The sequence below is a fragment of the Oryctolagus cuniculus genome, chromosome 8 (assembly GCF_051225735.1).
Source record: "Oryctolagus cuniculus isolate XC-2025 breed Fujian yellow rabbit chromosome 8, ASM5122573v1, whole genome shotgun sequence".
In the NCBI taxonomy this organism is placed as follows: Eukaryota; Metazoa; Chordata; class Mammalia; order Lagomorpha; family Leporidae; genus Oryctolagus; species Oryctolagus cuniculus.
The window spans coordinates 124,643,807-124,715,895 of NC_142874.1; the positions used below are offsets into that span (position 1 = coordinate 124,643,807).

Here is a 72,089-nt window from a genome sequence, read left to right on the forward strand (position 1 = left end):
GATTCCTCAGACACAACTGGCTTTGGTTTATGATTGAAAATGTGAAAAGATAATCAGAAATATAATGATACTTACATCTGTTTGGTGGTCTTGCTTAAATGCACCAGCAGACTAAAATGAGATAACACAAACATTAAAACATCAGATGCAGTACATGAGAACATACCATGGCATTTTGTGAATAGTGACTGCAAGTCATTATGAGGATGAAATATTGTTGGGGTAGGATGAATACTGCGGTATATAATTTTAAAATTTCTTGGGTCATTATTAAACATGATGGAGTTTCTAACTGTGTAAACAATACACAGTTCATAGATGGGGTGATCTGGTTTTCTGGGTTCCTTTAAGGAGGATTCTTTTTCGCCACATTCGTATGGGTGTGTTTGCAGCTGTTTCACTGTTTCTTGGAAGTGCTAGATTTGAGTCCTTTTGTCATTAAAACTGCCACTCACTCTGGTGCCAAGCTTAGGGATCATCATGTAACCAATATCTTTAAGAATTTTGTTTAAGGAAAACCCAGCATGTGGTTTGTGAAAAAGGGATGGTCTAATGAAGCCCTGGACTAGGGTTTATTATTATTATTAATTAGAAATCTTCCTTGTTTCATTTTAGCATGAGTCAACAGAGGAGGCAGTTCCTGTAGCTGGAAATCATTATAAGACTTTGCTTGCTCATGAAATGCCATTAGATTATGTTTGCAGCAGTACGTCTTAGAGAATGTGCCATTTCCTTTTTAGGTAATGTAGCTTGGGTCTTGGTGTGGGTAAACAAAAATATTATAGGAAACCAAGCAAATGGTCCCAGATGGAAGTTAATATCATGTCTAGATCTTAACTTATTTGACCCATATGAAATTCTGAATATGGCGGCAAATGTATTTCATCATGTCCCTTATAAGCTGTTTTCTACTTGACCCATTTTTCTTTTTGGAGTGTGTACAAGGACTAAATTTTATCTAGTAGTGCTACTACAAAGGTAGAATACAGTAAGCAATGTAAAAACCACAATGCTATAATAGTCAATTTACACATGCTTGCATTCTAGAAACTAGTAAGAAGAAAAAGAAAAAATATTAAGATTACATCTCAAGATCATCAAAAGATTGTAAAGTTAAATTAGGATTTTGGGCAGAAATAAAAAGCAGAAATAAAAATAAAGCAGAGTTTATGTAGTCTAAATATGTTTTATCATAAAAATAGTAAAGTGAATGAATACTTCATGATTAGGAACCAAGAAAGAAAAAAAAATATGTGTAATGTGTTTTATATTTACCGAGAAGCAAGCAGTGAGGGTCAAGACGACAGTGAAGAAAATCAGCACCCTCATTATGCCTCCTGGAACCAGGCAGTAAGAGATGCGTCACTGGTAGTGGGATGACAAACACATTTTTTTTTTACTATATTTTAACCATATGAAAGACATTTATGCCTATTATGGCAGTTCAAGAATGTATTAAATTTATTAGAAAGATATCAAGAGTCCAGCACATGTGAGTGAAGAACAATGAATTTCTATAGTGGGTAAAAAATACACAAAAAATTTAGTTCTTGTTTCATTCTCAAGAAAACAAATATTGAACTCATCTTTTGACTGCTATTTTTTGATTACTATTTTTAAATTACAGGAATTTAAGTTTAAGGAATTGTTGAAGAAGGCATACTCAAGTATGACTGAGAATGTGGTGATGTTGATATCCTGTGCAAAACCATTGGTTCTATAAATTGAGATAATTTTTTTGATAAGCTATATGACAGAATGCTAGAGAAACATAAAAATGTTTGTATCTTTACCTTAAGGAAATCTGTTCTTGAAGTCATGTTTGATACAATAACTAGTAGAAAAAATGCCAATCATGTTCATTTTACTATTATTTGAAATTAAAAATAATAACCACATATTTTGAGACTGAAGACACGATTATGTTGTAACCATAAATGAAATTTTAGCTTTGAAATTTCCTAAACATGTAAGAAAAGTGAAAGTAGGTGTGATACAATGGTATCATTTATGTGTGTGAATATTCTGTTGAAAAATTTATGGGATTTTGTTGATTTCTTAAACACAAAAAAGAAATCAAGAAAATTCTATAGAAATGGTCTCCTGGTTCTGATTTTGACCTTCCATACTAGACTTCAAAATTTAAATGTTAACTTGTAACTTAAAAATATATAATTAGAAACATGAAACATTTGTTAGTTTTATCATTGGTATCATTTTTACTATCTAAAATTAATTAAAAATTTTTGTTGTTCCAGCTAAAAAATGTGACCATTATTGCTAGATTCTCTTCTCCAAACAAAATGTACAAAAGTGACTCTCCAGCTGTAGTTATTTGAACACTGTTATAGGAATATCCATTCCTTATGAATTTTGCAGTTACATATGATACTTTAGTAATGAATCAGTTGTTTTTGCTGATAGTCAATTACCTCATTCCTTTCCCTATGAAGCCAAATCGCTAAGAAGAATTTCTAATCTTTAAGTTCAAACAACAAAAAAAAGCATGATAGAAGCAACATAATTGATAGTGATAATTTTTTAATGAAGACTTGTTTCCTCGGAGCATCTCTGTGTGACTCTAATGGGAAGACCCCTTGATTAATAGTCACAAAATCCTCGTTTGTAAAATACTGAGCATGTTACCTAACCTATCAGAGGTCCATTCTCCTAATTAAAAAAGAAATGAAGGGATTAATTTATTTAATTGATGAAGTAGTAATCAGGTTTTAATACTCCAAGAATAAGAATAGAAATCCAAATAAAAAAAAATCTAAATCAATAAGAGTATCTCTGTCATGTGAAATAGTCATATTCTCAAGCATTAGATACACTAGATATTTACAGGCCCTCTCTTTGTAATAAAAAAGCAAATACAATGAAAATAGACAAAATATTAAAAAAAGGCTCAATGATTTCTTGAATAATTAGTAAAATTGAAAAAAAATTTTGTTTATAGGTGCAAACTAACATGTGTCATACCTAGAAAGGACTATTTTAAAGTTACCTGGAATTCCAGAAAAGACATTTTTAATATAACTTTTACTGAAATTATCACCTGTTTACAGAAAAATGTAGCTGCAGCATTGGTTGAGAACTTGTTAAAGCATACCCACTTTTTTCTGTATACGATATTTCCTTTCAAATGCCTTGTCTATTAGTACTCAACAGAAAGCAGAGTTTTCGATTTCACAATTCTTCCAGAAATTCAAGCTATATATAGTCAAAGTCTGAAGAAAATTGTATATTAATCCTATGAAATTTAAAAAACAGTTACCGTAGGCTCTTTCAGCAATGTCAGCCCTTCCTCAGCTTCTGAAGTCTGTAAACTCAGTGAAAGAGTATGGGTGATCATGCCTTTTAAAGGATTTTTTTCTTTCCTTTATCCCTTCTAATTTGTAAAGCAAATACAATTATTATTTTTTTAGCATTTGTTTCTGAGCTAATTCAAACTATTTCCTGAACTAAAAAGAAAAGGCAGTGGCATATAGTGTTTAATCATGGGCATTGTTCTTTTCATTGTACTCAGAAATATCATGTGTAATTATCAGTACATCAAAATGAGTGAAGGATTATGCTTTGTAACATCAGTTTGATACTTCAAATCAATCACCTTTCATTTCAGATATTTTCTTAACATTTTACTACAAAGTGATAATTTATTGAAGATTGAGTACAATCTCTAGACCTACTGAACATCTGCATAAATAAATGTACTATGCTATTTCTAATATAATGCTTTGCTATTAAGTGCTAATGTGGACTCTGAGCTGGTGCAAATTATTTAAAAGCAATAGCTTCTTTTGTCTTTGTTTTAGCTTTATAAGTTAAAGTAATTCATTGCTGAAAGTTAATTTTAGAAATTGTAAAATTAGTGCAATTTAGATATTAGAGGTTCTAAAATATTGAATTTTTTTCTTGATGTAAAAATGAGGAAAAAAATGACTGATTAAACATGTTAATTACCCCTTTACCTCATGACTTATACTACTAGATTCATAATAATTCTTTAATTCTTATGGAGGATTTTTGCATCACAATAATCATCTTGCTTATGAGAAATGTGTCAGTTGTTGAACAATACAAAATGTGAGCATTGTGGTAGTTTGATATTTGCCTTCATGTCAGTAAGATTTACTTTCCATGAAAATGTCACTCATCATCAGAAAGATAGGAGAACATCAAGTAGAAGGCCCCTGGTTTATAATCGGATTTGCAATGATCTTCTTTCAAGCTGCTGTTAAGGATGGTGTATCCGCTTGGCATTATCCCAATGCGATGAGTTAAAGAGCAGAGGAAGGATCTTCCAGACTTTTAATCTAAAAGGTGAATTGGAGGACACTGTGTCTCTTTGGCTACTGACTTTCCAATTTATTCGTATCTTAAAAAGTTTTCAAGGATAACTAATAAAAAGAGAGCAACCTAAAATACAAATCAAGATGTAGATGCAGATTTGTGGGCTTTTCATGAGTAGTGATTTTACCTATGATTAGTCTGAGACTTGAAAGTACGTCTTACTCACAGTTTCCCAAACCATGATTTCAACCAAGATTTGTTTGTCTTTACAGCTTTTTCCTTTCCTTTCCTTGCACCAAGATATTCTTAAGTTCTAATATGTTTGAGTTCTGTGATGAACTTTTATTATTATAGTGACTTAGATGTAGACAGAGAGACTTTGTTTAAGGCATTTTTGTTCTCTATCAACTAGTAAATTTCCTGGCATAAATTTGAGTGAAATATAATGCTTTTTACCAAGTAAATAGAAATAAATTTCTCCACCTGTTAGGACTCTATTGCAAATGATAACTAACCCCAAATTCTGGAGATTGGGAGAAAGATGTAAGGATCCCAACTCACAGGACACTTGGCTGTCAGCGAAGAGGAGCAACCAACTTGTCTAGGAACATCTACACATTCAGGTTGGTCTTAGGGTTCTACATAAGATGTGATGTCAAAGTCTATGCAGTTACGTCTGTGATTCTTTTATTATTCTGGTTAATAGTTTGTTTCAGACTCCCCTGTTAAATGTTGTGAAATATTGATTTCTGCTTTTTAGAGCTTTATCTCTTTCTTTTTAGAGCTTTATCTCTGAGTGCCCTAGCTTCTAGCTTTCTAGGCTATTTCCAGTACAACTTTCCTTTTTCATACAAGTAATATTTCTAGAACAGTTATTATGTTTTTCTTCTGCTTAAAATTTTTGATGCCTCCCATCTAAATCAGCATTTACTAGGTCATATTACACAGAGCTGTAGTCCTAGAGATGCTTCCTGGAGCTCTGTGACAAAAGAGCTCAATAAACATTTTTTTTTTTAATTTTTTTTTTTTGACAGGCAGAGTGGACAGTGAGAGAGAGAGAGACAGAGAGAAAGGTCTTCCTTTGCCGTTGGTTCACCCTCCAATGGCCGCCGCAGCTGGCACGCTGCGGCCAGCACACCACACTGATCCGATGGCAGGAGCCAGGTGCTTCTCCTGGTCTCCCATGGGGTGCAGGGCCCAAGCACTTGGGCCATCCTCCACTGCACTCCCTGGCCACAGCAGAGAGCTGGCCTGGAAGAGGGGCAACCGGGACAGAATCCAGCGCCCCGACTGGGACTAGAACCCGGTGTGCCGGCACCACAAGGAGGAGAATTAGCCTAGTGAGCCGCGGCGCCGGCTCCATAAACATTTATACACATTGCCATTTAAAGACTCCAAAAATGCATTCCAGTATGTCATCAGTGCATTTTATCCTGATAATCTTTTTTTAGCTTCTGTAAAAAAATAAAATATACTAACTCCTATAAAACTAATATAGGGAGTATGGGCTATTAGTTCTATGAATTTTTAGTTCAAAATTGCTACAGGTGACAGTTTTTTGTGTCTTAACTGGGCAAGGCTATGATGTCCTGTTATTTTATCAAATACTAGTCTAGATGTTCCAACAAAAGTATTTATAAAGATATGGTTAACATATAAAGGAGAATATATGATATTTGTCTTTATATGTCTGACTTATTTTACACAATATGATGTCTTCCAATTGCATCCATTTTGCTGCAAATGGTTGAACTTCATTTTTTATACCTGAATAATATTCCATTGAGTATATATACCACATTTTCTTTATCTGTTCATCTGCTATTGATTGGAAGCAATTTGCTCTCCATTATGTGACTGGACCTTTGTCTAATGGGAAGCAAAGCCTAATACTTCCTTTAAAAGAAAGAATTCTACCTCAAGATGGCAACATAGACCTGTCTGGATTTTCAGCCTTCAGGCCTGCTCTGCAGATTTTGGACTCAAGACTGCAACATAAACTCCTTCCTGAATCTCCAGCCTGCCTATCCTATCTTTCTCTGTATATCCCATTTAATTTTGTTTTTCTGAAGAACCTGTCCTGTTATTTTATCAAATACTAGTCTAGATGTTCCAACAAAAGTATTTATAAAGATATGGTTAACATATAAAGGAGAATATATGATATTTGTCTTTATATGTCTGACTTATTTTACACAATATGATGTCTTCCAATTGCATCCATTTTGCTGCAAATGGTTGAACTTCATTTTTTATACCTGAATAATATTCCATTGAGTATATATACCACATTTTCTTTATCTGTTCATCTGCTATTGATTGGAAGCAATTTGCTCTCCATTATGTGACTGGACCTTTGTCTAATGGGAAGCAAAGCCTAATACTTCCTTTAAAAGAAAGAATTCTACCTCAAGATGGCAACATAGACCTGTCTGGATTTTCAGCCTTCAGGCCTGCTCTGCAGATTTTGGACTCAAGACTGCAACATAAACTCCTTCCTGAATCTCCAGCCTGCCTATCCTATCTTTCTCTGTATATCCCATTTAATTTTGTTTTTCTGAAGAACCCTGACTAATGAGCACGATCAGGTTTGATTAGTTTTCTTGTTGGTTTGTATGCCTGTAATTCACTCACAACCTGGTATTTCTGTTACCATTCTCATGCAGACCAACTGTGATTCACTCTTACTTCACAATTTTTAAGCAGATTGAAGTGACCCTGACAGAAAGGACTCCATTTTAGAGCATCCAAGGCTCCATCTTGAGAAAGCACTCCCCACCATGAAACTATGGTCTGAAACTAACTATGGTCTAAAACAAAGACAATAACAGTGCCTTTCATCCCTCTTGGCAAAACATGGAAATCCTCTAGCATGATCACTCAAGCTTAAAGCAGATAGGCTGCACCTGGATTGATGTTAAGATTGTAATTTGTCCCACCTGCGGTGCCGGCACACCAGGTTCTAGTCCCGGTCGGGGCACTGGATTCTGTCCCAGTTGCCCCTCTTCCAGGCCAGCTCTCTGCTGTGGCCCGGGAGTGAAGTGGAGGATGGCCCAAGTGCTTGGGCCCTGCACCCGCATGGGAGACCAGGAGAAGCACCTGGCTCCTGCCATCAGACCAGCGCGGTGCGCCGGCCGCAGCGCGCCAGCCGCGGTGGCCATTGGAGGGTGAACCAACGGCAAAGGAAAACCTTTCTCTCTGGCTCTCTCTCTCTCTCTCTCTCTCTCACTGTCCACTCTGCCTGTCAAAAAAAAAAGAAAGATTGTAATTTGTCTATGTCCAGTTTATGATTTAGGTTGAAACCTGGATTAATGTCAAGATTGTAATTGGTAATAGTTTCACATATGCTTTAGGTCAGCTTGACCCTAGTAAGCATGTATTCCCTGACCCTAGCAACCAAGTATTCATCCTCCCCTCCTTGTGTTTTTTGTCTTTATAAACCCTGTTGCTATGAGCTTTGGGGTCAAAAGTTCTTTAGGGCATGAGCCTACTCTCAACTGCTGGCAATAAAGGACCATCAAATTTTATCAGTGTGTGGTGCTCCTCTGTTTGCACTTGCTGGGGCACAAGAGAAAGTATTTTGTGCTTCTGGATTTTTGCCCTTGCCCTCCTCTTGGCTTCTAACCAGTGATCCTGTTGTCATCCTGCTAAACTCATATCCAACTCTAAGTATGCAGCTATTACCAGCCCTCCTCTGAGAACACTCAAAGTTAACACACAGCAACATCTTTACCTCACTTACTGTTTATTTTTGTCTCTTCATTTATCAGGTGTTTACTGAGCACCTATGGTATTCCAAGGCATCAGAACTGAGTAGCAAATCAGTGGGATCTGATCTCTTCCCTTTGAATTGGGGGATCAGATAGCTCTATTTACTTTGGACAGTCTGATTTATGCTATTGTTTTGGGTTCATTATTAATAGTACCTTTCAGTCTCAAACGTGTTCTTGATGATGAATTATGTGATCATCTTAATTATTGAACCTATAGTCTTATAGGGAAGAAAAACATTAAGTAGATATTATGGGTTATATTGGAGTAAATGTGACCTCTTTATTTGGAAATGGGGTCTTTTTGGGTGTAATCAACTTGAGAAGTGGTCATATTGTATTAGGGTGGGTTTAATTCAATGACTTGAGTCCTTGTAAGTAGAGAAAATTGGACATTAATACATATAAGGGAGTATGATGTGACAATGAAGGTAGAGACTGGAGTGATATATTTGCAAGCCAATGAGTGTCCAGGATTGCCAGAAACTGTCAGAAGCTAGGAAGAGGCAAAGAAAAGTCATCTCTTAGAAACTTCAGAAAGAGTGTGGCTTGTTGACATATTGATTTCAGATGAATGTCCTCCAGAAATTTGAGATGAAAATTTCCATAGCTCTGTTATAAAGTCTGGGAAAAGTAATACAACAATTGAAAATTTTATGGGTATCGTATGAAGTAAGGTATAATGTGCCATGAGAAAAATGAGGGAAAGATACAGGGGCCTACATGGAGAGGGGCTCAGGGAAGATATAACTAAGGAAGTAACATGGAGGTGAGCACCAAAGGAGGAGTTCAAGGATGTTTTAGGGAGAGCACCATATGGCCAGTGGTCCTGAGAAAAGACATAGTTTGATGCGCTAATGAAATCACAAGTAGATCTGTACAGTTAACAATGGCAGTAGCATATGCTGAGGCTGCACAGATGAGCAGGGTCCTGGTTGTAGAGAACCCGACAAGTATCTCAAGGATTTTGCACTTTTTTTTTTGAAGTTTTGTGGAGTCATTGAAAGCTCTGAATATGTACCTGAAACTGACATGATTGATTTGTTACAAAATGTCACAATTTCTTAAAATAGAGCTTGGGTTATAGAAGTGGCAACAGAAATGGAGGCAAATGGATTTCTCTGGTATTAAGATGCAGAGGTAAAAACTTTATATTTGTTGTGTATGGGGAAGGAAAGAGAGAAATGAAGAGTGAGTCCTCAATTTTTCGTTTGGATGACTCTGGAGATGTTTTTTTTGTTGAGACTGAGATATATTAGAAGAGGAGAAGTTTGAGAAGGGGGATGTCAATGCCAATTTTTTTATTACTGTTCTATTTGTAGTATGCATGAGAAATCGAGAAGAACATACCAGTAATGTTGTGGAAATAGATCGAAGACTCAAGATTTGTTCATGTATCCTTTGTTTACTTCTAACACAGCAGGTAGGATCGGGGAAGCACGAGTAGACTGGCCCAATAATTCAATCTTATTGGTCCTTTGAAGTTAAAAAGATTATTTAATGCATCTTCCTGTAGAGTTAGTTTAGCAACTTGAACATGTGCCTGGGGTTCTCCTTAGGAAAAGTTTCTTTATTGTCAGGAATCTTTTCCTATATGATTTCTCTCTCTATCCTCCTCCATTGTAGTCAGGAATCCCCAATAACATGAGGAGCTTTTTATGCCTTAGGATGTGAATAGCTGTGGGGGATTATGAATAGGGGTTACACTGGGACAGAGATCTTGTGTTAGAGGGAACTATGGATGATTATCCCATGACACAGGAGTATATTATTTCAAAATATTAAAATGTAATACTATAACAAAATATTATAGGTGGTATGATTATAGATGCATTTAGTAGTACATATAACAGGGTATACAATGGGGTAGGGAAAGAAGATAGCACCTGAGGTGAACATGAAAGATATTTAGGGATTTACCCTGTGAGATTACAAGGAATTCTAAGTAAAAGGAGCAAGAGGAGCAGACACAAGGACTGGAAGTAGCTTGAATCCTTAGTTATTAGAATGTTTTTTCATTATAAAGATGTGTTTATTTGAAAGGCAGGGGAGAGAGAGGGAGAGAGAGAGAGAAAGGAAGGGAGAGAGAGAGGGAATTTTTTTTTAAACAGTCTAATAGTTTAGTCTCTCTTTTTATGTATGAGAATGGTATCATAGAGAAAAAGGGTGTAGGTGGGAGAGGGAGAAATGCATGTGCGTGTTACAGTGAAATTTTAGAGCTGTGGGAGTGAAGAGACCTTCTTTGTCCCCTGAAGTTTTGATACATTGGAATGTCTTCTGTACTGTCAGTTTATTATAGGCATGAGGCATCATACAAATCGAAAGTGAGTGCTCAATAACCCAAGGAGACTTAGAAGCTCATATGCTCTCTTCACGTGGACAGGGAAGTGGGAGTGTAGGCAATTTCAGAGGAAGAGTAAATGATTTTTCAGAGACTTGCATGAATGGGCCCGAAGAACAGATAATACCTGGGACAAAGTCCATCTGGGCTCTGGGTGTTGTATCACCTCCAGTTCATCTTCCCTGTTTTGATGAGATTATAGGGAGGGGTTCAGGACATTTGGTCTCCTTCTGGAAAAACTTCCCTTCGTCACGTGAGGGAAATTCTGATAAAGCTACTCTCTGCTTCAGGAAAGACAGAGGGGCAGGAGACAGGGGAGCAGTAGGGCAGAGAGAACTTGGTTCTGAGTTGGTTTCTTCAGCTCAAGGACTCAGCACGTCAAAGTGCCATTCTTTGGAATTTCATTTTCCAAGCCATAACAGTGGTCTAATTTTCTTAGATGTCTCACTATGACTTTTTAGCAAATTGCTTTTAGATATATTTTGGGTACTAACAAAACTGCCGTAGGGGTAGTGGGTAGTGGGCCTTGGCGCAGTGGTTAAGACATCCCTTGGGATCCTCATATTGGAGTGCCTGGATTTGATCCCCCATATATATTTTTAATCATTATTCTATTGTAGGATATTTAATCTGTTCCTAATTTTTATCAGTTTCAATATCCTTATGATTATCATTCTTATACATGGTCTTTATTTCTGATTATTTCCTTAGGATAAATACCTAGAAGCAGGAACAAGCATTTGGCTGAGTGGCTTGATTCTTACTGGAGTGCCTGGTTTGAGTCCCGGCTCTTCTACTTTTGACATTTCCTGCTGATGAGCATCCTGGGAGGTAGCAATGGTGGCTCAAGTACTTGAGTTCTTGCTTCCCATAAGGGAGACTTAGATTGGATTTCAAGCTGTGGCTTTGGTGTGGCCTGCTCTGGTTTTTGCCAGCATTTGGTAAGTGATCCAGCAGATTTTCATCTCTCTCTCTCTCTCTCTCTCTCTCTCTGTGTGTGTGTGTGTGTGTGTATGTGTGTCTTTGCCTTTCAAATAAAATTAAAATAAATAGGGGGCAGGCATTTAGCACAGTGCCTTAAGTCACTGCCTGGGACATTATTAGATTGCTAGCTTTGAGTCCAGGTTACTCTCCTGAGAGGCAGTGGATGATGGCTCAAGTACTTGAGTACCTGTTACCCTGTGGGAGACCTAAATGGGTCCAGGCTTCTGGCTTCATACTGGCCTGATCCTGGTTGTTGTGGCTATTTTGGAAGTGAACAAGTGAATGGAAAATACCTCTTTGTGTCTCTTTCTCTCTCTCTCTCTCCACATGTCTCTCTGCCTTTCAAAATAAAATGAAAATAAGTAATTACAAAATAAACTGCATGGAGGTGTGAGGAACTGTTTTCAGTGGCACTGTGGGCTCTGCTGGACCACAACAGATGCTTTTCAAAGCCTTTTTTAAATTCTACTCTTGATTCAATATGGACTTTTCTTATAGAGACTCTGGACTATGTTTAAAATAAAGATTTTTGAGTTTGGGCCTGCCTTGTAGCACAGAGAGTTGAGCTGCCACCTGTGGTGCCATCCAAGTCAGAGTAAGTCTCAACTGCTCTGCTTCTGATCCAGCTTCCTTGCTGCTAATGTGCCTGTGGAGGGAGTGGAAAGATAGCCCAAGTTTGTGGACCCTTGTCACCCACGGATACTTGGGTGAGGTTCCCAGCTCTTGGCTCCTGGCTTTGACTTGGTCTAGCCACAGCCATGGAGGCCATTTTGGGAAGAGAACCAGTGGATGGAGGATGTCTGTTTATGCCTCTCCCCCTCGGAAGAGAATCTTCTGTCTGCTGGGTTATTCCCAAATGGACGCAACAGCCAGGTTTGGGTCAGGCTAAAGCCAGGAGCCAGGAACTCCATCCAGGTCCCCCACATGGGTGACAGGGTCCCAAGCACTTAGGCCATTATCTGCTGCCTTCCAAGGTATGATAGCAGGGATCTGGATCAGATATACAGTAGCCAGGACTCAAACCAGTGCTCTGATATGGGATGCTGGAGTCACAGAGAGCCTCTTAACCTGCTGTGCCACAATGCTAGCCATGGGATGCTTTTTCTTCTAATAACAGAAAGCTCAACCCAATTTTGCTAAATTTGAGTAGAAAATATACTGTGTCTGGTCGATAAATAGACCAGATAAGGCTTGAGACACAGTGCAACCAGGACTGCCGTTGTGTATTGTATTGATATTTCTTGGTTCTCAATTTCTCAGTGTTGTTCTTTTTTTCCCAAGCAAACCACATCCTTGTAATTCCAAGATGGCTCTAGCAACTCCTGGAGCTAAAAGTTTTCAGACTGAAGTCTCTTTCAGAAGCTTATTTTCCAGAAATCCTGTCAAACACTTCGTTATGCTTCCTTTTCTCTGGTTTATTTGTTTATTTCTGCATGACTGGGAATGAGCACAGGACACAGAGTGATTAGCCCATGGCTAGGATTAGGAGTAGGGTGCCACCCAAATCACATGTGTGTGAAAGGGAGGCTTTGTATCACAAAGACAATCTGGTGTTCACTTTTGTGACAAGCTAGAAGGTAGATCAAGAGCAGCAGGTGCCAGCTACGTCTACTGGTTTAAAATCAGTATTAAGAAGCTATAATTCCTTTCATTTCTTCATTTGTAACCATTTATTGTATGCATACTAGGTTCTTGGTGTTCTTTAGCACAAATAGTATGTGTCCCAGCTCTCAGGCAGCTGGCAGATAGTCCTTCCTACTGCCTGTACAGTACTTCCTACTGTGTGAAGAGAGGACAGGAGTACTTGTGTGTTGTAGGTAGAGAAAGAACATGTAGGGGTTATGTTTGTGCCTTGCTAAGGCTGGAATTTATCATAAAGATAGTGGGGAGTGAGTGAAAAGCTTTAGAGGACAGATGAGGGCTGAAGGAGTGGTTATTTGATCAGTAGGTACAAGACCTAAGGTGAGAGGACCAGTTATTAGTTACATGGAGGGCATGCTTAACCAAGGCAGGGTATAGAAAGGGGGTGGTGGTGCTCAGGAGGGGAATGAGTCACTATTAAATGGTGAATTTTTTATATTTTTTTTGTATTTATTATTTTTATTATCACATTATTTTAAAAGTTTTAGTTTTTAACAGATTCAATATGGTTCATAGATAAAATTCGAAGGACATAATGTTATTCCCTTCCTTCCTCCCTCCCTCCTCCTTTTTCCCTCCCTCTCTCTCACCTCTTTTCTTCTGTCTTTTTTTAGTTTTTGAGATAACATATTTTAGATTTACATTATAGTAAAAAGGCTTATTGAACTTTGGCAGACCTGGGGAGCTGAGCTTTGACTTACTTGGTTACCTTGGGCCAATGACTTTCTCAGTTCAATTTGGTCCTCTAAAATGTGACTGCTCCAAGTGTCCATCCAATGTATACATGTCCCTATCACTTCCTTTTAGGGTCATGACTAGGTAGTGAATAAAAACTGTCTCAGAGCCATTCTTTAATTCCACATTTTAGCTGGTTTTGCTTTAGTTCACCTGTTTCTTTATTTTCTCAAGAATTGTGTATTCAAGACTTTGTGTCCTACATATATTTAATCAAATTCCAGAGCAAGAAAACATTTTGAAGCTATACAATTTAAAATTATTAGGCACCAACTTTCTAAAAATATCTGTCATTCACTGGCCACCAGGAATCTCACTGGGCACTCTTTTCCCAGTGTCTAACCAACAGGCTCTCTTCTCCTCCCTAGTCTCAAATTCCTGTTACTTTCTGTTGTAGTTATTTTTTCAGATGTTCAACTGATTAAGTACAGTTTGTGTGTCATGGTTTCATTCCTTGCACTCAAAAGAGATCATAAGCTATGTTTTCTGAGCACAGTACAGCCCCGAGAGGAAGTATGGTTGCAGTTTATAAAATAACGATGCTTTTCAGGTTGCTAGAGTTCTTAATATCAATGTTGTTTTGATGATAAAACTAACACATTTAATAGCTTCCAAATGGATAAAATCCAGAATGTTTAATAAGCACCATATTATCTGTCTTCTGACTTCCTTTTCATCTTTATTTCCCAGTTTGTAATTTTTCTGTGCACTTCCTTGAAAAACCTGAAAGATTTCTAGATTTTTCTTTCTTTCTTCTCCTTCCTTCTTCCTTCCTCCTTCCTTCCTTCCATTCTTTCTTCCCTTCTTTCTTTTTCTCTCCCTTCCCTTCTTCCCTCCCCTCCCCTCCCCTCTCTTTCCCTTCCCTTCCCTTTCCCTCCCTCCCTTCCTTCCTTTCTTTTTTCTTTCTTTAGAGATTTATTTATTTGAAAGAGTTACAGAAAGAGGGAGGGAGAGACAAGAGAGAGCAATCTGTGGCTCCCCCTCTTCATGGGGGAACGACACTAAACCTTGCCTAGGCTTCATATCCGAGTCACGGCCCCATTATGTCGCTCCCCCTCTTCGTGGAGGAACGACACAGGACCCTGCGCTGTTCTTTTGTCTGCTCGGCCCTCCCCGGGTTTGCTGCTGGTTCTTCCCGGGTTGGCTACCGTCCCTTCCACCTCCATGGAAGGGCGGTTCCCCCTGCCACTTTCCCCACTTCTGCGGGGGAGCGGCACACCACCGGCCGGCTCTCTCGGGGGCTGCACAGGTGTTCCTTCAGATGTTCCTGGTGCATGTTGTCTCTCTCCTCCTTTATAGTCCTTCCACCAATCCCAACTCTGCTACCCACACACCGAGTACGCTGCTCTCCTCCAATCAGGAGTAGGTCCTACAGTTTATTGGTTGAACTGGAGGCAGCTGTGTAGAAGCTGTTTCCTCCTCTCCCAGCGCCATATTGTGGGAGAGCAGATGCATAGAATAAGTCTTAATTCCAGTAACTTAGTCTAGTCCGAGTTGCTCCCAGTTGCTCCCCACACAATCTTCTACCTAGTTCACTCTCCAGGTCTCCCACGTGGGTGACAGAAGCCTAAAAATTGGGCCATCTTTTGCTGTTTTCCCCAGGCCATTTATCAGGGAGCTGGATCAGAAGTGGAGCAGTCAGTACATGAACTGGTGTCCATATGGGATGACTGCATTTTGGGTGGCAGCTTTACTCTCTATGCCATAATGCTGGCCCTGAACCTAAACAATTTCTTTTTCTTTTTAAAGATTTATTTTCTGTTTATTTGAATGGTAGAGTTAGAGAGAGAGGTAGAGACAGAAGGAGAAAAAGAGAGAGATCTTCCATCTACTGGTCACTTCCCAAATGACTACAATGGCTGGGTCTGTGCCAGGCTGAATCCAGGAGCTTCATCCAGGTCATCCCTGTGGGTATAGCAGCACAAGGACTTGGTCCATCTTCTGCTGCTTTCCCAGGTACATTAGCAAGGAGCTGGATTGGAAGTGGAACAGCAGGGACTTGAACCAGCACCCACATGGGATGCTGATAATATAGGCAGTTGCCTTCATCCATTATGCCACAACAGTGGCCCCACCTGAACAATTTCTAACTTAGGGATTTCAGTATGTTATCTCCTAAGATCTCCATATTTTCTGGTCATTTGACTCAAATCTCAGTTCCTTAGGAACATTGGTTTAAATTTGTGGGAAATCTGAAACTAATACTATTACTATTTTGCTTCATAACACCAATTGGAATATGCTATAAGGCATTTTTTCCTATGTTATTATTTGAGATTATTTAAAATTTGGTTTTGCTTATAGATTAATTTTCATAAAGGCAGAGGCTGTGTCATTTATTTTTTTATTTTTTTGACAGGCAGAGTGGACAGTGAGAGAGAGAGACAGAGAGAAAGATCTTCCTTTGCCGTTGGTTCACCCTCCAATGGCCGCCACAGCTGGTGCGCTGTGGCCGGCGCACCGCGCTGATCCGATGGCAGGAGCCAGGTGCTTATCCTGGTATCCCATGGGGTGCAGGGCCCAAGCACTTGGGCCATCCTCCACTTCACTCCCGGGCCACAGCAGAGAGCTGGCCTGGAAGAGGGGCAACCGGGACAGAATCCAGCGCCCTGACCGGGACTAGAACCCGGTGTGCCAGCGCTGCTAGGTGGAGGATTAGCCTAGTGAGCCGCGGCGCTGGCCGAGGCTGTGTCATTTAATTCACAATAGTGTCTCAAGAGATTTTTATGGTTCTTAGAGCATATGTATCAAAATAAATGTTTAACAAATGAAAAACTAATAAAATAGTTTGTGGATAAAACAGGAAACACTAAAAGTGGTACCTAATTTTTCATTTGGTGTTGGAAGGAAGAGAGTGAAATCTAATTGGTTTCCACTTGTCTGGCAGATGGTATTGACAAACAGTCATCTTCCCATAGGTTTGCTTTTTATTGTAGATGATTGCAGAACATTTAAAAATGTGTGAAAGCACATAGAATGAACATCACCTTTACTCCTTCTTAGAGATAATCACTGTTAAAATAATGTGATTTATAGTCTAAGAGATGTTCTCTCTCTCTCTGTTGCAAATGTACCATTATGTATCTTTGTGAACATTTTCCTCGTTTGATTAAACATTTTCCCATATAACTTCTTTAAAAGATGTGTATTGGAGTGGGTGGTTAGCCTAAGCAGTGAAGATGTTTGCACCCTGCTTTGAAGTGCCTGGGTCTGAACCCTAGTTCTAGACCTTAAATCCAGCTTCTCGTCAATGCAAATATTGGGAGACAGTGGAGATGGCTCAAGTGGTTTGGTTTCTGCCACCCAGGTAAGAGATCCAGATTGAGTTTCTGGCTCCTGGCTTCTATCCTGGCATACTTTCATACCTGGCACACTAGCACATTGAAGGTCTGTATCACTTTCTTTCCTCCTTTCCCTTTCAGATAACAGCAACAACAACAACACAACAACAACAACAAAGTATACACACAACCATGGTTTCATATGAATATAAAAATATAACCAACTCCATGTTACTGGAATTTTAGATTGTTTTCAGTGTATCTTAATTATGAAAAAAAATAAAATGATACTCTTACAGTAAAAATGTTTGCCAACATCCTTGCTTTTAAATCTAAGAGCTGATACACATAGTGATTATATGTTTTGGAGAAAGAGTGGGTGGATTTGAAGGCTCTTTTGCCACATATTAATTATGAAGATTGGAGCATGTTGAATAGCTTTTCTGACTCAGTTTTCTTAACATTAAAATGATTATAATATTCTTCTATAATAGCACCTGTCTTAAGAGTAAGAACTTAGTAACTGTTAGCTCTTTTGTGGTTTGTTCTTTATTTTTTTACTTTTTACATTTATATAAAAGGAACCAATTTCATGAATTTCATATATAGTTTTAAGAAATAATGATACTTCTCACCCTCTCCTCCCCTTCTCCTTTGCTTATTTTTCTATTTTCTTTTTGCAATGACATACTTTCAACTTTATTTATAATCACAAGCTTAATACACCACTAAATACAGATTGCAACAAGTAGCAAGTAGAAAAACCACTGTTCCTCAAGAGTGTAGACAACTACAAACAATAGTAAATTATGCTTCGTGAAATAAATCAGTCTCAAAAACACATAGATCATGTTTTTCGTGATTTGTGGTAACTAATATAAAGAATGCAAAAATGTAATGTATATGAAAAATTGACATTTTGAGATTTGATTTATTATTAAGATGATTCTCAGAGATGAAACTTTTATATTTCTAATGTTGTTACATACATTGTTAAATTGCCTTTAAGTCTTCAGAAATGTTGAAAAATTTGGAAGAATATGTAAAATTAACACTATTTCAAATGATCACTATCAATTGTTGAATGGCTACAAATGGTACATAATAGTTTTTTGGATATGACTAGAATATTTTTCGTGTTTATTGTCAAATTTTGTTCCAAAAATGATGTGTTTCTATGGCATATTTAAAATGTTTTCTCTGAGGCAACTCCTTGTAGAATAAGAGCACTAATCTTTTCACTGGTATATAGAAAGTGTTTCCATTATTTGGTTTTGATTTTGTGTTATTGCTTTGTACAGAATTTTAACTACTCATGGTATCAATCTATCAGGATACCTTCACACTGAATTCTTTAATACTTGTAAAATTAGAGAGTATGATCTTAAACAGTACATGGGATTTCTTTTTTCTCAAATGCTTGATAATTTAAGCAAGATTAACCATTATATTCCATGGTATTGAAATCTACTTTATCATATACTAAGTTTCTGTGTTATATTGTGTTTCTGGGTTAATACACTATCATGATTATTCTAGTCTATTGTCTATTTAATGTTGCTTATAATCATTCTATCCCAAACATGATGTTTATTATTCAGTGTTTTTTTTATTAATATAACAAGGTTGTGAATCTTTATAGGAACCAGAAATTCTATTTCTGTTGATGAGAGCTAAGTTATTATTTAAAAAAGGATTATAAGTTAAATATCGTTCTCTTAATTTGAATGTCAAGCATTCCTTTTACACAGTAAATCAGTTGCTGTCAAAAAGATTTATTAAAGAAAAACCAACAAAATGAAAACAGACCCCTTAAAGAAGTGTTTCAGAGAAGAATGAGGATCTAAGTTCTTGAATTGCTAGCCAAGAGCATTCTTAAGAAGAGTGCAATATTCAGTGTTTAAGACCTGTAAAAAGAAGGACAAATATTCAGGACACAAATTTTAACAGAAGGAAAATTAGATTGATTAATATATTGGTACACAATATTTGTATGTGTGTTTAGGTATGCACTTGTAAAATAGCACTTCACTTTAATTTGTATAATTAATAAGCCAAGAACATCATATTTCTTTTACATCTTATATACAGATACTGAATAGTCTTAGTTCTTATGTGAGGATTGCAAACATATTTGCCAGCAGAAAAGAATCATTGGTGAGATATTGATAACAATATTTAAAATAGGCATGTTATAAGATCTTTTAATACTATAGTATTTTCTAGATATATCTTCATGTCACTAGTTCTCACTAAAATTACATATTGAAGGTCAACTAAAATGATATACATCATTAAATTTAGCCAGAAGTAAGCTTTTTCACAACTGACTCTCTATAACCCGAACACTAGGGTGTAACATTTTACATATAGTTAGGTAACTGTTGGATAACCTAGATTTTGTGATACTAGGGAAATTTTCTTACTATTGTTGTTTTAAGTTTCCATATGTATATTCTGCTGAATGACCTCTATTCTTAAGCATCTGCATTTCCCAGGTTTGCTACTTGCCTTACATGCTCACATTCTTCCAGTTTTTTTTTTTTTTTTAAGATTTTTTTTGCTTGCAGGAAAAACTTCTTAGTTATTAAGACTAGCTGTCCAGGCTGTTACTCAAATCTAAGTGGCATCCCTTTTGTTCTCTCAAATCATGAATTCGTCTGGGTCTTCTTTCAGTAGTTTAAAGATTCCTGTTTCAGTTGTAGAGGTGTCTTCCTGGTGGTTTGGGGTGTCTTCTACAGGGGTAGCGTCAGACAGTGATTCAGAGATGCTGGTTACAGATTCTGATCCGCTATCTTCAGGGAGATCTCCTGTAGTGTTGATAGCCGATTCATCTATGAAGTTCATAGCAGCTGTTGCAGGGACAACAAAGTCGTATCTGGATTCAACGGCAGTGAGCAAAACGGAATGGGTTTCAAGTTTATTTACAACATCACTCTCCACCCAAATGTTGACCTCCTCAGTAGAGTCTTTGTCGGCTAATGGAGTCTCTTCTGGATTATCTTTGTCTTTTTCAGGAGGAGTAGAGAGCTCAAACACGGTGATGAACTTTTCCTCATCAGAGTCAGTAAATTTAGTTACAGCACTGGGGTCATCCTCTGAAATAACTAGGTCAATTTCAGTTATGTTCTCCTCTTCAAGGTCAGTTACGTCTGGAATAGTGGTGAAGTTTTTCTCAGTAGAAGGAGGGATTTCATCCTCAGGTATAATGGAGTCAGCGACAGCGTCATCAGCAGGGATATTGGATTTGATCGAGGAGTTAGTATCATTTACATCAGCTTCACCTGTTTCAGCTGAGAAAGCAGGGGTGTCAGCAACGCTGGTGCTGCTTTCTTCTGGTGTACCAGAGACTTCAGAAGTTACTGTGATTTCTTCATCCTCTGTTTCAATAGTCGCCAAGAGGATGTCTTCTTTTGTTATGTCAGTGGAAAAATCTATTAAAGAAACAGTAGCAACTGGTGATGAAATGCTCCCATGTTTCATTGAAATGAAATTTTCAGTAATAGACTCATTGGCTCTGGAGTCTGTAGTGCCAGACTGACTGGTAACTTCTTTCTCCAGATGAGTCGTTGGCTTAATAATATGGGTTTCCACATCCTCCTCTGATTTGAGTCTTTCCTTTGTAGGGGTAAGCTTATTACCTGTAGTTGTTGAAAAATCAGTTTCTAGGAGGAAGTCATTTACTGAAGTAATGTGGTCTCCTTCTGAAGTGATTGTTTTTTCTGATCTTGTAACAGTGCTGTCAGCCCCAAAGAAAATGGTTGCTTCATTTGGTGCTTTACCGCTTTCTGTTGGAGGATGAGAATAAATTTTAGGCAAACCATCTTCAGCCATGAGGTGACGTGGTGCTATGCACTCTCACAGGTGTTTCTGTTGGTCTTAGTGGCATCCCTAGGCGAGGGAGTGGTTGTCATTACAGTGATTGAAGCACTGGTCATCATGGTGATTGTTGCATCAACAGCAGTGGTGATGGCACTGGCTGCATAGCAGGAGATGTTTTCATTGCTATGATTGATATTAGATGAAAAGACAATAGAGTCCTCCCTGATTATGAGATCAAAATTTACACCAAACATTGCAAATGTAGGAAACTCAGGATTTACCATGTTTATGTTTACAAGGGTCATGCCATCTGATAGGGAGTTAGTGTCTGTTGAAAAAGAAATTGCAGAGTTTGCTTGATACTTCGTGGGTCTATTGTCCACAGAAGAAATTCTGAATTCCATGATATTATCAGCATCAGTTTAAAGTTGCTGTCTTCCAAGTAAGTAAAAATGTCTTTTTGAGGTGAACTGTCTTCCCTTGCAATTTATGGTATTGAAGTGTCTAAGGAGGTTTTCATGGAGATGCTGGCAGTGAATGTAGCTGGAGGAAGACAATAAGTAAGAGAGACTTCAGTCCTCTTCTTTGGGAAGGGAAGCCTCATGCTTTCAGTAGGAATAACAGAAAATAAGTTAATGACCTGTTAGAGTCTTTGTTTTCTTCTTCATTGTAATTTTTACTCTTTCTTGAGTTAACGGTGAGTGTGCCAAGTTTTATAGATTCAATTTTTTGAGGAATATTTTTCTGCAGTTTTATTTCAACTCCTAAAGCAATTTATGGCTGTGAGTTAGTATCAAAACTGACCCAGAATTAAGAAGCAGAGGTGACAAATTAACTTTAAAAATTAGATTCTCAATTTCAGAGAGAGTATTTCTTAAAATGATGTTAAATTATATCAGAAATCATCATTGTGTTATAAACTTTTAGGTTAGGTGAAATGAGAATTAATGCTTTAGAATCACTCTTTCCCTTGTATTAACAGAACTAGTATTTGAGATTCAAGCACAACCAAATCCAAGGCCAGCATTACTAACTAGAGTTGTGGTTTTCAGGTCATGGACATATACATATTATCATTAGATATGGATCCAATGTCAAAATTTACAGCTTCTTCTGTTAGCTAATTAGCTTGACATAGATATATTAATATTCTCTGTATAAAGATCAGTATGGATTTTAAGATAGATATTTTTCATTTTAATGACATAGACAACTTCTCTAGAAATGTTTTTCCATCAGCGAGATGTCCCTTTGAGGGTCCAGTGTCTGTTGATATAGGAAATGCTGTCAGAATCAGAGATAGTAAAGGAAGAATCATGTTAGTAATAGGCAAAGTTATTGTTCCAAACAGAAATACTGCCATTTCTCAGGTAATAAAGGAAGTCGCAAGGTAAGGTCATTCTCTGAGTTGGATAAGTTGAAGTTTTTTTCTTTTACAATAATTTTTTTAATCATCTAGTATTTGTGAAGCTTAACTCAAGATAAGGCATACAGTAAACAAAAGATTTGGTGCCCTTTTAGGAGGAACTACTTTGTATACAAATGAAAGATGAATTGGTCATGAGTTATATAACTGCTGGGAGGGGGCTGGTGCTGTGGCATAGTAGGCTAAGGCTCTGCTTGTGGCTCTGACGTCCCATATGGTCACCGGTTTGTGTCCTGGCTGCTCCTTTTCCAATCCAGCTCTCTGGCTGTGGCTTCAGAAAGCAGTAGAAGATGGACCAAGTGATTGGGTCCCTGTACCTGCATGGGAGACCTGGAGGAAGCTTCTAGCTCCTGGCTTTGGCTTGGTACAGCTCTGGCCATTGCAGCCATTTGGGGAGAGAACCAGTAGATGGAATACATCTCTCTCTGACTCTCCTTCTCTCTCTCTCTGTAACTCTGCCTCTTAAATAAATAAATAAATAAAATCTTTAAAAAAATAATGGCTGGAAGTTATCTTGTAAGATCTGGTATCTGCTATGTTGAATAAAATTAGAATAAGGAGCAATATATTCAGTTTCATGAGCATTTAATCTCTGGGTGGCTATGTCAGATGAAATGTCATCTTCATTTTACTAATTTGTCAAATAGTCTTTAATTTCAGGGATGACTTTTGTATTCACATCAACTTGATTTCCATCGGTCTAGCAGTGAGATGAAATAACATTGATTGTAGCCTAATTTTTATTTTTAAATTATATTTATTTATTTGAAATGCAAAGACACAGAAAGAAGGAGAAACAGAGACAGAGAGAAGGGGAGAGAGGCAGAAAGATGAAAGAGGGGTCATTTCTTCTGTCTGCTGGTACACTCCTCAAATGCCTGTAACAATTAGGGCCAGATGGCACCCCATCCAGGTCTTCACTGTGGGTGGCGGGAACCTAACTAGTAGGACCATCATTTGATGCCTTCCCAGGTACATTATTATCAGGAAGCTGGATCAGAAACAGTAGCAGGGACTTGACCCAACACTTTGATACCTATGTATACATATATCTATATCTATCTACCTATCTATCTATCTATTCCACCTCAATTTATTCTTTTATAAGGGGAATATCATTACAATTACCTGTGTTTTTAAAATGGTTGACCTTAAAAAAAAGAAGCATGGAGTGAAACTCCTGATGAGAATGCTAGAGTTTAAGCTGTCTGATGTTGAAACTGGAGTCACATGCTCCAGGAAATACAGCTTATACTTCTCTGGCCCATTTATCACTGACATGAAAAATACTATCTGACCTAAAGACAGGGAATCAGGTTCTGTGGACAAGCTTTATTTGAAAGTAGTTTCTTTCACTGGAATATCACACTAAAGGGAACGTTTTATCTTTTCTCAGCATAATATTAAAATTGCTCCTATTGACATGCCTTTTAGAATATGCATCTTACTTTGGCAGCTGTAGCAAAAGCTTTCATCCCTAGCAATTGTCCTTTACTTGCTCTAAACGTTGACATATTTGGTTCAGTGATTATGCCTTCTTTTTAGTAGAGATGTCTTCAAGTCGATGTGGAAAAGCTTCTTTTTAAAAATTTTTATTGAAGTGAAAATGTTAAATCTGCTAATAAAAAGTGGATATTTCTCAATAAGGCCCAGGGAAGTTATTTGGCACATGTATGATTTTCAGGGATACTTGACTGGGAAGAGTCATTAGGCACAGGCTTTGAAAATGCTGATGTCATAATGGTGCCCATCATTGAGACTTTTTTGGTATGCAGAATGTCTTCAGATTCACTGGAAGAAATGTCACATGTAATTTAAAAAGAATCAACTTTAAGGAAGTGGTATCTTCTATAGACAGAAGAATTTCTCTTTTATAAAGAGCCTGTATATCTTCTGATTCTATAAATTTATTAGAAATAATAGTTATTTTCCTTAGTTGAGGTGACTATAATCATTATGAAGTCACTTAGTAAATTTATTTCAAAAACATAATTTATAAAATAATTTCCATATTCAGAAACACTAAATAAGTGAGAAGAGTGATCCCACTTGGAGAGTTGCTTAGGTCAATACCCACACTTTTGTCTTCTACTCCTCCTTTAATTGTGATGTTGGGTGCATGATTAAGGAAAATATAACCAAAGGACATGCTGTCCTGTGAAGTTGTTATTTGTTTGTTTTCAGGAATGTGGATTTAGAGGCGAGTCGGTCATGGGCCTCATATTCACTTTGCTGCTCATAGGTTCCTTAGGGATATCCTTTGGAGTAACTATTTTTAGCTGTAACTGAAGACTATCAGTCACAAGAAAGTTGTTTCTTTCAAACTTCTTGTTAGATTGTGGTCCAATAGAAATTTCGTGAAACCTAAATAATATTTTTTTCTATCTCAACAATGGATTCATGAGTGACATTTGTGCTTTCCAAAGCTTGGAATTCAACATTTGTGTCTCTAAGCTCAGCCACATCAAATTTCAACTGAGTATTTTCTTCTACCAGGGAAATAATCTTGGTGTAATATGATGATTTTCCATTAGTAGAAATGATAGTAATCACTTCTGTGATGTAAGTACAAGTTCCTAGCCATGGAATTGTTTTCATGAGGAACAGATTTAGATGGGAAGGAATACTTGGATGTAGGAAAACTTCAATGAACTGCCCCTCAACACCAATCCACGTTGATAGTTTGATCATCAACAATTTTTCTGATTCTGTTACTGAAAGGTCGGTCTCTTTCCCTAGTGCCAAATCAAAATCACTAGGACAGGTTTGAAGGTAAAAGAAAAAGATAGTTGAATCAATTGATAGATGAGGGGAAAGTGGAATAGCACTCTCAAGAGCTAGCACCCTTGTTCAAGGAAGTTGGGCTACTGAGTCAGGGGAATTGATTGTGGGTCTGATAATAGAGCATCCTTGGAAGGTGTGCTTGATGGCTTTATCCTGAGGATAGAATAGCATGATGGTCTGCAAATCTAAGCAGCTACAAAAAGTTATTTGGGATCTGAAAGAGGCAAAGTATTGTATGGATTCCAGTGTTTCATCAGTCAGGAGGAATCCCACTCAGCCTAGAGCCCATGCTTACTGTGCCCTTTGTTATTACTCTCCCTTTACATTCTGTTACAATAAATTCAACATCCAGACATGTGGGCTGGGAGGGCCAGATTGCTTTGAAACTTCAGCTGGCTCTCTCCAGGCCACTTGCTGGAATTCACAAGGAAGTGTTATTTCTCGGTTTGAATAGAAACTCTAGTTAGTCCCGGATCAATTGTCATCAGAATATGCAAGGAAGAAGAAAAATGTATTTGGATTATCTACACAGTGAGATTTTTATTCATAAGACAAAACTTCAGGTCAGCATCTGGTACAGGGTTCATTTTCTTCTAGATAGGTGCATCATTTCACACTATTATATTAAAATTGTGATGTGATGCACTCCAAATTCAGTGGCTATATCTTTCCACTCAGAAGCTTTAGCTATTTTCCTCATGTAGAAGAAACTGGGTTCACTATATTTGTTAGGAAAAAAATGGTGATTATTTTTGAAGCCTCTGAATTTTTACCTCTAAAAGTATCAGTGTAAAAAATGTCCCTGATGACAGCAGCAGATGTCTTAGGTTTGACCCCTACAATATCATTGGAAGAGGCAGTGCAGTCAGCTCAGCTTGGGCAACAGAGTATACCAACAGGAGAGCCTATGGAGACATTTGACTTTTAGTGTTTCATCCTTTTGAACTGTCACCTTCATTGAAGTAAGTTGAATCTGCTGGTGCAGGCTCTAGTGCTGTTGATGATAACATATTTGGGTGATATAGGTTATCCTCTCTTAAAAGTCTGGAAGATGTGGTTTCTTTTTAGGGAACATTATCAGTAAGATGAGAGTTCTGGGTAGTAGTTCCAGACATGTGGGTCTTAGCTATATTAAATTCTCTGATGGAAGGCTGGAATAGAAAGCATTATTTTTATCCCTAGTATAAATAGCAGAAGCAAACATCTTTCTCAAAAGAGAAAAGGAACTGATAGCTGTATTGATTGTACCTTCTGTTGTTTCCACCATATAAGCAATGCATCACTGGAAGCTGAGCTAAAGGAAAATGACCAAACCTTGAATCAGATGCTGCAGCTGCCCCTGTTTCATCATCAGCAAAATCAGATATACTAGATGTGGTAGTGGCTGCTCTCCTAAATGTCTTGTAAATGGTAGGTGATCTATTTATCCTGAACAGGTCATAGCTATTTTTGAAAACATGAAAGTAGTATCAGTTGTGAATGTTCTGCTTTCCACTATGCATTTTGTGTCTGGAGAAACAGAGCATTACTTTCAGTGAGAATGATGGTGTTTTCTTCACCATTTGTGATGCTTTTCTCCTATTGATGTCTTATAAGAAAAACCAGAAGGCAGTTTTTCACTGTGTCAGCTGGAAAGTGAGTATTGATATTGGCATTACTTTTTTTAGAGTAATATACGTGCTTCTTTATTAATCTACATCTTTCTTCGTATGAGGAGTCATCTGGCTGCAGAACTTTTGGAGAAACTCCCGGGTACTTAAACTGGAACCTGTAAACCTGAGGTGGGCTCAGCACCACAGTATTGCGAACACCATTCTTGTTGTCTAACAAACTGATGTCTTCCAACAACCATGATTCTGCGGGCCAGAGATTTGGCTGGGAAGCTCTTCCAGATTTGTGTAAGTCCTACTTGGCATCCTCCAGGGCAGCTGCTACACATACAGTTCCAGAATGGCCTCCTCACTCACATGTCTGGTACCTCAGTGCTCCCTGGCACCAATCTCTACATGGCGTGGACTTCTCATGGTCCGGTGGTGTCAGGGCAGTTACACTGCTAAGATGGCAGCTAGCATCTAAAGGCATGTTTTCCAAGAGATAGGAGTAGAAACTGAGAGTATAAGATATGGATATTTTTCTTTTATTAAAATTTTATTTGAGGCATAGAAATTTCATGTATTTCATTTATAGAGACTCAGGAACATAGTGATGCTAACCACCCCACCCTCCCTCCCGCCCACACTCCCACCTTTGTTCTTCCCTCTCTTATTCCATTCCCATTCTTAATTTTTACAAAGATCTATTTTTAGTTACTTTTTTTCTCTAAAGGTTTATTGATTTATTTGAAAGGCACAGTTACAGAGAGGTAGAGGCAGAGAGAGAGAGATGGTCTTCCATCTACTGGTTTACTCCCCAGATGGCTGCAATGGCCAGAGCTGAGCCAATCCTAAGCCAGGAGCCAGGAGCTTCTTCCAGGTCTCCCACATGGGTACAGAGGCTCAAGGACTTGGGCCATCTTCTACTGCTTTCCCAGGCTACAACAGTGAGCTGGATCAGAAGTGGAGCAGCCAAGACTCGAACCGGTGCCCAAATCTTTAGGCCTGAATAAATTACCTTTAAAGGTACTCACCATATCTCTCCCCCCCAACCCTCCAGGGGGTATTGGTAGTAAGCAAAATGATAACTTGGTCAGATGGAATAATTGTTTCCTAGAGTGAAATGTTAAAATCAATATTTTTTTCCTTTTGTGTGTAGAATATTTTCCCATAGTAGAACCTGGAACAAGTTCAGGATATTGGGAGTACCCATGAGTGCTGTTGTAGTTTATATGATCCAGTTGGGGTGTTCGTACGGGTCCTCTGGTGTTCATCAGTAGACCTGGATGCTCCATGCAGAGTTAATGTGGGATCAGCTGAAAATATTCTTCTACGTTGGGATGTGCTGGAGATTTGAAAGAAGTAACATAAAATGTAACAGTGAAAGGATCATCTTTGAGTGTACTTGTACCTTCAGAAAATGAGTGTCCTGCTTCAGGAATATAGCATTCTTTATTCATTCATTGCTGGGGAGAGCACCGGGCTCAGCTGCTGAAGGAAGGATAATTTTCCCCATGGGTGAGACAAGAACAATTTTATTTTATTGTGACTGAATTCAAGTTTAGTCTCTGGGTCTTCTTGACCAGAAAGATGAACTGTGTCCTGAATCTTGTAAATGCTATTTTTAAAATGTTTTTTAATTTATTAATCTATTTTTTTGACAGGTAGAGTGGACAGTGAGAGAGAGAGACAGAGAGAAAGGTCTTCCTTTTGCCGTTGGTTCACCCTCCAATGGCCGCCGCGGCCGGCGTGCTATGGCCAGCGCATCGCGCTGATCCAAAGCCAGGAGCCAGGTGCTTCTCCTGGTCTCCCATGTGGGTGCAGGGCCCAAGCACTTGGGCCATCTTCCACTGCACTCCCGGGCCATAGCAGAGAACTGGACTGGAAGAGGAGCAACTGGGACAGAATCTGGCGCCCTGACCGGGACTAGAACCCAGTGTGCCAGCGCCACAGGCGGAGGATTAGCCTATTGAGCCGCGACGCCGGCCATAAACACTATTCTGATATTCTTCTATAGGTGTATAGGCTTTATCATAGATCTTTGAGATCTGGAATATTACAAATTGCTTTGCCTTAAGTATATGGCAGAACAGGAATATAATTAAAATCATCAGTGTTTTTGCTTTTGAATTTTTTTTGTTGTTGCGGAGGAAATGCTAGGTGAGCATTAAATGTAATTCTGCCAATATTCTTTATCTCTGTGAAATCAACTCTAATAGAATTGTCTTTCCCTGGAAGGTTAGGCTCATTGCCCACAGCTTTGCTGTTTTTGTCCATGTAAACAAGATTATTGAAAACTGTGTATTGTCTTCAGGTTTAGTATGTAAAACAGAAATGGATAATCTTTTTCTGGAATGTCTGTGGCATCAAGTGTGCTGGATTGTCCTCTGCTGTAAGAGCTGTGCTATTGGTGAAGGATAGACTGGCCCTGCTTCCTCCTCGTGATCAGTGGTACTAGCTCCAAGGGGATTGTTTGCATTTGATGTGGCAATGGCACTGTCAGCTACCTAGATAGTAAACTCATCCTTGGTATTTTGGTTGTATGTGTCAAGTATTGCAAACTCTGAGGTGTTATGGTCTGTTTGAAAATGAGGAAAAGCAGCAGAAGTAGACTCATACTTGTAGGTGGTCATGCATATGGGTACTGAGATATTATTTCCTCCCTCACCCCGAAAGTTATCCTGTTCTATATTATTTGAGATATGGCTGCAAAGTTAGAAATTGTGGACCTGACAACAATACTATCCTGCATAGTGTGAGAGAAAGGTAAAACATTGCTTGTTGGAACCTTTGCCTGAGTAGGATTGTCTGCTGTACTCTTGTCATAGCAAATGTAGCCCATGTCTGGTTAGCTGAAGGATTACTTGGTGAATCATCCCCAAGTGGAGAAAAGTTAATAAAACAAGCTTGGAGGATCTCTGAGTATATTCTCTCTGAAAGAGATCCAGAGAGCCTTGTTACTCCATTAATATGCCCAGAGTAGTGTCTGAATCTTCTGTAGATGCGGAATTTCAGAGAGATCACAGTGGACTTGCTAAATGTCTACTGAAGACAAAAGTGAATTGGCAGATAAATGTTGGTTTCTTTGTGTATCTCCTGAATTATACTATGCGAGAAGTATAACATTTTTGTGAGGTTCCCTTTATAGACGTTTTGCTAAATAATGGAAATTACTACATTGCAATAAATTATTCAATCAGAGCCACATTGTGAATATTTCTGCTTTCTTCTTTATCTGTTAGCTGTTAATTAAATTAAATTACACAACACTGATGGAAAAAGAGTAGGTGGTAGGTTAGGGTTAAATCCTTTTTTTAAAAAAATATTTATTTACTTGAAAGTCAGAGTTACACAGAGAGAGCAGGAGAGTCTCCTCCAGGTCTCCCATGTGGGTACAGGGGCCCAAGGACCTGGGCCATCCTCCACCACTTTCCCAGGCCACAGCAGAGATCTGGATTGGAAGTGGAGCAGCCGGGTCTTGAACTGGTGCCCAAATGGCATGCCGGCACCACAGGTCAGGGCTTTAACCTGCTGTGCCACTGTGCTGGCCCCAATTTTTAGTTCTGAAAGGATACTGAATTCTAGATAGAGGATTTTGGATTTTTCTGGAAAGTAAGCCACAAAATTTAAGATGGTCACAGTCAAGATTAGGAACTTGATCTTGTATTATTGTTTATTCCCTGCCAGTAAGGTGCAAATTGTAATAATAATTTTTAGAATATTAGAAATAGTTTGTTTTACTATCATTGATATTAACTAAAATACCAATTTAACAAGAAAAATACAGTGTCTAAGTATTTCTAGTACATTGTTACAAATTATATTACATGGATGAAGTGCTCTGTTTGCTAGGGCTGAAGGCAGTTAATCAATTAAAATAGAAAGAATTTTGGCTGTTTTCTACAGTTTAGCAGTACCATGGAATAAACAATATAGCAAGTACAGTTTGGACAAACTGCTATGCGAATTTCATCATATAAATTCTTATTTTCATGTTAATAATTATTATACAATTTGTTACATTTTGAGAGATAATTTAGACAAAAATCAACTTAATGCACATATATTCTTTCAGAGTTTTAAAATTCCATCCAAGTAGATCCTCTACCAAAATAGTTAGATGAAAAGAATAAGTTCTAGTGTTCTACAGTGTCGTGAGATCCTCTATGTATGTTTTGTGAGTAATAAAGGAGAGAAGTTCAATAAATTAGTGAGTGATAGAGAGATGGAAATGTTAATAACCTTGATTTTATTAGTACACATAATATACATATATTGAAACAGAAAACTGTACCTCAGAAAAATATACCATTATGATGTGTTAATTAACAATTTAAAATGCTTAGGAAATTTAAAGTACCTACCCTGGTTTGATCATCATGCATTGTGTATATGTATTGAAGTATTACACTACATATATATCCCACAAAATTGTATAACAAAAATAATTGAAATTAGGGGTGTGAAGAAAGAATGACTTCAAACATTCTGATTTATTCAAGCATTTACCTTGTAAACATGTTTTTCTGTTTGGCTGACTTCTAGGTTAGACTTTTGATGAAACCTGCTTCTTCCAGCAATGTGTGAAGATGAAATCCATGCTGTGAGGCATAAATCTAAGACCGACAGACTCTCATTTCTACTCCTTTAATACAGTGGGGAAGAGAAAAAGTTTCACATCTAAAGGATTGCTTTTGAGTCAATCTCAAACATTTACTATTTGTTGGATTCTTCACTTAGTGAAGGGTTAAGCTTGTGATTATGAAATAAACTGAAAGTACATCACTGTAAAATTTAAAAGAAAAAATAAGACACGAAGGAGGAAGGCAGGTGGGAGCATGGGCTGGAGGGAGGGTAGGGTAGAAGTATCACTATGCTCCTAAATCTGAATATATAAAAATACATAAAATTTGTTCACCTTATATAAGTAAAAAAAATAAGAAAGATGCATCTTTTTTTCTACTAAAAATAGAGAGGAAAGGAGAGGGAGTGTCCTTTTTTGTGCATGTATCTTAGCTTATCTTCAAACTGGGCAAGGCTCATATTTTAAATCATGTAAACCCTAAAAATTAAATCTGTGGTTTCTTATCTTTTTCCTATTTTCCTTTTTATAAAGTAAAAATTTTTCTTCCTCTAATTCCATAGCAGAATTTTAATTCACTGTAATAGAAGCTTTTATACATTGCAATTTATTATTTATTTGGTAATTCACCCTAACAGGATACAGTTTTCTTAAGGACAATATTATGTTTGGTTGTTTGAAAAATATTTTAAAATATATGAGAAAAATTTTAAAAATTATATGGCCTTGGTTAATCTTTTTATTCTTTTCAACAAGATTTAGGTAGATACCATGCTAGACTTTCAAGTATTTAGTGCCCTCAGTAAACTTAATAGTGGCTCATATAACCAGTACTCAGTTACTTAAACTAATTATCTATTTACATGGAATCAACCCAGATATGTCTTCTAGTATCAAGTCTGTGGATTCTGGTTTCTGTGATTGGTCCTCTGGTTTACTAGCTGGTACTTATTAACGTTAAGCCCCTATCCTCCCAAAGAAACTGGGAGATAGAGGCAATACCTACCCTGATGATTACATTTCAAAAGGATGGCTCCCAGGTGCCCCCTCCTTTTTATAATTTATTTATTTGTTTCCAAAGAGTTACAGAGAGGAAAGAGGGGGAGAGAGTGGGAGAGGGAGAGAGAGAGGTCCATATTCCATCTTCTGGTTCACTCCCCAGATAGCCACTATGGCCAGGGCTGAGCCAGGCTGAAGCCAGGAGCCAGGAGCTTTATCCAGGTCTCCCACATTGGTGGCAGAGGCTCAAGCACTTGGGCCATCCTCTGCTGCTTTCCCCAGGCCATTAGCAGGGAGCTGGATGGGAAGTGGAGCAGCTGGAATGTGAACCAGTGCCCATATGGGTGCAGACATTGCAGGTGGCAGCTTTACACACTAAGCCATGTCACAACACCAGCCCCTGGCTCCCAGATCCTTAAGAAAGACACTGATGGGTTATAAAGCTGACAAAAGACTTGTACAAAGATTTACATCTCAAAAAGGTGAAGAACGAATGTGTAACTCCAAGTGTTCTAAAGAAATACTGTAAGAGTGATGTCAGAGGTATAGAATCTGTAAGAAGCCTATCTAAAGTGCAATGTGCTGGAAACATGAAGACCTTTGACAACTGTACATTTAAGTATTGCTAATTACTGGAAGCTTTTTAGAGGGGTAGCCATATGATTCTTTTGATTCATTTACAAACACGTGGGAATAACAAAATGTATACAGACTACAAATGAGCTTCAAAATGATTTATTGAATAAAAGCTGAAGCGGTAAAAATAAACTCATTGAAAAACATGAGATATTGAAAGAAGAATTTCTAGAGTGGTCTCATTTCTGAAAAGGGACAATGGTAAACTCCTGAAGCAATACTGCCAATGATAGTGATAGAAGTTTCATATGGGGGCATATGAGGACCCAGAAATAGAAAATTAATTCATACAGTCTAGTTGTTTTTAATATTGTATTTTGTATTTCTTATATCAAATTAACCCATTCTGTATAATCTTCCAGCAGCCCTGTCTTATTTTCTAGACATATTGCTCTATCTTCAAGTGAAACATATGGTTACATATTTTATGTTTAGAGGAAAGCATATCTGGTTAGCTACATTGATGGCCTTGTCCATCGTTACTGCTTCCCACTGACAACAACCACAACAAAACCTTCTACAAAATTTGAAAGGCAGTGTGTTCCAACAATCCTTTCTCAGAAATGGTTCTAGATATGTTGTTTATGCTAGATTATGTTTCTATAATCTGGACTTGTTCTTTATCATATTGTATATTCATGTGTACACAATATTCTGAATTCTGTTTTGTTCTCCATGGATTTTATTAATAGTAATATTATGTCTTTATTATTTCAATATGAATGTAGTGGCTTAACTCTTGGTATAGTTTGTCAGTTCTTGAGTATGGCTCATGCCTTCTGGTGTTTAATTTCCTTTTCTGAAATACCTTCTAGGCAAGTTTTTCATGTGACCTCATCAGACTTCCCTTGACTTCCCAATGGCTTTGTTAAAAAATATAATTTCTGGGGGCTGGTGTTGTGATAAAGTGTGTAAGGCCACTGCCTGCAATGCTGGCTTCCCACATAGGCACCAGTTCATGTCCTGGCTGCTTCACTGTCAATCCCAATCCCTGTTTATGGCCTGGGAAAAGCAGCAGAAGATGGCCCAAGTGTTTTGGCCCCTACTACCCATGTGGAAGGCACAGATGAAGTTACTGGCTCCTGGCTTTAACCTGGCCCAACCCTGGTCTTTGCTGTCATCTGGGGATTAAACCAGCAGATGAAAGATCTCTCTCTCTCTCGCTCTCACTCTCGCTCGCTCGCTCTCGCTCTCGCTCTTGCTCTCTTTGTGTAACTCTGACTTTCAAAAATACATCTTTGTATATGTAAATGTCTAGAGTGGTAGGACCAAGTAAAACCTTTTCTTTTCTTTTTAAATTGCTTTTTCTTTTGGTAAAAGAAGCCAAGTGATTTTGATTCAACTATTTACTAAACTATCTTCTGGGATCACTATTCTGGAGTTCTAAGCTTTCTGACATTTCACTGAATTATGAAAATATTTGAAATCTCATCTGACTTTGCCACCATGTCTTCTGAATTTGAGTATACATCCTATACCTCTGTGTTCTTACATGTAAAAGGAGAGAAAGCCTGCTCTCTTTCATAGCATTGCAAAATCAAAGCTTAGTTAGATGAGGAGTAATTGACTAATTTGCAGTTGTGCTCAAAACAGCTGTTGAATCATCGGTGGCAGAGGTGGTAGCTGTTACGCTGGTGGATGTGTTCACCCCTGCGGTGCTCTTGTTCACCAGAGTTGTAGTTGCAAGGGTTGAAGATGCAGGTTCAGCAGAAGAAGCAGCTTCAAGGGTTGAAGTGGTGGCCCCTCGTTCAGTTGTTTGGGTACCACCTGCAAGAGTGCTCAGAGTAGCTGTTGAATTGTTGGTGGCAGAGGTGGTAGCTGTGCCGCTGGTGGTTTCCACCCCTGAAGTGCTCTCATTCACCAGAGTTGTAGTTGCAAGGGTTGAAGACCCAGGTTCAGCAGTAGAGGAAGCAGCTTCAGGGGTTGAAGTGGTAGTGCCTTGTTTAGTTGTTTCAGCAGTGCCTCCCTCAGTTGTGCTCCCAGAAGCTGTGGAATCATTGGTGGCCGAGGTGACAGCTGTGCTGCTAGTGGTTGAGTGTGCTCCTGGGGTGGAAGAGGCTGCTACTGTCATGGCAATTGTTTCCACAGGTGCAGTGGTGGAGGAGCCAGCAGCCGTGGTAGGGCCAGTGGATGTGAAGTCTGCTCTTGAGCTTGTAAAGTCAGTGGCACCAGTTGTGATCCCATCAGGTAGTGTTGTGGTGGTAGATATGGTGCTTGTATCGTCTGTAAACCTACTGGTTTTCTCAGTTGTTAGGGCAATAGCTTCTTTTCTTTGAGTTGTGGTCTTATCCACCCATGTGACAGCAACACTTGATGTGGCAGCAATGGCAGTATTAAATACACTGGTGTTTGTCAAACTTGGTGCAACTGTTGTTGTGGTGCCTAGTGTGGTTGTGGCAGAAACAGAAGCAGAAGTTCCAGGTATTTCTGTGGTAGCAGACACAAGAGTTGTAGCAGCACTGGCTGATAATAAGGTGGAGCTACTGGTGATGGCACTAATCCCTGGGGTTGTGGAAGGCATTGCTGTCATTGCTGGAGGAAGTTTGGAAGTTGTAGCAGCAGCAGTTGGGGCAGCAATGGCAGGAGCTGTGGTTCTTGTGTTTGCTGAAGTTGTAAAGGCAGCTTGCATGGTGGAATCATCTATGTCTGGGTAGGTGGTGTCTTCTGTTGTGTTTGTGTCAGTTTCTGAGTCCTCTGTGGTAAAATCAGGTGCAGCGGTGGAGGCCAAGGTAGAGAGAGTTGGGGAGCCAGCCGCTGGTTTTGTGGAGGTTGTGGCAGTGGATGCAGCCGGCTTCTGGGTTGTGGATTCCAGCGAAGGTGCCTCCGAGGCTGGTACAGATACTCGGGCTGTCGTGGTGAAGGCAGGCTCTGGGGATGCAGCACTTGTTGCTGAGGTGATGACTGATGTCACTAGAATTGTGGTGGCAGTCAGTGTGGGTAGAGTTCCAGGTGTCTTGATTGTTGCATTTGATCCCTTAGTGGTAGTGGCAGTTGTACTTGTGGCAACTGACATAGATGTTTTGCTGTTCCATGCAGTACTAGTAATAGTGGCAAACTTAGGAGTAGTTTCAGGTGGAGTAGTGATTGCACTGGTTGAGGTAGAAGCTAAGCCAGTTGGTTTAGATGTGGTTCCTGCAGTACTTGTCTGAGGTTGTGGTGTACAACAGGGTGGCTTCACATTAGGGTGTTGATGGTGATGCTGCTGTTCTGGGTGTTGTGGGGCACTTGGACACGGTCTTGATGGGAGTGGGCGTGATTGATAGGCCTTCAGCGGGAACTTGCGTGGTGGCTTTGGTCGTGGACAAGGACGTTTATTATGATGATAAGGATATTTATCAAATCGGCATGAATGAGATTTTAATGGAAAAGAAGCATGAGATTGTGATGGAAGTGGTTTTTTGATTTTCTGGAAAGATTCCTTTTTCTTTCTTGGATACTTTTTCTGTGAAGCTTGAACAGATTTAGATCCTTGTAGTTTAGATGATTTTTTGGCATGTGTAGATTTTCTTTTTTTGGATTGTTTCTTAATTTTTTTTGGTGAGGGAGGTGGTGTTTTCACCCCTTGAAGAGATTTAAACTGACTCATGTCCTTAGAAGATTTAGACAGCGTAGTTATAGATTTACTTAGCTTTTTATTTGCTGTTGTAGATGTGGACTGTCTTTTTTTAGTTGGTTTTGCAGATGTGTTTGCAAGGTGTGTTTTTGCAGTCTTTATACCTGATGTAGGCCTTTTCAGTTTTCTGACAGCTATAGATTTGTTTTGTATTTCCTTGTTGGCTTGAGATCCTTTTGGAACTACTAGAGTAGAGTTAGGCTGATGGAATAATTTTTTTGATGATAGTGATGACCATTTCTTACTGTCTTTTAGAGTATTGACAGTTTTTCCAGTTGTTTTTAGCTTTGCTGGTGACTGATTTAGTTGTTTCTCAGTTGATTTAGACAAAGCTGCCTTTGTAGATGATGATTTATTTGGTCCTTTTTGGAGTACATTTTTATCTGTTTTATAATTTGGAATTTTCTTCTTGGATGAAGTTTTTTGGGGGACTCCCTCAACTATTGTTTCCTGACTCAGCTTTTTCTGGGCAGATGAAGACAGAGTTCCTTTAGATTGATTTTGTCCTCTCTTAGAGGTTGAAGAGGTTTTAGGGGAATCTTTTATTGCTATAGATTTTGATAATTGGGTTTTAGGTGATATGGAGGCGGCTTTCCTAGAAGATTTTAGAGATTTCATCATAGGTACACTTGTTTGGAGAGCTGCTCTACTTGGGAGTTGTTTTGACTGCTTCTTGACAGTTGCATGCAGATTTTGGCTTTGTGGTGGTTGGAAAGATTTCTGTCCTATACTTGATGACCTAGAATTTGAGTAGAGCTTGCTGGCTGCTTTGTTCTTTGATTTTTGAGTATTGAAACTTGGCAGGGGATCCTTTTGGGGGAGTGCCTGGAGAGGTGAAACAGAGGCACGGGAATGAACTTGAGGTTTCCTAATGAGCTGGGTGGATGGAATTTTGTTTCGTGATGTTCTGGCAGGGAAGCTTTGGATTGGTCGACTGTTGACTGTCTTTCCTAGTGTGTGGTGCTGTGATTGCTGAGTTTCGCTGAACTGCAGGGAGAGAGAATAGAAGGTATCACCAAATGAGATGTTGAGTCAATTATTACTCTGCATATTCATTTTTTTTTTTGATAGGCAGAGTGGACAGTGAGAGAGAGAGACAGAGAGAGAAAGGTCTTCCTTTGCCGTTGGTTCACCCTCCAATGGCCGCCGCGGCCGGCGCACCGCGCTGATCCTATGGCAGGAGCCAGGAGCCAGGTGCTTTTCCTGGTCTCCCATGGGGTGCAGGGCCCAAGCACCTGGGCCATCCTCCACTGCACTCCCTGGCCACAGCAGAGAGCTGGCCTGGAAGAGGGGCAACCGGGACAGAATCCGGCGCCCCGACCGGGACTAGAACCCGGGGTGCCGGCGCCGCAAGGTGGAGGATTAGCCTAGTGAGCCGCGGCGCCAGCTGCATATTCATTTTAGTTATAGATTTGTACAGCTCTTTAGACTGGAAGGTATATTGGTTTTTACTATGTTTTAATTTAGAACAAATTGCAATATAAATTAAAGCTAGAGCAACGTGGCAGAATAGGAAATTTAGGCTTCATTCCCCGCTTACAGAAATTTCAACTGGCAGCTATCTACAAATTGTTAACATCTTTATGAAAACCCCAATACTTGGAAACAAGCTGGAGGTACTCACATGATCCACAGAACTGAATGGAAACTGAATTAGAAGGGTACAAGGAATGGTTTCACTTGAAACATGTTCCCTCTCTCCCTCTCTCAAGTCAATACAGAAAGGATTTCTCTGTGAGGTAAGGCTGAAGCACTGGGAATAATGACATGCCTTGTGGGATCCAGTAGAAACAGAAAAGAGGCAGAACTCACAATTACCAAGGTATAGATCTTGGTGGTATCTCTGTGTTCCTACCAGCTATTGTGCCTGATCAGAGCAGGAGAAGAAATCAGAAGGAGAAAAAAAACCCTGCCAACTGAAAATACATAGCTTGGTGAATATGTCTATCAGAAATGAAAACTTTCCTAGAAAAAAAATCGTGAGATTATCGACATTAAACTTGCCTTACAGGACTTGTTAAACCAAGTTCTATAAGATGAAAGAAAAGGGTATGAATTAATGACATAAACTTATAAAGAGCAAAACTCAGTGATCTAAGTAATACAGAGGCATATTCAGAATGTGACATGTAAAGCACTTCCCCCAAGAATGAATATTAAAAGTGAAAAGCTAATAAACGACAATTACAGCTAAAATAAATTATCAGGGAATACACACTAAAATTTTGTGAATTTTGATATAAAAATGAAATAAAATGAGGGGTGAAGAAATGTAGAGTTGTACAAAATCACAGTGAAGTAATCATTTTAAAATAGACTACTTTTAAGTATAAGATGTTTAAGCCTCATAATAATCACAAAGCAAAAAATCTATAGTAGAAGCACAAAATAAAATTAGAAAGGGATCCAAATATACCAGTACAGAAGGCATCAATCCATAAAGGTAAGACAAGAAGAGAAGAAAGAGAAAAACTATCTACAACCCAATCAGAAAACAAGAAAAGGGAAATAGTAAATCCTTACCTCTCAACACTTAATTTGAAGGTACATAGATTAAATTATCCAACAAAAGACATAGAGTGACTGAATGGATTAAAAAGCAGGACTCAACTATATGCTCTCCATAACAAACTCACTCTACTTTCAACACCACACATAGAGGAAGTAAAGGAATGGAAAAAAGATATTCATAACAAATGAAAGCCAAAAGGGAGAAGGGATTAATTATTATCTTATTATATTTTAAGTTAAAAACTATAAATAGAGACAAGGAAGCACATTATAGAATGATAAAGGGGTCAACTTATCAAGAAGATAAAAAAATTATAAATGTTTGTGCACCCAACATTAGATTCCTAAGTATATGAAACTATTAATATGAAGAGATTTCAAAAAGTTTATGGAAGATGGAATTAAAATATCCGTATATTTTCTCTGAATTTATTGAAGATCTCATTTATTTTAAGGGAGAGATGGATCACAATACAATAATAGTAGGGAGTTTCAACATCCCATTTTCAGCAATGGACAGATCATTCAGAAAGAAAATTAATAAGAAATCAATCACTGGACTTAACAACTTTAGACCAAATGGACCTAACAGATATTTACAAAACATTCCATCCAATAGCAACAGAATATACATTCTTTTTTATTTTTATTTTTTTATTTTTTGTGCCAGACAGAGTTAGTGTGAGAGAGACAGAGAAAGGTCTTCCTTCCATTGGTTCACTCCCCTAATGGTCGCCACAGCTGGCGCTGCGCGGATCTGAAGCCAGGAGCCAGGTGCTTCCTCCTGGTCTCCCATGCGGGTGCAGGGACCCAAACACCTGGGCCAACCTCTGCTGCCCTCCTGAGCCACAGCAGAGAGCTGGACTGGAAGAGGAGCAACCGGACTAGTACCTGGCGCCCCAACCAGGACTAGAACCTGGGGTGCTGGCGCCACAGGTGGAGGATTAGCCAAGTGAGCCATGGTGCCGGCCAAGAATATACATTCTTTTGAAATACACATGCAACATTCTCCAGGACTGATTATATATTATTAGGCCACAAAACAAGTCTTAGGATATTTAAGAAGACAAACTATGTCACCTATGTTTTCTGACCACAATGGAACTATAAATCAACAACAGGAAGAAAAGCAACATGCTTCTGAACAACTAATAGAAAATTATAATGGAAGTTAAAAAATATTTTGAGACAAACAAAAATGTAAACATGGCATATTAAAACTTTCAGGATACAGCAGAAAAATCTCTATAAGGAAGGTTTGTAGTAATAAATGCCTGTATTAAAAAACCCCTTAACTACACAATGTAACATTAATCCTCAAGGAACTAGCAAAAGATGAACAAACTAAGTCTGTGGTTAGACAAAAGAAGGATATAATAAGGATCAGGAGAGGAATAGAGACTAGAAAAATAATATAAAAGATCAACAAAACTAAGAGGGGTTGTTCAAAAAGATAAACAATTAGTAAACTTTTAGCTAGACTAACCAAGAAAAAAATAGAGAACACTGAAATATAATAAAATCATAAATGAAAGAGGAGACATAACAGATATTATGGAAATACATCTATAAGACCATAGGAAACTATTATGAACAATTAAATACCAACAAATTAGGTAACATATAAGAAATGGATAAATTCGTAGCATATATGATCTACCCAGACTGAATCATGAAGAAATAGAAAATCTGAACAGACCAATGAGTAAGGAGATTCAATCATTAATGATGATAATAATAAAAAAAAGTCTCCCTTCAAAAAAAATATAGGATGTGATGGCTTCAATGGTGGATTCTACCAAACATTCGAAAAAGAACTAATACAATCCTTCTCAAACTCTTTCAACAAATTAATGACAATGAGCTACTTATAAACTCTTTTAGTTTAATATTACCCTGATACCAAACTAATACAAAACATTATAAGGAAAAAATTTACAGTTAAATATACTAATGAATATAAATGAAAAATTCTCAGAAAAACCTAGCAAACTGAATACAACATTATAGTAAAAAAGATAATTCACTATGATCAAGTGGAATTTATCACTGGGATGCAAGACTGCGTCAACTTACAGAAACTGATAAATGCAATACATTTAACACAATGGAAGAAACCATGTGATTATCTTATTAAATTAAGAAAAATAGATAAAATTCAACATCCTTTCATAATAAAGACTAATCAAATTTGGTATAGAAGGGGGTGTATATCAATCCAACAATGGCCATTTATGATCAACCTATACCTGATGTTATACACAATGGCTTAAAATTGAGAATCTCTCCTCTAAGATAGGTCTGGAACAAGACATGGAGGAGGTTTACTTTTGCCACTTGTATTTGACATAGTGTGGGAGTAATTACAGAAGAGAAAGTAATAGAAGGTATCTGAATAGCACAGCAAGAAGTGAAACATTGTTTGCTAATGACATAATTTCATATATAGAAAACCCAAAAGGGGCCAGAGTTCTGTCATAGCAGGCAAAGCCACTGCCTGTGATATTATCATCTCATATGGGCACCAGTTCCTGATCCAGCACCCTACTAATTGCCTGGGAAAAGCATTGAAAAATGGTCCAAGTCTTTGGGCTCCAGCTGTCTACATAAGAGCCATGGATGAAGCCCTTTGCTTTGGCCTGACAGAGACCTGGCCATTGTGGCCATTTAGGGAGTAAAACAGTGTATGAAAGTTGTCTCTAGGGTCGGCAGTGTGGTGTAGCAGGTAAAGCCACCGCCTGCAGTGCAGGCATCCCATATGGGTGTTGGTTCAAGTCCTGGCTGCTCTACTTCAGATCCAGCTCTCTGCTATGGCCTGGGAAAGCAGTAGAAGATGGTTCAAATCCTTGGGCCTCTGCACCTGCATAGGAGACCTGGAAGAAGCTCCTGGCTCCTGGCTTTGGATCAGCACAGCTCCAGCCTTTGCAGCCGACTGGAGAGCGAACTAGCAGATGGAAGACCTCTCTCTCTCTCTCTCTCTCTCTCTCTCTGCCTCTCCTTCTCTCTCTCTGCCTTTCCTTCTCTCTGTGTAACTCTGACTTTCAAATAAATAAATAAATAAATTTTTCTTTAAAATAAAGATGTCTCTGTTTCTCACTCTTTCTCTGTAAGGCTGACTTTCAATTAAATAAATCTTAAAACAAAGATAACTCTAAAGATTCCACAAAAGACTCAGAACTAATAGATGAACAAAGCAAAATTTCAGCATACAAAGTTAACAAACAGCAGTAGTATTTATATACATTAATAACTAACTGTCTGAATAATAAATCAAGATAATAATCCTGTTTCTGGTATCTATAAAATATGTTTAATAAATCTAACAAGGAAATAACTGACCCATACATTGAAACTACAAAATTTTAGTGAAATAAATTGAAGAAGATACAAATAAATAGAAATATATCTTTTGCTCTTAAATTATAAGTTAATATTGTTAAAATTTCCACACTACCTAAAGTGATCTACATTTCCAAAATGATCTCTATGAAAATGCCAATGTCATTTTTTATAGAAATAGAAAAACCAATCCTAAAATTATATGCAACCACAAAAACCCCAAATAATCAATATAATCATGAGGTAAAGGAACAGAGTTGTAGGTATTGTAATACCTGGTTTCAAGCCATCCTGAAAAGCTTTAGTAATGGAAGTAGCATGATCTCAGTTTGAAAATGGACATGGGGACCAATGACAGAGCCCAGAAATGAGCCATGTGAGTATGATTCATTATTTTTGACAACGTTTCCAAGAATATGCAATGGGAAAAAGACAGACTCTTCTACAGATGTTGGAAAAACTCAATATTCACATGCAGAAGACTAAAATTTGACTATTATGCCATACCATATAAAAAAGCAAATTCATAATGGAATTGAAGAATTAAATGTAATCCTTAAACTGTAAAACTACTGAACAAAATCATAGAAGGAACTCTATATTGCACTGGTCTTGGCAATAATTTTGTATTTGACCTCAAGAGTGTAGGCAACAAAAGCAGAGGTAGACAAATATAGACAAATAAGATTATAACAAAGTAAATAGCTTTTTCATGGATAAGAAAACAATTGTAAGGGTGAAGAGACAACTTATAAATATGAGGAAAATATTTCCAAGCCACAAATCTAAAAAGTATCAATATCCAACTCAGCTCAATAGCAAGAAAACAACCCAATTAAAAAATAAATAGGCAAGGGACTCGAATAGGCCTTTTGAAAAGCAGACATACAAATGGCCAACAGATACATGAAAAAATGCTGCACATTCTGAATCATTAAGGAAACACAGATTTAAACCATATTGAGATATTACTCCATATCTGTCAGAATAGCTAGTTAAAAAGATGAAAGGTGAATGTTGGCTAGAATGTAGAAATTGTGTGGAGGTTCCTCAAAAGCTAAAAATAGAATTACTATATGTCCAGAATCCCTACTTCTGAGAATTAATCAAAAGATTTGAACTCAGTTCATCAAAGAAATGGCTGCTCTTCTGTGTTTATTTAAGAGACTATAGATGAGTGAATTAAAAAACAACAACAAACAAACAAACACCCAAGTGTGGTGTATGTACACAATGAGATATGATTCAGAAAAGTCCTGTATTCTGTGACAGCATGGATGGGACTGGAGCACATGGTGACAAGTGAAATAAGCCAGGCACAGAAGGGCAAATACTGCCTGTTCTTGCATACATGTGGAATCTAAAACTCACAGAAGCAGAGAGTAGAATGGTGGTCACTGGAGTTCGGAAGGTGGGGGAATGGACAGATGATGGTGAAAGGGAGCAGAGCCTCAGAGGGAATGAGTTACTCTTTCAAATATGTTCTATAGCCTGGTGATTATAGTTAATAATAATAATGCAGTGTGCATTTCAAAATCGCTCAGGGAGTAAATTTCAAATATTCTCCCCACAAAATAGTACATGGATATATTATGTAAGTTGCTTTAATTCCATATTGTATTAACAAATCATAACACCACTTTACATACATAATTATAAATAATTCACAATAAAAATAATGGGGCAAAATAAGTGAATGGTTAAAAAAGGGTCTGGGCATAACTTTAAAGGCTTAGAGTATTTGTAAGAAGAAATAAGGAAATGTAGAAATGTAATTTGTGCAAAGCAAATTGCTTTAATAAAATATAATCAAATTTGTCTAAACCTACTTTTTGTTAAATTTTATAGAGTGAAAAAATCATTGTAACATCCTTTATGAGTAAATAAAAGGGTGATGTAATAAAGAAGCCATGGTATATGAATCTTAATGTAAGTGTTAAAGCTAACCTCCAGTTTATAAATTATATAAAAGCAAAACATTTGTTGTTGAATTCAGAAAACTGGCTATATAAAATTTCAACAAAAATAAACTTTCTCTTGCCCATGAAGGAGAATGTTGATGGTTATGGAAAGAATTCCACAGGGAAATTATAGTTATGGCAGAAGGAAGAAGCATCCTTGGAATGAAGCATGGTTATTTAAATAAAATAGGCAGGTATTTGAAGATAAGTGGTAATTCTAAAAGTAACGGATACTATGCTCTCTAATCACAGGGAAACAGAAGGAGCCTGTGAATAGTTCATAATAAAATCAGATGAACAGAAGTAAGGATTTTCTTTTAAAACTTTGCAAGAGATATGAAAGGGAAAAGCCAAAAGGCATAAATTCAAGAGACCAAGACTCCCTCTGAAAAGTGCACTAAAATCTAGTTGCAGAGCTGGCGCTGTGGTGTAGTGGGTAAATCCGCCGCCTTAGTGTCAGCATCCCATATGAACACCTATTTGAGTTCTGGCTGCTCCACTTCAGATCCAGCTCTCTGCTATGGCCTGGGAAAGCAGCAGAGGATGGCCCAAATCCTTGGGCCCCTGATCCCACATGGGTGACCCAGAAGAAGCCCCTGGCTCCTGGTTTCAGATCGGCACAGCCAGATCAGCACAACTCCGGTGGTTGTGACCATCTGGGGAGTGAACCAGCAGTTGGAAGACCTCTCTCTCTCTCTCTCTCTTTGCCTCTGCCTCTCTGTACCTCTGCCTTTCAAATAAATAAAAAGTCTTAAACAAAATAAACAAAAAATCTAGTTGTACAAGTCATGTTTCACATCAGTCAAGTAGAACAGCTGTTTATTTTATAGTTTAATAGAAAAGACCATCTCCTTGTCTTATTTTTATGTCTGAAGTGGAACAGCGTATTAGAGCTTTTGATCATGATGTAATTATAGACCCAGAAGTTGAGTGAAAACCAAGCTTGGCATGAATGAGATCCCTCAGTTTTTCACATCCCAGGGGAAGCTTCCTTCAAATACAAGCAGTGGGTGCACTGGATACCTAAAAAGTGTAGCAGTACCAGTGTGTGTGCACATAACTTTGTTTTTATTTTCAAATTTAGCTCTAGTCCCCCACGTTTATTTGGAGATTTCCTCATACCTTATCCTTCTTTGTTGGTGTAATTCTTCCTGCTTTTCTCCCTCTTTGCCCTCTTCCCTTCTGCATCTCCTTTTCCTTTGCTCCCTCTCCTATTAGAGAGGAAAAGAGGGTGGGCTGGAAGGAGGGAGAGAGAGCAAGAGTGCTCCTATTCACTGGTTCAGTCCTCAAATGCCTGGAACATCTGGGTGGGGCTGGGCCAGGCAAAGACCAGGGCTAGGAACCCAGTCAAGGTCTCTCACAAGAGTGGCAGGAGCCCAGCTGCCTGAGTCATCACTGCTGCATTCCAGGTCTACACTAATGGGAATCTGGAGTTGTGAATGGAGCTGGGATTTAACCCAGTCTGATATGGAACATGAGCATCTTGCCCACAATGCTACCCCTCCTAGGTGATTTTAAATAGACTTTTTTTTGTGGGTACTGGAAGCAAAATCTAATTACTTCAGTTTATTTTCATATCATATGATGTTATCTTGTTTTTAAAAATACAGTTCTATAATCTTACTTTGAAAAGCAACTCAGTCTTGTATAGCTCTGAATTTTAGGTAGTTCTTCCAGTTTTCAAGTGCATGGACTCTTACCTGGAAACAGATGGCAAAGTACAGCATACATCCACTCAGGATTAATGACTTCATCCTGTTCTTTCAGCCCCTGTAGGTAAAGAAACAAGAGAAAAGATTGGTTAAGTGCTTGACAATGTGAGAATAACTTTAACAAAATTGCCAAGTTGTACAAAATACAAATTTCAGTGACATTTTCAAGAATATAGAGGAAAATATTTACTAAAGTTAAACTTCAAATATGGATAGTAAATTAAACTATACACGTGTATTTTTGGAAGATTCCATCATTCTGTGTAACTACTGAAAATCATATAGTTCATGGACCAGTGCTGTGGCATAGTGGCTAAAGCCGCCTCCTGCAGTGCTGGAATACCATATAGGCTGGCTGCTCAACTTCCTATCCAGCTCTTTGCTGTGGCCTGGGAAAGCATCAGATGATGACCCAAGTCATTGGGCCCTTGCACTCATGTGGGAGACCTGGAAGAGGCTCCTGGCTTGTGGCTTCGAATTGGTGCAGCTCTGGATGTTGCGGTCACCTGGGGAGTGAACCAGTGGATGGAAGACTTTCTCTCTCTCTCTCTCTCTCTCCCTCTCTCTCTCTCTCTCTCTCTCTGTGTGTGTGTGTCTGCCTCCCTGTAGCTCTGCCCTTCAAATAACTAAATAAAATCTAAAAAAAAAAGAAAATCAGGTATTTCCAGGTGCTGTTGAGAGTACCAGTCAACCACTCACTGCACATACACACATCCTACTTGTCCTCCCCTTCCTAGTTTCATCATGTGGAAAAATTGCAGCAATTGTGACATAAAAGGAGTTTGATTAATAAAAGGAATGCTATTAATGTCAGGGATCAATTTTATGAGACTCAACTGCTAAATGCATGATGTGTGGCATGGTTTGCTATGTATTATGTTCTGAGGATAATTTTCATGAAATCTGAGATTCTACATTATTGGACTTTGCTTCTCTTTTTTCCAGTTTATATTTTTTTAGTCTACAGGATTGATAGAAGTCTTTCTAAAATATTGACCTGTCAAATCTATTTCTGATCTATGACAGTCAACATGGTATTGATCTTTCTAATATCAGACAGTTGTATGAGTGGGAAGGGTACATTATCTCCATGCTGCCAGATTATTGGGGGGTGAGTATACAGAAGAAAGGGAATCTGGTACCATCATTTTGTGAAAGCAAAATGAAAAATAAAGCCTACCTGAGCCTAACTTAGGAATGACCTTAGGGAAGCTCCATTTGTTTTGAGTTTCACAAGCCTTGGAAGCATTTGGCTCCTGAGAACCAAGGTGGCATCCTCAGCTTCACTGGCCTTGGAGCTGACAGATGAACTTATAGAATCGTCTTCAGAAAACCTTGGAAACCACTTGATGAGTTCTATCTCATCCTGCAATGAATCTGTTTACATCATGATCTTTCCCCACAAAACAGAATTGGTGCCAATGTTTCCATTTTAGTGAATGGCACATTGTTCACGCAGCAGTGGGATCTGGAATCCTGTCTTAGCCGTGACTTCTCTCCTCATTTCAGGTCCAAAATTCATTAAACTCTTGCTGATATTTCACCTACTGGACAATGTTTTGGGTCAGTTCATTTATGTCCATTTTCACCAGCAGAATCCTATATAAATTACCCTCCTATCTCATCTGGTCCTTCATTAACTCAGCAAATACTACTTTGTCTATTGTGTGTTAGACACCCTTCCAGGAGGTAGGAATATACGGAGAACTATACAATGTCCCTGAGCCATTAGCATTTTCATTCTCATGATTACCAAAACAGTTCCTTAATTGACTCATGGCCCTGCTTTGAATCAACACTACAGTTATTCCAATTTTTATAAAATACAAATATGGTTATTCTAGTTCTTGGCTAACATCTTTAACTAGTTTCCCAGTTCTCATTATCCTAAAGCAAAGCAAAACAGGCAAACAAAACCTCAACAGACTTACAAGATCCTTAGCAATCCCACTTGTAGCTGTTCCATAGTCAAGTCCTTTTGATGTGGTGTGTGTGACACACACACACACACACACACACACAGAAAAAGAGAGAGACTCTTCCTCAAAGGTTCTAAATATTCTATTTCACACAATCCCTGTAAGAAGGCTTTTATTCTACCTACCAGTTAGAAAACTCCAGTCAAGTTAGCTCTTCATGTGTCAGTTATCAGTGATTATTCTTACCTTACTGGATGGAGTTCTCTGGAGTGTTTGACAAGGAGTCCATCCCTCCTCTCAGTTTCTTTGAAACCACCTTATCCTGGCTCTCTTTTTACCTCTCTGAAATTCTTAGGTTTCTTCAGGGGCTTTTGTCCTTTCTCACCTTCATTAGGGTCCTGGCATCAGTCCTATATTCTCTCACTATGTAGCAACATCTCTGTATGAGCTCTTGCAAACTTTTGGAAATAGCATCTAAAGTCACCGATCAAGATTAGAACATGCAACTCCTTTGTGGACAGCTCTGTTTGGCTGCACCATGATACTTTTAACCAAGCCTGCACAAAATTGGACTCACTAGTGTCTCCTAGCTTGTTCTTACATAGGAAACTAGTCATTAAGTGAGAGAAGAAGATTCTGGAGTAAGGGTGCTGTACAAGTATGGTACAATCCATACAATTACCTTGACCGGGGCGCACTTTTGAATCTTGGTCAGTACTTGCTTGTTCTTGACCACGCCACTCCCTCTAAGATTTGATATCTGCAGATGGAAAGTGAACTATTTGAAGGATTCTCTCATTTAATAAGGCAAACCTCCCTTTCCCCTGCCCCTCCTACTTTCCTCTTATTGGTTGTGGTAGGAAGTAGACTAGGAAAAAAAAAATGTCCAGGTGGATTATTTTAGTTTAATCCTGATGCATTTGCCCTGTGGGATTTCTCTCCCAGCAACATGGAAAACTCTATTTTATTTTTTACTTGGAAGCGGTAAGATAAAATCTGATTGCTAACAAAATATGTAAACACATGGCTTGTATGTTTATCACTCATTTTAGGATAACTATGATTTAGTTTCTGATTTATAGTTATAGAATATATAGTAAATGTTTCAAAATTTTAGAATTTGTTATACATTTTTACAATTTGTTTCAGTATTTTTTTAAAAGATTTATTTATTTGAAAGTCAGAGTTACACAGAGAGAGGAGAGGCAGAAAGAGAGAGAGAGAGAGAGAGAGAGAGAGTCTCATCGATGCTTCACTCCTCAATTGGCCACAATGGCTGGAGCTGTGCTGATCCACAGCCAGAAGCCAGGAGCTTCTTCTCCCATGTGGGTACAGGGGCCCAAGGATTTAGGTCATCTTTGAAAATCACAAATTAAATTATCTATTAATATTCTTTCTGAATACTTTTTTAAAAAAGATTTTTAAAAATTTATTTGAGAGGCAGAGAGGCAAGAGGCAGAGAGAGAGAGAGAGAGAGAGAGAGAGGTCTTCCATCTACTGGTTCACTCCTCAGATGGCCTCAACAGCCGGAGCTACACCAATTCAAAGCTAGGAGCCAGGAGTTCTTCCAGGTCTCCCACGTGGGTGCAGGGGTCCAAGGACTTGGGCCATCTTCCACTGCTTTCCCATGCTATAGCAGAGAGCTGGATCAGAAGCAGAGCAGCCGGGACTCAAACCAGCGCTCATATGGGATGCTGGCACTGCAGCTATGCCAGCTGCACCAGTTACGCCACAGTGCCAGCTCCAATACTTTTTCAATTGTTCATTTGGTCTAATATTTATTAATTTTACACTGGCTTATTTATCATTTTTACATATTCATTTATGTTAAAGAACATACCAGAACATATGGCAAATGCACAGGTTCTTAATAAATGTAGCTGTGAGAAATTTCTAGTGTACCTGAGAACAAATTCAAAATCTGTTGTAGGTTCATCTAGAACAGTCAAAAAAGCACTGAAGTTGGAACCAGGAGGCCTAGATTTAACTAGTAGCTCTGTCAATTTATTTCTACATGACTTTGGTAAATTTATCTGTAAATGCCATTTAGCTGTAAAATGTGAATACCCCATACTATTTACCTCAATGAGTTGAGGTCATAATTAAATTAGAATAATTAAATTAGAAGATTAATGAAAATACTTTTAAAACTTTTTAGCACTGTGTGAAATAATTGTTTAAAATTTATATTTTTTTGTGTATTGAATTTTTCTAATACCTTATTTATAGATATATTTACCATAACTCTTAATCTTATAATTACTGGATTGGGAATGTCAACTGTGGTTTATTTGTTCATTCAACAGATATTCATTGAATATCTCCTTTGTGGTAGGCACTATGGATTCAATAGAAAACACAATAGGCCTATTTCTTGCCTTCAAAGTCTACCGATTTATTGGAAGGAGTTATAACATAAACAGAAAAGAACCACTTTGATCCAGGGATCTCTGTTTAATAAGTGTGATTCCACTCATCAATTTCTCTGGGACAAATGTCATCCCACTTTACGTCCAAGAACTTCACAGAGATCAGAAGTCAGGGTTTGGCTGCCCTTGAGTCACTGGACGCCTGAGTGATAATCGGTATCATAATAAGGTCTGTGCAAGACAGCATACAATGTTCACTTTTCCGAGGACTGAATTAATCACTTTAACATCATCAAAATTAAATGTGCCTATCATTGTTAATCTTATTTGACTTATAACAAGGTTTTTATGCTAATCATACACTTTCCTTTAAGAAATCGCCATTATCTTAGGAGTTCCAATCTATGGTTTTCATTTTGATTGAATATTGGGATAGAGTACAAAGGATGCCGGAAGCTAAGAACCTTGGTCTTCATATTTCCCAAACTTAAGCTTATACTTAACAATTTTAAAAGGAAGGTCCTTATATGGACTTTTTATCATATAACATTTTAAGCATTTTTATATAAAGTCATTTATACCTTCTCTGATGTCATCTTAAAGATATTTAGGAAGTTTAGGAAATTAGACCAAGATTCTTGTGTTCATGAATTAAGTACATTAGAAGATTATTAATGTGTTAATTATATGGAGGGAAAAGATTATTATTTCATATTTAAATGCTAATCAAAATTAAAACATTAAAATATAAAATATTTCTATCAAAGTTTTGCCTACTTCAACACGACCTTCAATGATGTATTTCTATCAGGCTGTTGTGAAAAAAATAGGAGAAGTGCTTATAAGTGATTTATATTCAATAATTAGAGAAGGGAGTTTTAGAACACTTTCCCCATCTGTCCAAAACATAGTGCTTAGAAAAACAGGGCGGTGAAAATGATTGAATCATACAAAATTTGAAATTGAATAATACAAAAGTTGTGTGTGTGTGCATGTACGTATAGGTGGATAAGAGTAGTTAAATCGAATCTATAATCTTATATCAATCCCAAATAGTGGGTAACAAGTCACAAAATAGGTGAGAACTTGTAGGTATTAAGTTATCTGAAGAATATTAATAATGGAATATATCAAGTAGATTCATGTTCAGATACATATGCACATATCCAAATTCTCTAATTTTATGTCTATTCAATGTTAAACACTTGATACTCTAGCATTTCATTATCTAAGATTGCTTAGGTGTCTTTCGTCACAGTCATCATTCAACTCAGTATTATAGCCTTGATCAATAATTTTATGGGCTTTTCAAGAACTGAGCAACCATAATTCCCCCAATAGTTTATCATTTTCATTGCTAAATGTTTGTTGAATGAATAAGTCAGAACTCAAATGTAGATACTTTAACTCTCAATGTGATGCTTTTTCTGAAGTAATAAAACAGCATATTTCAAAGTTTTTGGAACTATTAGGACTCTTAATTCATAAGTCTTATATTTTACTTATGGTAAATGTACTTAAAGTAATCTAAACTTAATTATAGTAAAATAATAATCCATTATTTGTGATAACCCTGATGACTTCATAATATGGCTAATGATAATAGTATACCTGTGTCTTTAAGCCCTTCTCTGAAAGAAATTTAGAGCTCACTTTCTTGGTATTCATCCCATTAACCTCATGTTTTCCTTGACAGAAGAATTCAGTTACACTGATCCTCTGTTAATGTGCTTTTCCAGTCCACACTCCCTTTTCCTCCTTCCCTCCATACTTAGGTATTCACCCAACTATGATATATAGCTTCTGCTTACATAGCACCACATGGCTACATGGTTTGCAGTGACTTTGTGTACATCCTTATTTCATCCTGAAACTGTGAGCTAATGAAGGAGAGGATTGCTTCAATTCATGTGAGTGCTTGCTAATCAGTTGACTCTAACAAGAAATCAGAAGGTAGGATACTATTGACTCAGTTCACACAGATGAGTTTTCTACAGCAGAAAGCAGAGTGGAGAAGGGGATGAGAGTGGATCTGGAGGCAACAATTTAAATTTCAGCACAAAGATAAAGCCAGGTCAGTGACCTGCAATTTTCACATCATTATGACATGCATGCGGCTCCATGACAAGAACTAAATTTGCCAAGAACTAAAGTTCTGGCACTGTGCTGTAGCAGGTTAAGCCACCACCAAGCTGTTATCCTGTGTGAGCACCAGTTCATGTCCCAGCTGCTCCACTTCAGATCCAGCTCCCTCCTAATGCACCTGGGAAGATCGTGGAAGTTGGTGCAGTTACTTGGGCCCCTGCCACCCATGTAGGAGATCAGGATGGAGTTCTAGGCACCCGGCCTCTGTATTTCCTTCTTTTTATGGATTTCTTTCTCTCTTTTCTTTTTTCTTTTCTTTTCTTTTTTTTCTTTTCTTTTCTTTTCTCTCTGTCTTTCTCTCTCTCACTCTTTCTTTCTCTTTCTCTCTCTCTCTTTCTCTTTATCTCTTTCTCTCTCTCTTCCTCCCTCCCTCCTTCCCTTCCCTTCCCTTCTCTTCCCTTCCCTTTCTCTCCTTCCTTCCTTCCTTCCTTCCTTCCTTCCTTCCTTCCTTCCTTCCTTCCTTCCTTCTTCCCTCCCTCCCTCCCTCCCTCCCTCCCTTCTTTCCTTCTCTCTCTTTCTTACTAGATGTATTTAATTCTTCTTTTTTAAATAATTATTTATTTATGTGAAAGGCAGAGCTCAGAGAGGTAGAGATAGAGATCTTTCATCTGCTGGTTCATTTCTCCAGTGGCCACAACAACCTGAGCTGAGACAATCCGAAGTCAGGAACCAGGAGCTTCTTCCAGGCCTCTCACATGGGTACAAGGGTCCAAGGACTTGGGCCATCTTCTACTGCTTTCCCAGGCCATAGCAGAGAGCTGGATCGGAAGTGGAGCAGCTAGGTCTGGAACCGGCACACTGCAGGTGGCAGCTTTACCCACTATACCACAGCACTGTCCCCTGTATTTACTTATTTGAAAGGCAGGATTATGGGGGTGGGGAGAGAGAAAGAGAGAAAGAGAGAAAGAGAGAAAGAGAGAAAGAGAGAAAGAGAGAGAGAGAGAGAGATGGAAAATCTATCCACTGGTTCATTTCAGAAATGGTCACGGCAGCCAGGGCTGGGCCAAGCAGAAGCTAGGAGTCAGGAGCTTCATCCTTGCACATGGGTGCAGGGGCACAAACACTTGGGACATCCTCTGCTGCTTTCCCAGACACATTAGCAGGGAGTTAGATTGAAAGTGGAACAGCTGGAACACAAACCAGTGCTTATATGGGATGCCAACATTGCAGGTGGCAGCTTAAGACCTTATGTCATAATGCTGCCCCCAACTCTGCCTTTCAAATAAAATAAATCTTAAAAAAAGAACTAAGATACCTGTGGGTATATCTTAGTTTTTGCCTGAAGGCAATCAGTACCCTTTCTCCTGACACCAGTGTATAGAACTGTATAGGACAAGACTTCACTGTTTGGAGAGCCCAATAACCAGCAAGTCCACAGTGCAGTCAGTTCAGAGAAGCCTGCAGATTTGCAGCATAGGAGGAATCTGAGATCTAGGTGGAATTCAGTCAGAGAACAAAACAAAGTGACAGCAACGGCAAACTAGTTTTTTGAGATCATTGTGCAAGTTTAGAGTCTTGAAGATGTCTAAAATAGGTCCAGACACATTTTGTCAGGAAAAATATTCTTTATAAAGAACTGTGCTTTCTAGAGATTCTATTCTTTAAAATACACAGAAAAAGGAAGGTTAACTCAACTAAGATTCCAGAATCATCTTGGCATATCTCTCTATTCTCTCCTAGACCTTATAAACTGGGTTTCTCATTCGTCCCTCTCATTGAGATTATTGACTTAAAACAGAGCTGCAAATAAGGCTTTTTAAGGCAGTTGTTCTAACCCATTCTCCATTTATACTGAAATCAGTTCAATTCGGCAATGTTTGTATTTTTATAATTCTCTCAAAAATTTTATGGGATATGGTATGGTTCCCCAAAAAGACACAATTTTTTGAGTGTCAGTGATTTTTTTTTAAGAAAAGCATTTCATGAGCCACTGGTCAATCTCGTTGGGATGCATTCTTTTTAGACAAAAATGGTACCCACAAAGCTCTTTGAATAAGCTCTTCCCTATCATAATCACTCTAGAGGTGGCTGAAAAACCATCTCTTAAGCTTTCTAGAGCTCCTGTTTTTGAGAAGACCTTTGAGGCACACAATCCTTTAACATGCTGTTTTTATGATTTAATAGTACTTTGCACATTTTTGAGTTTTCTGAGGCCTTAACAAATATTAAACACATACCCTTGGCTTTATATCTAGACTATATTCTTCCATGTGTCATAGAGCTCCATGTATGTCAGAATGACCTGGAAATTGCTCTCAGGTTTTAAAGACAGATTCATAGGCTCAGTTAGTGGAAAGCCAACAAGATTAAGATGTTAAGTTTCTCCTATTGTAGACTTCAGAGGACACAGCCATCCACCAAGTGGGATGCTGGGGAGATGGAGAGGAACATAGACCATGCCATCACTTCCACACGTTTAATTCTAGTCCTCCCGGCCTACGCAGATAATTTCTCAAATCTTCAGAATGTTTTCTGCGTTGCTTTCCCTTTTTATTTTCTACTTACTTATCCTTGGTTCTTGTTTTCAATCCACTTTTCCTTCCTCTTCTAATTGAAGATATAAGTAGATAAGTTCTAAAGATTGTTTAAGGAAAGAGTTACTACTGTTTCTCATTTCTACGTGACTGCCCAGTGTATAAAACCCCAGTGCTGTGATCTTACCCTAAAATCTGTCTTTGTATGATATTTTTTTCTGTATCAAGGAGTTCTAAGTTTCCCATACATGGAGTTTTTACAAGGAAACAAGTGGCAATGGCTAGGTTGAACCCATTCAAAGGTACAACATTCCCCATTCCCCTTTTCCTGTTAACACCTGCCGGTTTCCAAATAAAAGAATTTCACATTAGTGATTTGGTACTAGCTCATAATTACTTTCCCAGGGAACCCTGGAAACTCTAATTTATAATTTGTTTTTGTATCAATCATAGTTTTTTCATAATAATTATCAAAATTTATATATGTGTGCTTATGTAATTATATGTTAAATAACTTGTTGCCATGTTAGATATTAAATTGTGTAAGGACAGAAGGACAGGGAATTTGAGTTTTTTTTTTTTTTTTGGTGATTTTTTGGTGGTGTGTCTTTTAGTATTTCAGTGCCTAGCACATAGGAAGTCATATATTTATTTTTTACATGACTCTAATTGTGTATTCACTGCAGATATCATGCATAAATCTGTTTCTTATTCCAGTTTTATTAATCATGGTGACTAATTGACTTTTTAAAAAATATTTATTTATTTCCATTTTATTTGAAAGGCAGAAAGGCAGAGAAGAAAGGGAGACAGAGAGGGGGTCGGTGCCGTGGCTTACTTGGTTAATCCTCCTCCTGCGGTGCCGGCATCCCATATGGGCACCGGGTTCTAGTCCCGGTTGCTCCTCTTCCAGTCCAGCTCTCTGCTGTGGCCCGGGAGTGCAGTGGAGGATGGCCCAAGTGCTTGGGCCCCTGCACCCACATGGGAGACCAGGAAGAAGCATCTGGCTCCTGGCTTTGGATTGGTGCAGCACTGGCTGTGACGGCCATTTGGGGAGTGAAGCAATGGAAGGAAGACCTTTCTTTCTGTCTCTCTCTCTCACTGTCTAACTCTTCCTGTCTAATTAAAAAAAAAAAAAAAAAGAAAGAAAGGGTGACAGAGAGACAGAGAGATCTTCCATCCAGTGATTCACTTCTCAAATGCCTACAACAGCAACAACTAGGTCAGGCCGAAGCCAGGAGCCTGAAAACTAATCTGGGTTCTTCCACCTTGGGGGCAGGGATCCAAGTGTTTGTGCCATCACCTACCATCTCTTGGGGCACATGCTACCAGGAAGCTAGACTGAAAACTGAATAGCTGGTACTCAAACCAAGCATTCTGGACATGGGATGCAGAAATCCACGGGGTAGCTCAACTGCCTGGTAAATGCTCACCCCAATTAAATACTTTATAGACAATCTTTGCAATTCCCTAATTTCTACTTCTTTCATGACTTTGTGTTTTTCACAACATGTTGAAAACAAGTCTCCAAAGTATATCTTACCTCTATTCATTGTCTTTTAGCTCTCATTTCCTTCATAGTTGATCTACGTGGAAGATACTGTAAAACAACCTCATTTTCACACCTCTTCCTCCTTAACCAACTGCAATCTGCGGCCTCCTTTCACCACTTCCCTAAAATTAGTGTGCAGTTTGCTGGTTAACTCTTTGATGCTAGTACTAGTAGATATATTTTATTTGCTGTATTGGCAGCAGTTAACACTTTCTTTTCTTTTTTTTTTTTTTAAGATTTATTTATTTATTTGAAAGGAGAGTTACACAGAGAGGGGAGAGGCAGAGAGAGAGAGAGAGGTCTTCCATCTGTTGGTTCACTCCCCAGTTGGCAGCAACGGCTGGCACTGTGCCAATCTGAAGCCAGGAGCCAGGAGCTTCTTCCAGGTCTCTCACTTGGGTGCAGGGGCCCAAGGACTTGGGCCGTCTTCTATTGCTTTCCCAGGCCACAGCAGAGAGCTGGACAGGAAGTGGAGCAGATGGGTCTCGAACCGGCGTCCATATGGGATGCCGGTGCTTCAGGCCAGGATGTTAACCCTCTGTACCACAGTGCCGGCCCCAGCAGTTAACACTTTGACCAGATCTTCTCCCACCCCTTGTCCTCTGTGGAATCGCCCCTCTGTTGCTTTTCTCCTAGTTCTCAAACACTTTCTTGGCTCTGTTCCATTCTAGATGGGTGTTCTGGAAGACATCATCTCATTTCTTGTAGCATTTCCTTCTGTAGAGTCCTCTTACATGGTCATGCATCCTCTTAGGATCAGCACCACATGTATTTGATGTTTCTGATTCTATTGCTGAAGGCTCCAACTGCTTAAAAGGAACTCTCTCTCTCTTTTCAATTCAGAAATAATCAGGCTCACTATGTCTAAATTGACATAACTTTTCCTGGTCTCGTCTTTGAATAAGTAAAAAACAATTTAAAAAATACTTGAAAAGGAATGACCCAGAGGAATTCCTTTTTATCCAACTGGATACTTTCATAGGAATTCTTTCACTGAATCCTAATCAATAATTTTCTTTTGTGAACCTGAACAGCGTCCCCCAAATGTGCTGATACCTTTTTATACATATAGAGGACTAATAGAATGATTCTTCCAATTGATAAGGCAATTCAGTTTCTCTACATACCTCCTACTTTTCTAGGTAAGGAAGATGGTTGGTGGTTAGTGTAGAGGAAACCATTTTATATATGTATAGCTTTGACCCAAGTTAAAGCAGCAATAAAATAAATAGATATTTCCTGGAAGAAAAGTTTCTCTTTGCGTGTTCTCCCTCCTTATGAATTCTTACATTCGTTCATTATAGAAGATGACTATTATGAATATTCTTAATACTTTTTTCTAAAATTTCAAGGCTATTTTTTGAAAAACTTTATCAAAGACTATATTATTTAGTAACAATATTAATTATAAAGTAAGTAGCAGATGAGAATACTTCAAAAAGTTCATGAAAGTTGAATTTCATGGATTTCATTTTTTTTTTGCGCCAAGATAAACATCCCATTTTTCCTGAACTGTTTGAAGTGCTTTCATAATTATTTGTGGCTTTCTATGTGTCAGGCACTGAGATACAGTGTGGGGTACATTTATAATTTACAAAAGCCCCACAACCCCCTCTGCCCTCATAGAATTTAGAGGCTAGCATGGAAATAAGCTATCAATTATATAATTATATAAATATACAAGTATACATTCTTAATTGTTATTAAAAATTATAAAGATATCACATATTCTTGAAGTTTTAGAATTTTAATTCTATTTTAGCTTAATTTGATTTCTTATTCTTTTTGTAGAAATGAAATAATAAATGTATGAAAATATTCAGGGATGAAACAATAAAATTACTCCCTGTTAAAATGTATTGAAATATTTTTTTACAAATTGCTTTATTTGGAAAAACATGGAAATATCTTCTTGTCCACTGTTTTTAAATTGAAAATCAAAATTATTTCATTTTCTACTCAATTTCTGAGAATTCTCAATTATATGAAGGTTTCTTTGCCTAATTGTTATTTATTTAAATTATCATTATCATTTTTGAAATGTACTCATGTACTTGTATATAAATCACAAACTAGAGAACACAGCAAACATTGTATGCCTGATGACAGACTTCATCAGCAGAAATGGAAATTCCTTGCCATAATTTTTGTAAGGTAGTTTTATAGTGTAAATACAGTTGTCTTTAGAATTAGATTTATGTGGGGCTGGCGCTGTGGCGCGGTGGGTTAAGGCCCCAGCCTGCAGCGCCGGCATCCCATATGGGTGCCGGTTCTAGTCCCAGCTGCTCCTCTTCTGATCCAGCTCTCTGCTGATGTCCTGGGAAAGCAGTGGAGGATGGCCCAAGTCCTTGGGCCCCTGCGCCCAAGGAGACCTGGAAGAAGCTCCTGGCTCCCAGCTTCGGATTGGCGCAGTTCCGGCCATTGTGGTTGTTTGGGGAGTGAACCATTGGATGGAAGACCTCTCTCTCTCTGACTGTACCTCTCTGTGTAACTCTGTCTTTCAAATAAATAAAATAATTCTTAAAAAAAAAAGAATTAGATTTATGTTTAAATCCTACCTTACAATTGCTATTTGACTTTAGAGGTATCATTTAATCTGCTGTAAAAACAAAACAACAACAAAAAAGTCTTCCTAATCCATAATACAGGTTGTTATTTGATTTAAATAAGTATTTATCAATATCTTGAAACACTTATAAAATAGTTTGTAAATCTGGTTAACAAGTTAAAACCTAACTCATTTATATATGGAATTGAATTCACAACTACTTCCCTTAACTGACTTGTACGAAAAAATATTGCGTAAAACTTCAAAGCATTTCTTATTAAATTCCATTTGTTCATTCAGTTAAAATATTAAACAATGAATTGTTTTTTGGCTCCTTATTTGATATTAGGATATATCAATTAATATTCATGATGTTAATGAAAGATCAAGTGAAAATTAATGGTCAGTTTGTCCTTCATTGACCCCACTTAGTAGATACAACATATTTTCACTGGGCAGTTTTTGTACTACAATAGTTCTTCTAAACCACCTTTACTTCAAAGAGACTCTTCAGTTAGATGCCTGCTGGATCATCAACAATGTAGTAAACGTGCCAGTAACAGAACAATAGATAATGCTGTCTTTTCATGAGATTTGAGGTCTTCAGTTTCAAACCAGAAAGGTCATATACACATAAGACTGTCACACTGATTTGACTCATAATTTGATTGGCTTTCTTTCTCATTTTCTGTTTGCTTCAGAACAATAATTTCTATATATCCCTTCATCAAATTCTAAATTATAGTTCTGTTAGCTAGATATTGGGATATTACTGGTAACATTTTTGGATGAAGGGATTCTTGTCCTCACATATCAGCAAACAGAAGTTGTTTTGTCATAACAACTTTCTGGGAGAAATGATTTAGGTGTTTGCTTTAGTTCTCTCTACTTTGTCTATTCTTTCTTCCTGATGTCTACCTGGCTAATGATGTTTGTGGATATAAAAATATTTTGTTAACAATAATCATTTAAATATGCTTTAAATCTTATTTAATGTCAGAAAAAGGAGATTTTGTTTTAGTTAAATAGAAGAAATTAAATTTTATTTATAAAAATAATTAAAGTGATAATTTAGGGCTTTACTTAGGAGTTTCTTAATGTTGAGATGCCAGGCTTGATGTATGACATTTTTCTCTTATCTTTGTATAACCACCCTGTTGGTGATCAAATATAGGTCCTGTGGTTTTAAATGCCATCTCTGTGCCATCAAGATAGACTCACTGGTTCTGACCTCTCTCTTATATTGTGGATTTTCATACAACTGTTTCCCGATCTTGCCATTTAAATCACTAAACACACATCTCAAATTTGATATTTTCATATAAAACTCCTGCTTTTCCTTCCCCTATAACCAACACCTACTGTGATTGTAGCCTTCTCCATGTTTTCACTTTTTCAGCAAAACTTTAACCACTGTAACTCCCTCTCTCTCATCCCTTACATCTAGTCCACCAGGAAATCTCTCAAAAAATATTTAGGCCTCTGTGTGTTTCTCATCCCTCCCAAGCCACTGTTTTCTCTCACCTGGCTCATTTTAATGGCCTTCTATCAGGTGTCTGCCACATGAAGGCCTCATGGCAAGTGTGAGACGATGCTAAGTCCAGCGATTTCACTATATATATTTGTCACTGGTAATTCATGATTTCCCCGTGTTAGCAATTGGAACACAAGAAGTTTTGTAAAATCTTTAGACAAATGTCTGCACATGTATTTTACTACTTTCTATTCTTCCACATCTTGGAAGTTATCCCATGGAAAGAATTCTGGATCCTAGAACTGTATATCACAGAGCTATTTATAAATTTTTATAAAAACATAGAAAATATATCTCCCCAAATAGAGAATTGGTTAAATAAATGATTATGAAATGATAATGTGGGGTCTTTTATATATTATACTGTTTAATGACTTAGAAATCGTCTCCATAACTAGAATGTGTAGCAGTGTGAGATGTATTTGACTTAGAAGATCATCTTCCTCTACACTCATGTGAATTTAATCATTTTGTTTGGTTTTTGCATTTTATCTGTTTATATTTTTCTAAAATTTCAAAAATAAACGCATCAGTTCTAATAACATTAAAAATTAAAATACAAATGACATCAAATATTCATTGTTGTTTAACTCAGCTTTTTTTTAATATTTGTTTTTTTTCTTTTCAACTTTTATTTAATAAATATAAATTTCCAAAGTACAGCTTTTTGAATTATAGCAGCTTTTCTCACCATAACCTCCCTCCCACTTGCAACCATCGCATCTTAAACTCCCTCTTCCATCCTATTCATCATCATGATTCATTTTCCATTATCTTTATACACAGAAGATCAACTTAGTATATACTAAGTAAAGAGGACATCAGAGAAAACCTTCAATATATAGGTACAGACAAAGACTTCTTGGAAATGACCCCAGAGGCACAGGCAGTCAAAGCCAAAATTAATAATTAGGATTACATCAAGTTGAGAAGTTTCTGTACTGCAAAAGAAACAGTCAGGAAAGTAAAGAGGCAACCAACAGAATGGAAAAGATATTTGCAAACTATGCAACGGATAAAGGATTAATAACCAGAATCTGCAAAAAGATCAAGAAACTCCACAACAACAAAACAAACAACCCACTTAAGAGATGGGCCAAGGACCTCAATAGACATTTTTCAAAAGAGGAAATCCAAAGGGCCAACAGACACATGAAAAAATGTTCAAGATCACTAGCAATCAGGGAAATGCAAATCAAAACCACAATGAGGTTTCACCTCACCCCGGTTAGAATGGCTTACATACAGAGGGCAATGGAGGATGGTCTAAGTCCTTGGGCCCTGCACCTGCATGGGAGACCAGGAGGAAGCACCTGGCTTCTGGCTTTGGATCAGCGCAGCTCGCTGGCCATAGTGGCAATTTGGAGGGTGAACCAACGGGAGGAAGACCTTTCTCTCTGTCTCTGTCTCTCTCTCACTGTCTAACTCTGCCTATCAAAAAAAAAAAAAATCAACTAACAATAGATGCTGATGAGGATGTGGGGAAAAAGGGAAACTAATTCACTGTTGGTGGGAATGTAAACTGGTAAAGCCTCTATGGAAGTCAGTTTGGAGATTGCTCAGAAACCTGAATATAGCCCTACCATTCAACCCAGCCATCCCACTCCTTGGAATTTACCTGAAGGAAATTAAATTGGCATATAAAAGAGCTATCTGCACCTCAATGTTTATTGCAGCTCAATTCACAGTAGCTAAGACCTGGAATCAACCTAAATGCCCACCAACAGAATACTGGATAAAGAAATTATAGGATATGGAATACTGAACAGCAGTAAGAAAAAAATGAAATCTGGTCATTTGCAACAAAATGGAGGAATCTGGAAAACATCATGCTGAGTGAAATAAGCCAGTCCCAAAGGGACAAATATCATAAGTTTTTCCTGATCGGTGACAACTAACTGAGCACTTAAAAGGCAACCTGTTGAAGTGAAAAGGACACTATGAGAAAAAATGACTTGATCAGCCCTTGTCCTGACTGTTGGGGAACAACTTACTATTTTATTCCTTTTAGTGTTTTTTTTTTTTTTTTTTGTTGTTGTTGTTCTACTTAATTCCATTGGTTGAACTCTTTAATTAACACACAACTATTCTTAGATGTTTAAATTTAACTGAAAAGTGATCCCTGTTAAATATAAGAGTGGGAAATAAGAGAGGAAGGAGATGTACATTTCGTCACATGCTCACTTGGATTTACCCCTAATGGTAGAGCTAGAAATGTGCCAGGGGGTTCCAATTCAATCCCATCAAGGTGGAATGTACCAATGCCATCTTACTTGTTACAGTGATCAGTTTAAGTTCATAATTGATCAAAAAGATGGGATTAAGTGTCAAAGGGATTACATAAATAAGAGCACTGTCTGCAAATAATTGATAGAATTAAAAAGGAGAGAATGATCCTACATGGGAAGCAGGATACACAGCAGACTCATAGAATGGCAAAGCCCCGAGCAGCACTCTGGCCTCAGAATCAGCCCTTAAGTCACTTGGATCTGGCTAAAAAGCCCATGAGATTTTTGGAGGCATGGAAAGCCGAGACATTGTGGCAAAAAAAAAAAAAAAAAAAAAAAAAAAAAAAAAAAAAGACCTAAATGAAAGATCTCTGTGATTGAGATCCCAGCAAAAAGAACTGGCCATCAAAGAGGGCAATACCTTTCCCTGAAGGGAGGAGACAACTTCCACTTTGAATATGGCTTTTTCTAAATAAGGTCGAAGTTGGTGAACTCAAGAAGCTTCCATAGCCTTGGCAGCTCATGACAAGAGCCTCAGGTGATTACTGATGTCATAAATAAGAGTGTCAGTTGTTAAATCAACAATGGGAGTCACTTTGCACCTGCTCCCCATGTAGGATCTTTGTCGTTAATGTGTTGTACTGTGAGAATTAATGGTGAAACTACTACTCAAACAGTGCTCTATATTTTGTGTGTCGTTATGGGTGCAGTGTGTTGAAATCTTTACTTACTATAACTCAGCTATTGAAATTTGCCTCGCTGAAGGGTTGTGTTGCCTTCAGAAAGTTTTATTCAAGAATGATTACTGTTCTTTAGAAACATGGAAGTAAATTGACAAGATGTGGGGAATAGTTTCATGGATCTAAAAATATATCACATTCCCATTACTGATAGGTGCTACTGAGTCTCAGAAATCTTTGCTAAGCGGTAGAAATACTTGATTGAGTTTGAATAAGATCTTAATGAAAACATTTTAAAAATTACTTCTATTTAACAGAAAATATTTCCTAGTGCTTTTATATTAGTTATCTAAGTTCTCTGTGAATATTCCAATATTAAAATTGATAGTTTATTTCTCCTCTCATATGATAGCGTATAATTTTGAGGTGTTTACATAAAATTTTAAGATATTTAAATGGATGTATAAGTTTATGAATAAGGAAAGACCAGTAAAATGTTATAGCCTCAAAGTAGTATTTATTTTCCATTTCTGGAAAAAAAACAGTTTGGAATGTTTATTTTTCACATGCATTTTTTTTGTCCCTCATTACCTTCTTCCTTTTAATCTCATCAATTTCAAGATATTTTAATGTTGATAATTGCTAATATTGCAAAACTTATGATTTTCCAGTGCCAATAGATTTTTCTTCTAACTATTTGTTGAATTCTTTACTTAATGGAGGGTTAATCTTGTGATTATAAAATAAACTGAACATATGTCACTGTAAACATTAAAAGAAAAGAAAAAGAAAGGAAGGAGGAGGGGGGATGGAGTATGGGTGGGATGGATGGTGGGGTGGGAAGTATCACTATGCTCCAGAATCTTTGTGTATAAAATACATGAAATGTTTTCATCTTATATTAATAAAATAGTTAAAAATAGATTTATTTGTTTATTTGAAAGGTAAACTTACAGAAAGAGAAAGAGGGAGAGGCAGAGAGAGAATAAGAGCAAGACAGAGAGACAGAGATCTTCCATCCGGTGGTTCACTTCTCAAATGGCTGCAATGGCCAGAGCTGGTCCAAGCCAAGCCAGGAGCCAGCACTGGGAATAATGACATGCCTTGACTACCTGGGATCCAGTAGAAACAGAAAAGAGGCAGAACTCGCAATTACCAAGGTATAGATCTGGTCAGGAGCCAGGACCTTCGTCTGGGTCTCCCATGTGGTTGCTGGCGTCCAACTATTTGGGCCATCTTCTTCTGTTTTCCCAGGTACATTAGCAGAGAGCTGGATTGGAAAAGGAACAGCCAGGAAGCGAACCAGCACCTGTATGTGATTCTAGCATTGCAGGCAACAGCTTAACTCACTATGCTACAGTGCTGTCCCTGCCTATAGATTTTTCTAATTTAGAAAGTATCACATCTCTTAGTACTTATTCAATGATAGCTGCTATTTTTGTTATTCAAAATTTTTATTCTGAGACCATTCTCTTGTGTAAAAGAATCATGGAAACTGAACTAATCTTTGTCTTTATTTCCAGTAAGATAGTTCCCGCTGAAATTTCACTCAATTAAATGATTCTTATTAGCTATTTTTATATTTATAAAAATAGACTATTGAAATCTTCAACTGACACCAGAGTATGAGTGTTTTCTGGTGACCACTGAGGTTGAGAGTGTCTGATGCACAGAATGCAGAACCCTACCATCTTGAGTTCAATCATTAGCCTCCCTGCTCCCTAGCAGAGTGACATTGTTCAGGTGGCTTACTTTCCTCATGTCTTAGTTTGCTCTTTAAAATAGAGATAATGATAATTCTTATTGCAGAAGAATGTTGTAAGGAATAAAGGAGTTCAGTTATGTGAAAAAGTTACAACTATTGGGGCTGGTGTTGTGGTACAGTGGGTTAAGCAACAACCTGCAATGCCAGCATCCCATACTGGCACTGGTTGAAGTCTCAGCTGCTCCACTTTCAATCCAACTTCCTGCTAATGAATCTTGAAATTCTGTAGAAGATGGTGTGAGTGCTCTGACCCCTGCACCCATGTGGTAGAACTGGATGAAGTTCTTGGCTTCAGGTTGGCCCAGCATGGGCCATTGCAGCCATCTGGGGAGTGAACCAGCAGATGTAAGATACCTCTCTCTGTCTCTCCCACTCTCCTAACTCTGCTTTTCACATAAATCAAATAAATCTTAAAAAGAAAGAAAATTATGTCTTCTCTAAAAAAATTATAACTTTGATAGTTACCATTAGCCCATTGTAAGGGCCACAGAGGTGATATGATTATTTTTTGTTGTTGTTAGTAGCAGCAATAGTAACAGAAACAGCAGCAGTATGTTCACATGTTCTATTGTTAGAGATTTGGAGAACAACAGAACCTTGAAATAATGTCAAAAACATAGAAAATTGTACTTGGTAAATGAAATTGATGATTGAAGATTTTATGAACAACTCTAATTGGTATATGCAAGGAGCCCTTTATAGCATCTTTCTCTCTTTTTTAAAAAGATTCATTTATTTTGTTTGAGAAGCAGTTACAGAGGGAAAGAGAGAGAGAGATCTTCCATCCTCTGATTCATTCCATAAATGGTTGCAATGGCCAGAACCGTGCTGATCCAAAACCAGGAGTCTGGAGCTTCTCCCACACAGGTGCAGGGAGCCAAGCATTTGGGCCATCTTCCACTGCTTTCCTAGGCCATCAGCAGGGAGCTGGATAAGAAGTGGAGCAGCCAGGACTTGAACTGGCATCCATATGGGATGCCAGCACTGCAGACAGAGGCTTAACCCACTGCACCACAGCGCCAGTCCCTTTAGCAGGTGACTTATCTGTACAGTGTATTTTGAAAATGGGGCACTAATAAACAGAGTTAAATGGATGCTTATTTCCTAAATGTTATACATTTGTTTCTCTAGGTTGGTCCTCAGTGTGGGCGCTGCATACCTTTTTTGAATTGTGATTAGAGAACTATCTACTGCTTACATCATACTGACACATAATCATTGATATTGACACCATTTGAAGAAATAACAATTGTTGCTTTTTTAAAGTTAGTGTCAGCTTCAAGGTCAATGGCAAAATCCATATGATCATCATCACCATTAATGCTGAACTTACTAAGTTTCAGGTAAGTCCTGAAATTGTTAGGTCTCTCATTATTTGAAAAGTCTAGTTCTCAGTATACTTGTGGATCCATTTGTATAACACTGAGGCTCAGTTCTGTTGTTGGTGATGTTGTTATAGTGACTCATGTTTCTGGAGGAGATGTAGTGAGTGTATGTTGGAGCACAGTTGTGATGATTCTTGCTAATGTGGCTCTTCTGGGGTTAATAGACTTAGGGGCTGTTTGGGAGTGACAACAGAAGTGGGGCCTAAGGAAGTGGTGATGTCTGGTTGCTTCCTGCAAGTAGCAGTGATACAAGGATTGTGCCTAAAGAAATGACAGAAATTCACAGGATGTACATGAAAGAAATGCAAGGACTAGCTATCATACTTGTAAAAAAATTCATTAAAAATTCTCTGTGATGAATCACATCCCTCCCTCTTTCGGTCATATTCTCCCCTCCGTGACTCTCTTTAAAATATTTTGTTAAATTATTCATTTGAGAGGCATAGAGATAGAGATAGAAAAAGAGAGACCGACAATCAAATGGAGATCCCATCTGCTGGTTCACTTGCCCAACACCCACAATGACCAAAAGCTGGTTTGGGACCAATACTGGAGTTAGAAATCTAACCAACATCCCCTACATGGTTGTCAGGAACCCAACTACTCAAACCACTACTGGTTGCCTCTCAGGGTTTCCATTGGCAGGAAGCTGAAATTGGGAGCCAGAACTGGAACTTAAACCCAGGTGTTCTGATGTGAAACACAGGCATCCTGACTGGCTTCTTAACCGATGTACCTGTCTGTCTACTGCTCTTTATGAACCAGCTGCTCCTGATTATTCAAGCTACATCCTATTTTATTAAAGATATTTTGCCTTTCTGACGCTCTTTATTCTTTCTGGAATGTTTCTAGCTTTCTAATCTAAAGGTCTAAGTGGATTTCTTATCCTTCAAAGCCTGTGTCAAATTTTCACTCCTTGGAGGACTTCCTACGTGCCCAACTTGAAGTAATCTTTCTCTCATCTGGAATGCCATGGTCCTTTATGTATATGCTATGCATTTGAAACGCACACTGCATTATGATTAGGTATAGTCACCTACTGTGTAATAGGATACCAGAACTTACTCCTGGTCTCTGACTGCAATATTGTTCCCTTTGCTCCACCACTTCTAATCTCCCCATTCTCCCATGCTGTTCCTTGTGGGGAGCAACTGGGAGCAACTCGGACTAGACTAAGTTACTGGAATTAAGACTTATTCTATGCATCTGCTCTCCCACAATATGGCGCTGGGAGAGGAGAAAACAGCTTCTACACAGCTGCCTCCAGTTCAACCAATAAACTGTAGGACCTGCTCCTGATTGGAGGAGAGCAGCGTGCTCGGCGTGTGGGCAGCCGAGTTAGGATTGGCGGAGGAGGACTATAAAGGAGGAGAGAGACAACATGCACCAGGAACATCTAAGGGGAACATCTATCTGAAGGAACACCTGTGCAGCCCCCGAGAGAGCCGGCGGTGTGCTGCTCCCCCGAGGAAGTGGGGAAAAGTGACAGGGGGAACCGCCCTTCCACAGAGGTGGAAGGGATGGTAGCCAACCCGGGAAGAACTAGCAGCAAACCCGGGGAGGGCCGAGCAGACAAAACAGCGCAGGGTCCTGTGTCATTCCTCCACGAAGAGGGGGAGCGACATAATGGTGCCGTGACTCGGATATGAAGCCTAGGCAGGGTTTAGTGTCGTTCCTCCATGAAGAGGGGGAGCGACATTCCTAAACTCTGGTAAACAGTATATGAGATTAACTTTTTAGATTGCACATATAAATGAAATTGGGTACTACTTTGTTTCTATTCCTGTCTTATTTTCCTGTAATGTTCTCCAGGCTCATTCATATTGTCACAAGTGACAGCATTTCATCATGTTATATTACTGAAAAGCATTTGTTTGTATATAGATACTATATTTTCCTCATCCATTTATTTGCTTATAAACATTTAGGTTGATGCCTATTTTGCTTAATATGAATAATGCTGCAATATGTATAGGTGTGCAGATTATTACAGTGTACACTTGTATTGAAACATCATTTTTTTTTTTTTTGCTTTTTAAACCAAAAGAATTTTATTTTATGACACTTCTATTTTATGCACATTATCTAAATACATATCTTCATCTTACATCCTAGTTTACTTAATATTTTCTAGGTCTTTTCTTTTTTTTTTTTTTTCTTTTCTTTTATTTAATGAATATAAATTTCCAAAGTACGTCTCATGGGTTACAATGGCTTTCCCCCCCATACCGTCCCTCCCACCCACCACCCTCCCCTTTCCCACTCCCTCTCCCCTTCCATTCACATCAAGATTCATTTTCGATTATCTTAGTATACAGAAGATCAGCTTAGTATACCTTAAGTAAGGATTTCAACAGTTTGTTCCCACACAGAAACATAAAGTGAAAAATAATAGAGGATTTTTTTTAAATGATGATGAAATCAGATCAGACCTATTGTCATGTTTAATCCCAGTGAGAGTCAAGTTGGGAATTGATAGTTTCTTTTCTTTTTTTTTTTTTTAACAGAAGATCAGTTTAGTGTACATTAAGTAAAGATTTCAATCGTTTGCACCCCCATAGAAACACAAAGTGAAATATACTGTTTGAGTACTCGTTATAGCATTAAGCCTCAGTGTACAGCACATTAAGGACAGAGATCCTACATGAGGAGTAAGTGCACAGTGACTCCTGTTGTTGACTTTACAAATTGACACTCCTGTTTATGGCATCAGTAATCTCCCTATGCACCAGTCATGAGTTTCCAAGGCTATGGAAGCCCCTTGAGTTCTCCGACTCTTATCTTGTTTAGACAAGGTCATAGTCAAAGTGGAGGTTCTCTCCTCCCTTCAGAGAAAGGCACCTCCCTCTTTGAAGACCTGTTCTTTCCACTGGGATCTCACTCACAGAGATCTTTTTGCCAGAGTGTCTTGGCTTTCCATGCCTGAAATACTCTCATGGGCTTTTCAGCCAGATCCGAGTGCCTTTAGGGCTGATTCTGAGGCCAGAGTGCTATTTAGGACATCCGCCATTCTATGAGTCTGCTGAGTATCTCACTTCCCATGTTGGATCACTCTCCCCTTTATTTATTCTATCGGTTAGTGTTAGCAGATACTAGACTTGTTTATGTGCTCCCTTTGACTCTTAGTCCTTTCATTATGATCAATTGTGAACTGAAATTGATCACTTGGAATAGTGAGATGGCATTGGCACATGCCACCTTGATGGGATTGAATTGGAATCCCCTAGTATGTTTCCAACTCTACCAATTGGGGCAAGTCAGCCCGAGCATGCCCCAAATTATACATCTCTTCCCTCTCTTATTCCCACTTTTATGTTTAACAGGGATCACATTTCAGTTAATTTTCAACACTTAAGAATAACTGTGTGATAATTACAGAATTAAACCAGTCATATTAAGTAGAACAGACAAAAAAAAAATACTATGAGGGATAATGTATTAAGTTGTCCATTAGCAGTCAGGGCTATGCTGATCAAGTCACCATTTCTCATAGTGTCCATTTCACTTCAGGAGGTTTCCTTTTTGGTGTTCAGTCAGTTGTCACCGATCAGGGAGAACATATGGTATTGTCCCTTTGGGACTGGCTTACTTCACTCAGCATGATGTGTTCCAGATTCCTCCATTTTGTTGCAAATGACTGGATTTCGTTGTTTCTTACTGCGGTATAGTATTCTAAAGAATACATATCCCATAATTTCTTTATCCAGTCTACCATTGATGGGCATTTAGGTTGGTTCCAGGTCTTGGCTATTGTGAATTGTGCTGCAATAAACATTAGGGTGCAGACCGCTTTTTTCTTTATCAATTTAAACTCCTTTGGGTAAATTCCAAGGAGTGGGATGGCTGGGTCGAACGGTAGGGTTATATTCAGGTTTCTGAGGAATCTCCAGACTGATTTCCATAGTGGCTTGACCAGTTTGCATTCCCACCAACAGTGGGTTAGTGTCCCTTTTTCCCCACATCCTCGCCAGCATCTGTTGTTGGTAGATTTCTGTATGTGAGCCATTCTAACCGGGGTGAGGTGAAACCTCATTGTGCTTTTGATTTGCATTTCCCTGATTGCTAGTGACCTTGAACATTTTTTCATGTGCCTGTTGGCCATTTGGATTTCCTCTTTTGAAAAATGTCTATTGAAGTCCTTGGCCCATCTCTTAAGTGGGTTGTTGGTTTTGTTTTTGTGGAGTTTCTTGATCTCTTTGTAGATTCTGGTTATTAACCCTTTATCTGTTGCATAGTTTGCAAATATTTTTTCCCATTCTGTTGGTTGTCTCTTCACTCTCCTGACTGTTTCTTTTGCAGTACAGAAACTTCTCAATTTGATGCAATCCCAATAGTTGATTTTGGCTTTGACTGTCTGTGCCTCCCGGGTCTTTTCCAGAAATTCTTTGCCTGTGCCAATATCTTGAAGGGTTTCTCCAATGTTCTCTAATAACTTAATGGTGTCAGGACGTAGATTTAGGTCTTTAATCCATGTTGAGTGGATTTTTGTGTAAGGTGTAAGGTAGGGGTCTTGCTTCATGCTTCTGCACGTGGAAATCCAGTTTTCCCAGCACCATTTATTGAATAGACTGTCCTTGCTCCAGGAATTAGTTTTAGATCCTTGATCAAATATAAGTTGGCTGCATATGTTTGGGTTGATTTCTGGTGTTTCAATTCTGTTCCATTGGTCTATCCATCTGTTTCTGTACCAGTACCATGCTGTTTTGATTACAACTGCCCTGTAGTATGTCCTGAAATCTGGTATTGTGATGCCTCCGGCTTTGTTTTTGTTGTACAAGATTGCTTTAGCTATTCGAGGTCTCTTGTGCCTCCATATGAATTTCAGCATCATTTTTTCTAGATCTGCGAAGAATGTCTTTGGTATCTTGATTGGGATTGCATTGAATCTATAAATTGCTTTTGGGAGAATGGACATTTTGATGATGTTGATTCTTCCAATCCATGAGCATGGAAGATTTTTCCATTTTTTGGTATCCTCTTCTATTTCTTTCTTTAAGGTTTTGTAATTTTCATCGTAGAGATCTTTAACGTCCTTGGTTAAGTTTATTCCAAGGTATTTGATTGTTTTTGTAGCTATTGTGAATGGGATTGATCTTAGCAGTTCTTTCTCAGTCATGGCATTACTTGTGTATACAAAGGCTGTTGATTTTTGTGCATTGATTTTATATCCTGCCACTTTGCCAAACTCCTCTATGAGTTCCAATAGTCTCTTAGTAGAGTTCTTTGGATCCTCTAAGTACAGAATCATATCGTCTGCAAAGAGGGATAGTTTGACTTCTTCCTTCTTGATTTGTATTCCTTTGATTTCTTTTTCTTGTCTGATGGCTCTGGCTAAAACTTCCAGAACTATGTTAAATAGCAGTGGTGAGAGTGGGCATCCCTGCCTGGTGCCAGATTTCAGTGGAAATGCTTCCAACTTTTCCCCATTCAATAGGATGCTGGCTGTGGGTTTTTTATAAATTGCT

At 38.2% G+C, this 72,089-nt stretch overlaps 2 protein-coding genes and 1 long non-coding RNA gene across 5 annotated transcripts in view; 1 reads left to right on the forward strand and 2 right to left on the reverse strand.

Moving 5' to 3' along the window:
* Positions 1 to 3,425, reverse strand: part of LOC138843285 (uncharacterized) — an 8,733-nt gene extending 5,308 nt beyond the window's left edge. The window contains exons 1-3 of one of the 3 annotated variants that reach the window (XR_016212121.1): positions 3,278 to 3,425; positions 1,276 to 1,365; positions 76 to 111 (exon numbers count right to left, since the gene is read on the reverse strand). Coding sequence is in view for 2 of the 3 variants with exons in the window: in XM_070047098.2 (XP_069903199.1) it covers positions 76 to 111; positions 1,276 to 1,329 (90 nt within the window). In the remaining variant the exon portion in view is untranslated. The remainder of the gene's footprint in view (positions 1 to 75; positions 112 to 1,275; positions 1,366 to 3,277) is intronic. The other 2 variants (XM_070047098.2, XM_089302665.1) reach the window with 2 other exon arrangements.
* A 7,299-nt stretch (positions 3,426 to 10,724) lies between these two features.
* On the forward strand, positions 10,725 to 31,950 carry LOC127483198 (uncharacterized). The gene is made up of 3 exons (XR_016212586.1): positions 10,725 to 11,348; positions 26,353 to 26,978; positions 31,218 to 31,950. It is a non-coding gene; the product is annotated as an uncharacterized LOC127483198 (long non-coding RNA).
* CABS1 (calcium binding protein, spermatid associated 1) lies at positions 18,286 to 20,882 on the reverse strand. The gene has a single exon (XM_089303241.1). The coding sequence runs from the start codon at positions 20,880 to 20,882 to the stop codon at positions 19,692 to 19,694; it is 1,191 nt and encodes a 396-aa protein (XP_089159367.1). The 3' UTR covers positions 18,286 to 19,691.
* Positions 31,951 to 72,089: the final 40,139 nt, after the last annotated feature.

Excerpts from the sequence above, each read along its gene's own strand:
- CABS1 (XM_089303241.1), bottom strand. The coding sequence starts at position 20,882 with ATGGCTGAAGATGGTTTGCCTAAAATTTATTCTCATCCTCCAACAGAA.